Source organism: Gossypium hirsutum, chromosome D03 (genome assembly GCF_007990345.1).
Source record: "Gossypium hirsutum isolate 1008001.06 chromosome D03, Gossypium_hirsutum_v2.1, whole genome shotgun sequence".
Lineage (NCBI taxonomy): Eukaryota > Viridiplantae > Streptophyta > Magnoliopsida > Malvales > Malvaceae > Gossypium > Gossypium hirsutum.
The window spans coordinates 54,297,314-54,369,402 of NC_053439.1; the positions used below are offsets into that span (position 1 = coordinate 54,297,314).

General features: G+C 32.0%; 7 protein-coding genes, 1 long non-coding RNA gene, 1 other non-coding gene and 1 pseudogene across 9 annotated transcripts in view; 7 read left to right on the plus strand and 3 right to left on the minus strand.

Annotated features, from left to right (window-relative positions):
• Positions 1-186, minus strand: part of LOC107933689 (glycine cleavage system H protein, mitochondrial) — a 1,693-nt gene extending 1,507 nt beyond the window's left edge. The window contains exon 1 of the mRNA XM_016865963.2: positions 1-186. This exon is cut by the window's left edge and continues 148 nt beyond it. The gene's annotated coding sequence lies outside the window, so the exon portion shown is untranslated.
• Positions 187-1,879: 1,693 nt separating this feature from the next.
• On the plus strand, positions 1,880-4,768 carry LOC107933686 (uncharacterized). The gene is made up of 7 exons (XM_016865961.2): positions 1,880-2,192; positions 3,095-3,227; positions 3,366-3,436; positions 3,525-3,603; positions 3,690-3,799; positions 4,422-4,486; positions 4,581-4,768. The coding sequence occupies exons 1-7, from the start codon at positions 2,070-2,072 to the stop codon at positions 4,672-4,674; spliced, it is 675 nt and encodes a 224-aa protein (XP_016721450.1). The 5' UTR covers positions 1,880-2,069; the 3' UTR covers positions 4,675-4,768.
• Positions 4,769-13,024: 8,256 nt separating this feature from the next.
• LOC107933697 (NAC domain-containing protein 86) lies at positions 13,025-15,419 on the plus strand. Its single transcript, NM_001327371.1, is given in 4 exon segments — positions 13,025-13,264; positions 13,816-14,087; positions 14,726-15,046; positions 15,137-15,419. Coding segments are annotated over 4 exon segments (984 nt in total). The 5' UTR covers positions 13,025-13,107; the 3' UTR covers positions 15,371-15,419.
• A 1,656-nt stretch (positions 15,420-17,075) lies between these two features.
• On the plus strand, positions 17,076-17,147 carry TRNAC-GCA (transfer RNA cysteine (anticodon GCA)). The gene has a single exon. It is a non-coding gene; the product is annotated as a tRNA-Cys (tRNA).
• Positions 17,148-17,410: 263 nt separating this feature from the next.
• On the minus strand, positions 17,411-20,878 carry LOC121215624 (MND1-interacting protein 1). The gene is made up of 3 exons (XM_041090629.1): positions 20,521-20,878; positions 18,717-20,370; positions 17,411-18,114 (listed from the first exon to the last, which is right to left on the minus strand). Exons 2-3 carry the CDS (start codon positions 20,343-20,345, stop codon positions 17,605-17,607), a joined length of 2,139 nt encoding a protein of 712 aa, XP_040946563.1. The 5' UTR covers positions 20,346-20,370; positions 20,521-20,878; the 3' UTR covers positions 17,411-17,604.
• A 3,928-nt stretch (positions 20,879-24,806) lies between these two features.
• LOC107933706 (plant intracellular Ras-group-related LRR protein 5-like) lies at positions 24,807-32,808 on the plus strand (annotated as a pseudogene).
• A 1,759-nt stretch (positions 32,809-34,567) lies between these two features.
• Positions 34,568-37,649, plus strand: LOC107933702 (plant intracellular Ras-group-related LRR protein 5). The gene is made up of 3 exons (XM_016865983.2): positions 34,568-35,104; positions 36,306-37,222; positions 37,302-37,649. The coding sequence occupies exons 1-3, from the start codon at positions 34,651-34,653 to the stop codon at positions 37,437-37,439; spliced, it is 1,509 nt and encodes a 502-aa protein (XP_016721472.1). The 5' UTR covers positions 34,568-34,650; the 3' UTR covers positions 37,440-37,649.
• A 7,289-nt stretch (positions 37,650-44,938) lies between these two features.
• Positions 44,939-46,978, plus strand: LOC121215625 (uncharacterized). Its single transcript, XR_005911562.1, has 3 exons — positions 44,939-45,004; positions 45,480-45,565; positions 46,920-46,978. It is a non-coding gene; the product is annotated as an uncharacterized lncRNA (long non-coding RNA).
• A 4,549-nt stretch (positions 46,979-51,527) lies between these two features.
• Positions 51,528-56,521, plus strand: LOC107933736 (AP-2 complex subunit mu). The gene is made up of 13 exons (XM_016866020.2): positions 51,528-51,895; positions 52,066-52,243; positions 52,362-52,452; positions 53,160-53,254; positions 53,411-53,500; positions 53,583-53,631; positions 53,707-53,845; positions 54,034-54,150; positions 54,531-54,621; positions 54,703-54,845; positions 55,133-55,247; positions 55,934-55,978; positions 56,062-56,521. Exons 1-13 carry the CDS (start codon positions 51,813-51,815, stop codon positions 56,140-56,142), a joined length of 1,317 nt encoding a protein of 438 aa, XP_016721509.1. The 5' UTR covers positions 51,528-51,812; the 3' UTR covers positions 56,143-56,521.
• A 10,350-nt stretch (positions 56,522-66,871) lies between these two features.
• LOC107933693 (AT-hook motif nuclear-localized protein 23) lies at positions 66,872-68,139 on the minus strand. Its single transcript, XM_016865971.2, has one exon. The coding sequence runs from the start codon at positions 67,891-67,893 to the stop codon at positions 67,090-67,092; it is 804 nt and encodes a 267-aa protein (XP_016721460.2). The 5' UTR covers positions 67,894-68,139; the 3' UTR covers positions 66,872-67,089.
• Positions 68,140-72,089: the final 3,950 nt, after the last annotated feature.

A 72,089-nucleotide genomic window follows, 5' to 3' on the forward strand; every position in this document is an offset into this window, starting at 1 on the left:
GGCTGCAAATCTGTAAGGGGGGCAATGAAATAAAGAGTGTGATAGTGCTTTTGTTTATGGTTTCTGGTTACACTGCATGTTTTATCTTGAATGAATGGTGGGCAACGAAAGCCTCATCCCAAGGCCGTTTCTTACGAAAAGATATAATATCATATATTATACGCACACATATGTATGGATTACTTTTTGTTATACTTGCGGTTTATTTTTAATTACATAAACGGATTTAAAAAATAATTAAGTATACCATTTGTTAATTCTGCCTGTGAAGTTTAAAATAAATTACGGTTAATGATAATATTTTTTATAGATATTAATTTAAAGGGTTAAATCATTTTTGGGTCTGAATTTTGTCTTTGTTCTCATATTAAGCTTGAGCTTTTTTTTATCAAGTTAGTTTTTTTATATTTCTTTAAAAATCTTAAAGTTCAAGCTACTATGTAGGAGCAATTGCTAAGTTTAGGGACTGATTTGAATAAAAAAATTAAAACTAATTTAAGAACAATTATATTAGTTCAGACTCCAATATGAGAACCATTATTAAATTTAGAGATTAATTTAGATAAAGAAAAATTCAAATCCAATATAAAAGTTATTGCTAAATTTAGAACTTAAATAATGATTTTTCTTAATTAAAAACAATAATAGTTTTTAAAACTTAGCCTGTGAACTACACATAATTCAATAAGGTTTTTTTAAATCAAAGAAATTCAGAAAACGTAAATTAGAGATTTTCATGAGTCGGTTGATTCAAATTAATTTGGGTCGGACTTAAACAAAGAGTATATATTTGTAAGCCAACCTATATGTAAATAAAATGATTTTTTAAATATTTTATATTTAAATTTAATTATAAAAATACATTTATTAGTTTTTTTAACAATAATATAAGTATTTTGATTTAGAATTTAGAATTTTTTTAAAATTGAGTATCAATTTAATTCGACTCGAATCATAGATATCTCTATATGTAATTGTGTTCCATTCATTAATAAAATTTTTTTGGATTATATATATGACGATTTAATTAAATTAATTAATTCAAATTATTTTTTTAGAACGAATATTTTTAATGAAAAATATTATCTTATAGATGCTTATACTTAAAATTATTTTGCAGCAACCAAGTTAGTTTTGAGTTTGATTAATCAATTTGGGTTTTAAAAATTTCAAGTTATTTGGGTTTTTCGAGTTTGATCATTTTATATTTGAAGTTAATTTTAAGTTTGAATTATTTTAAGTTCGGGTAATGTTTAGATATAAATTGTATTAGATTTAAGTGATTTAAGTTTTAGACTTGAATTTTTCAAGTAGAGTCGGATAATTTTTTATTCTATTCACATTGTGTTCATGATATTCAAGCATCAGTTGTCTTTTATATTTTTAAATATGTTTGAATTAAAAAAATATTAAAAATTTGATTTAAAAGATTAGAATTTTTTTCGTTTTAATTTTTTAGATTTAATTATTTTTTATAATTTTTGGAATTATAAATTTTATTTATGATTTTTAAATTTTGTTACGTGTTTTTAGATTCTATATGTTGTAAAGTACAAGGTTTATGATCAATTTGCTTCAGATAACAAGAGTAAGGGCCAAAATGAATAAATATAATAACGGTTGAAGAATAAATTTATTATTATGCTTTACACATAAAACATAAAAATAAATATCTAATAATACAATTTTAAGGGAGGGATTATTTTTCTCTTTCATCAAACATACAAGGATCAATTTGTCCATTTTTTAGTAAATGGACCAAAGTGAAATCCAAGATATAGTACAGGGACTACTCTAGTACTTTTACCATGTAATTCTCCTTTTGGGTTCGAAAACCCGTGCATATGATACGGGTCGGGTGGGTCAAATTCAGTGTTCAGATCAGGTATTTGGGAAGTTTTCAAGTTTCAGGCTTTCACTCTTTATCGCAGAGGCGATCAAAGCTGAGAACTTTAAGAAAAAAAACATTAGCAAAAAAGGTCAAAGCTTTGAGCCTCAGAGAGAAAAAAAAATTGGGTCTTTGACTCTTTTTTAAATTTATTCATACCCATCACAGATCAGCTAATGATATGGAGATGGAAGAGATTGTAGAAGAAGAAACCAGTGGAAAACATGAAAATATGGTGGAAATTACTGTTAAAACCATTGGTCCTGCTCGTCCTTCTCGCCTTCATGTCCCTTCTTCCATCAAAGTATGTTTCATTCTATTAATTTTTTCCTTTTGTGTTTTTTTTCCATGTTTAAATCTTTTGCATGTTGTTTTGATTGTGTTTTTATGTATATTCAAAGCATGTACTTTTGTTTGTGAACAAAATTGTAAGTGTCAATGTAGAGAATCATGGCTAAGATAAGAATTTGAGTGATTTCTATGGTTGATTGAACTATTGTAGCCTTTGATCTTTGTTTATAGTTTTTGCGATTTGTTTATATGATTGTAATCTTACAATGTGTAGTTATAGAATGAATAGGAACTTTACATGTATCTCTATGTATTTTGAGTTCTTGTGGATGCAGCTCGGAAATTAAGGTACTAGTCTAATTTCATTTTTCCCCTTTACCGAAGGAAATGGGCAAATTAGTCCGCCTAAGTTAGATCAATGAACAAACTGATTCTTCTGTTAAAAATTTCATCCATTTGCATTGTTAAAAATTGGTCCATGTATATCGGCATAAGGTATATGTGGCACATCAGGTGTAACTATCCAGTTATTCCGTCAACTATGTATGCATGAAAGTTTTAACAAAAATGACCAATTTACTTTTTAATCTAACGTACAGGGGTTAATTTGCTCATTTTTTTAGCAAAGGGAGCAAAATGTAATTTGACTTCTAATACAGGGACTCCATGGTACTTTTACCGGCCCTACACAGTATTTGATTGTAATTTTAATTTTCCATCATAGATTGTGAAGTGATTTCTTTGCTTCACGTTTATAAAGAACTGTTATCCTTTATATCTGTTTTACGATAGTTGCCTCTCCAAATAATGTCATCTCTAGTGTTCGAACTTGACTTTTCTCTCTATAAAATAAACTACATAAAAAAATTTAGTACCATTATGCGTATATGATGTGCTTGTATTTCTATCAAGTAGGTTCTTGATTTGAGAAAATTGATAGCTCGAAAGAATCATTTACCGGTTGAGAATTTGAAGCTTATCTTACAAGGAAAGGTATTACATGATCGTGCAGATGAAGATGACATTTACGTGCGATTCAATGATGGTGGTATAAATTTCTTCATTTCATTTCTATTGCAACTATTTATCTTTGTTCTTAATGTCCACGGCTCTATATATTTCTGTCTAATGGTCCGATTTAGTGTTTAGCTATTGATATATAGAGCATTATGTACCAATTTTCTAGATTCCCTCATCGTTGCTGTCAAACCAAAAGCACCAGTTGGACTCGATATTGATGATGATGATGAAGATTTGGTATGACTGAATTAGCATAATCTTTAACCTGATCTTGGATACCACTTCGATAAACCGATAATTTTGTTTTTCCTCAATTCTTGAACAGAAATTTCAGCTCCCACAATCAACAAGCCAGTGGAAGAAGAAGCTTTACTCTTTTTTACGTAACAGAATGAAGCTTCCCGGTAAGCATCAACTTAAATCGAGCTGTTGTTCTTTTTTCCAAATAACAAGTTCACTTGTTGACCGTGTCTTATATGTCGTTTTATAGATATCGTTTTGATGGCAATATTTTCTCTTGGTCTTAAGGCGTGGGCTCTTATTATATTATGGTTTACACTAGCACCTATTGCTCATAAATTGGATCTTGGACCATTATATGTAAGTTGGCTTTTGGTTCTTCAGTACTATTGTTTATGCATGTTGGAAGTATACTCTTTTTCGTGTCGGGAAGTGGGGCTGGTACTGAAATAGAGCTTTTCGTTGTTATCTTTTAATTTTTTTGTATTAGAAGATTATATTATTTTCAGTCCGTACTTTATATGAAACGAGTAGCAATGTGATATCGGAGATGAGGGCTAAGATTGTTGGAAGACATAGGCAATTTAGGTAAAAGTATCATGGAAATTGTTGTACTGGCAATCAGATTGTATTTTGCCCCCTTCTTCTCAAAGAATGGGCAAATTAGTTCCTGTACGTTATATCAAATAACAAATAGGTCCTACTATTAGAAAATGATCCCTGTATGTCAGCACGAGGTACATGTAGCACGCTACGTGTGACTATTTGGTTATTCCGTCAACTGTGTCAGTTTTTAACCATAGAAATAGATGAAATTTTTAATGAAAATGATCAATTCGTCCTTTGATCTAACCTGCATTGTCTATTTTTTGAAAAAATGAGGTAAAATGCAATCCAACCCGACTTCCATGCTACTTTTATCAAGCAATTTATCGCACATTCACATGTAAAATATGCTTTTGTTTACCCCTTGTTTGGTCAGATACTCGGTACCGGCTTTTGTTTAATTTTCCTAAATCTTGGACGGCGACAACCTGGTGATGTCAGGTAATCGTCTCGATTCTATGAATTAAGGTATGTAAAAGTATATAATGATTTTTTGTATGGCAACTAATGGCTTCCCTTCCAATTATATTTGCAGTGCATATTCCATCTTCAATGAAGATTTTAGGGAGCTTCCTGGTACCCTCAATGCAGATGCAATAGATAGGGACATAAGGACAGGTCAATTTTGAGTATGTAACGATTATCAAAACGATTACGTCGTAAATATGTCTTGTACTCCTTCGACAACACGAAATTGTAAAAATTTCAGCATTGATTTTTAAAGAGTGTTTGGTACGATGAAAAAAATTTATTATCAATTAGATCTGAATTTTGAAATCTGAAAAATAGAGATTAAATTTCTAGAAATAAAAGTACGAGACTAAACTCTAAGTTTGTAAATAAAACAAGAATATATGATAGGTAAAAACAAGAAATTAAAAAAAAAATCCGAATTTTTTCGATTTGGGCCAAAATCAAAATAATTAGGCTAACTGGAAAGGCTGAAAGTAAATAAATAAATACACGATCAAAAACACAATTGATCCAAATCTGTTCAATTCGATTTGATTCTAGCATCGTTGAAAACAATATATTATTTCTTAAAATCCTTATTACATGGTAATTATTTCAACTCAAAATATTTACACATTTTTATAAAATATATCATCTTAGTTAAAAACACACACATACACACATTAAATTATAAACCAAATCAAGCATTTTCGTTAGCCTAGCCATCAAATTGACATTAAATATTAAATTAAATCTAAACTAGAGCACGTGAATTAAATTGTAAATACATGTATACTTGCTATTTTGACAATTTGAATTTAATTTGTTGGTTAAAAAATTAGTCCTTTACCCAATTTCTTTTAACACGTGAGATTAAAATTGTTCATGTAATAGGTATGTATGTATATACAATTTAATCCACATGTTTTAATATGCTCAAACTAGCATTTAACACCTAAATTAATTACTAGGACTATAGAAGAACTTAATTGGTATAATCCTGATATTTTAGTTAGAATATTCAAAACATTCAATCTTATTTAATTATTTACTTTACAAAACATATTTTATAATGGTGAATTGGTGAGAGGTTATGTTTTAATTTGGGAAATAGTTCAAAGTTAACTTGTTTATCTTATGAGCTTAAATTGGGGAATAGTATTTGGTGGAGCTTAAAAAGAGTTAAATTATTTTTTTAACAAAAATATTAATTTTTTAACAATGTTGATACGACAACTCGTGTGACGGTTAACGTGTACTTCATGCTGACATGATATTATTTATCTTATATATCACGTCAACAAACAATTTAATAATTATAAAATATTTAAAATTTAAAAAATATAAAAAGTATATAAAACTAGAATGAAGTACACGTGAGTTGCTATACGGGATGTCATATTTAAAATTTCAACGTTTAAAAAAAACACATTAATTTGACTCTTTTCTTAAAGGTTGGTGGCAAAATTTATTTATTTTTTAAAAAGTTGAGAGTCAAATTTAGCTCAAAAAAAGAATAAGGGCCAAATTGATAATGGATGTAAACGTTTAGGAACTAAATTTATCATTATGACTTTATATAATGTCTAAACTACACAAATTGTTTTAATTTTTTTTGAACAATCTCATTATAGGTTTTGATCATATCTGGTTCTTTTTGGCACAATACAGGAGGATAATGCGTTTTAATACACTCGAACCCACATCCTCCTGTATTAATAACAATACTTATGCCAATCAAACTAAAACTTAATTGACAATTTTTAAATTTTTAAATAAACAGATTTTATATACATGAATACATTTAAACTTAATTGAATTAAAATCCAAACCACAATTTTAGAACTATTAATCAGATATGAAAAGATGTTCTTTGTTATGTCTTTTCATCAAGACCACATATCAAAATATTGATCATTTTCTTGATAGCTTTTTATTTGGTTGGTACAATTATTAATCATTCCACCTCAACCAGCTATTACATCATGTTTTGCATGTCATCTTATATAAGTAAAATGATATTGAATCATAATTTCAATATCCAAGGTTAAACTAATTTTTTTAATAGAAAAAGCATGAGAATTTAGAGTTTTAACATTTTGAGTAAATTATGCCTAATTCACAAAGCTATCAATAAATTTATGTTTTGATTATTTAATTTCGAAAAGTTATAAAATGATTATTGAATTATTCAAAAGTTTTCGTTTAAGTTACTGAACTATTTGAAAGTTTTTATTTAAGTCACTAGGTTGTTAGTTTTTTTTCAAGTCCGGCTAGGTAGCTTTAAGCGATGATTCGACGATCGGTATAGTGGATCGATACCCATCAATTGGTAGAATAACATGCCTCAGACCCAAGTCGATCTAATAGTCAGTGTCGAAGATTAGGGAAGAAAATTGTTTAGATTTTGGTTCGCAGATTTATGATGTTTAAAGCTATTTCATGAAAAACAATTGAACTGTAGGAGAGAAGGGAAGGAGAGTTTTTAATTGATGCAAGCAGTCTAAACAGAGAAAGTCATAGAGTAATGATTTTAACAGTCCAATGATTTAAATAAAAAATTTTAAATAGCTCAATGACTATTTTTATAACGTTTTAAAGTTAAATTATCAAAATATAAACTTACTAATAATTTAATAATTTTGAGCATAATTTAGCTTGTTGAAATATAGAACGTGCATGCATATTTTGACCAAAATCTTGTAAACAATTTTCGATAACTACAAAAGATCCCAACTAATTCAATTTGTCATATACATATACAAATACAATCGATATGTCAATATAGGGAGCAATCACCATGGTGTTATTGGGAGACATGATGATTAGTGATAATGTCTGAATTGAACACAAGATATTTGGAAATCTTGTTTTCATTCATCAAAGTCATACAAACTCTCTTTCAATGTTTTCTGCTTTGTGTTTGGCTCAAAGATAAAAACAAAGGCATTGTGTCACAACAACACATTAGAAATGTTGATTTTGGGAAGAGCCGAAAGCAAAAGACAAAAAGGCTAAAAAAGTGTGTCTCTTCTCACGTTAGCTTTCCAATTTCCTATATATATAATTAAATTTATATTTGATACTACGTGATTTTGAGTCAATTGAAATCTTGTGAATTTTAAAATTTTAAATTTAAGTTGTACGATGTATAAATGTGTAAACTCTCTATCTAATTCAGAAAATTGTTTTAAGGAGATCGAGACTAATCATAAATAATTAGGGGTTAAAGTGCAATTAGACATCAATACATGGTTTTTTTTTCTGCCTTTTTTCGTTAGGTCAATTCAGCTTTAGAATTCATTTACGCCCACAAATTTTGTGTTCATGGTTTTGAAATCATTACTACTAGCCTAGGATATGTTTTTTTCTTTGTCTTCTCATGGTTTTAAGGTGGGTTTGGATGGGCGATTGGGTGTGGTGCGGTGCGGTGCGTTTAGCTTACTTTTTGTCTCACGCTACAATATCTAATCTCACCGCCGCCGCTGTTTTTACACTAACCACAGGTAAACGCACTGCCTATCCAAACTCACCCTTAGTGTATTGCAAAATTGAATATATAAAATTTTAATTAAAGCTTCATAAATCACCAATATTATTACTTACATGACATTATTGAATATATAAATAATTATATTACTTGAAGATTAATTAAATTTTTTAAAATATACATAATTAAATTAAAATTAAAACTTATATTTATAAATCATCAATAAATTAGTCTCGTTAATACAAAATATAGTTAACTACTAAGTTTCATAGTATCATTGAGGTTTATTGTCTATACACATATGCTAAATACTATGCCAAAATAAAACCTCGAGAATTAACGAGGCATTTGATCCAAGGAATGATTACTTTTTGTAATATTTGAATGTAAGATTAGTTAGCATATTGCTGGGTATGTTACATTACCTTGTTTGGTTCATTTAACTAAAATGACATTTTACTAAATTACCCTCATCAAATTTGCTTCTTTTTTTAATGATTGATTATTACAAAAAGGTTGACGACACATAGGATTACCTAAAACAAACATTTTACGGCCACTTACCAAGAAGATGTGAGCTTCCAAGCTTCGTAAAATTTGAGTCTATGCTCTTAAATGGCATTAACAGGCAAGTACGCTGCCACTTGATCAAGTGCTATGTTGAACTCGCCGCCTTAAGTATTCATACTTTTCACAAAATCGAAAAACAAAATCCTAGCCGAGAATAATACCAGCCCATTAAAGTGTCTATCAAAAACAAAATTGTAACAAAAAAAAATATATCAATCCATTAAAACGTCTATCAACTTTAAATAAATAACCATTTGAAAATTTTCTTAAAAAGAATATGCGTTGTCTCAATAAATCTAAAGTCGAGCACGGAGGAAATCAAGGCTAAGTTGATGCATGTCCCCCACTTCTTTCCATATTCGTTTTCATCTTTCTAAGAAATAATAATTTGATGATGTAATTGTATATCAATTGAAGATTATAATCTTGAAATTTTATAGCGTTTACCAATCATTGTACTACACATAATAACCACCATATTTTAGCCTTAAATTGTGTTATATAATGTTTATCGCATTACAAGATTAGGATAATTAAAACTATGCATGCTGATTAATTTGACAAAGTGAATGGTATTCTTAACTTGCAACTCTTTCTCTTTTGGGTTATTTGTTTTAGTCATTTTTGCGAGTAATAATGTAGCCTTTTATTGCCTAAGAAAGGATTGTATGAAACTGTGATTCATACAAATCTTTCCTCTTGATTTTCAGCTTTTCTCCTTAAAAAAAATTTAAATCCAACTAAAAATGTACAGAATTTGATTTGTCATTCTCCTATTGGAAAGGGATAGAGATGACGTGGAATTACAGTTTCATACAATTCCTTCTCTTATTGCCTTCACCAACCATTAAAAATGTGAAAGCTTAACCCTTTTTTTTTCTTTCTTATTTTTAGTATCGTTTATGTTCGTTTTGTAATCTATATTCAAGGTTTATGATTGCTCATCGTTTTCAAAGTTTGAACCTGCATTATTTCTTTGAAAGTGTAATGTGTCTTACCATAACAAGTAATACTTTTTTTTTTGGTAATGTACAACTAAAGAGTTAGTACCCACACATCCACGATAGGACCATACTCACACGGACACACTACGTCATAGGGGAGATGCCCAAACACATCCCATCACTTACTCTTAACAACCAGATCAATCAATCACAGGAGTCCGCAATACTTGTTAGTTTTTTTTCATCAAAAAGGAAATAAATTAAATATTAAGCAAACACCATTCTTGGTGTTACAAAATCATGAGCAACAATATAGTAAATCAAAAACCACATCAAGTGGAGAGTAAAAGACGAAACATTGCAACGGTTGACCTCAAGCCATCGAAGCTAAGCCATCAGCAAGCTTATTGCCTTCCTTGTAGACGTGTTGTATAATCACCTCTCATTCCTTCTTCATGTACATATGAGCTTCCCAACCCAAGTTATGCTCCCCAACCTTAGCACTGTTAATCAACATATTAACAACGTCAATATTATCCAATTCAATAATAACTTTTCTTTGTCCGTTCCACCACCAAGCAAGCCAAAGGCCTTCAATAACACCCTAAAGTTTCACTTCCAATGCCAAATAGGAACTAATGAATCTAGAAAATCTGATAATCCATTTTCCATTTCAATCTCGTATAACTCCTCCACAAGCGATTATTCCCATTGTTGGTTTACGCGCACCATCAATATTCAACTTGTACCATCCGAGAGAAGGGATCCTCTGGCTTATCAATTGCATACTTCTTGAACAAACACTTACATAATTACCTTAAGAAGACTCCATCGTAGAAGTGCAATACTTGTTAATTAACTCTTTTATAAAAACAATAAAAAATAGTTCAAAGTTTACAACAAAACAAAAAAGACTAATCATCTATAACATTTAACTAAATAATAGTTATGCCCCTCCAAATCCCAAATTTCTCTTAAAAAATTAACAAAAATGGAAAACACTACTTCAAGTTCAAGTATGGATTAGAAAAGTATGAACTCAACTTTGTGTTGGTTTCATTCTTTTCCCTCAATATGAAAAGCAAAATGTCCTACTAACTACTTCCTTTATTGAAGTGTATTTTTAAATTTATTTTCGTGTGATGTATTATAAAAATCAAATTATAATTTCCTTCTTTATGCTATATTCGATTTAAATTTAAATTTAATATTTATATTTTAATTCAATATAATTTATTCATCCTATTATTGATGCTATGCATTAATTCAAATTACTAACATTATTTAAAAATTAGGTTAGTCAGCTCATATGATTAAAAAAAAAGTCATAACCCAATATCTTTTTGTGTCATTTCAAAGGTAAAACTATGATTATAAAAATAAATATTTTTTAATAATCACTTTTTGGGTTTTGACTGTATTTATTATTTTTGACACAATACCTAGAACTATTCATAGTCTCTCTCCAATTCATAAATAAAAGAATAATGCGCTTTAGCACAGCCGAACCCACATCCTCCTATATTAACAATAATATCCATACCCACATCATTCTATACTAAAATAGTTATTTTCACTAATGTTTCATTAACAAAATAAAAAATTCAGACATTTTAAAAAAATTCCACATCAATCTACTCATGAATTTCTTTTAACTTTTTTAGTAATTTGGATTTATACACAATAGTAAGAAAACTACATTATACAAATTAAAATACAAAGACAAAATGCAAATGAGAATATTTAACTATTATAAATAATAGATAAATTTATCAATTATATCATTTAATATAACAATTAATTTTTTTTTAATTTAGAAAAGTTTTCCATCAACCATAGGGCTAAAGTAAACTCAATTAGTTGGCCCCCATTAAGTTGGGAATTAAGTTAGTGCCCTTTACATATTTTCAACTCTTAATGGGTAATTTTGCAAATTGGGACATTCAATCAAAAAATAATTGAGCTTCCACTAAAAGTGTATTTGGACATCCCAAAAAAAGTTGCAGAAAACTTGGTAAGCTCTTTTGGGAGTTTCTTTTTTTATTATTAATGTTTTCTTCATAGAAGTGGGGCATTACATGTCTAGATGACATAAACAACCACATAAAACAAAAGCAAAGTGTTTTGTCTGACTCAAGATGACATGGAAGGTGCTTAGCCTAAGAAAACCCAAATTCCCCACTCTGTGCTCCTTTCCTTTGACTACTATTCTCCGTTTATTTTCTATTTCTTTTACAAATAATTTATTTTAAAGGTACGATACACCTCTTAACTTCAAAAAGTTATTAAATGGTCATTAAATTATTAAAAAATTTTCATTTAAATCACTGAACTATTTGAAAGCTTTTATCTATGTCGTTGGGTTGTTAAGTTTTCTTTTTAAAGTGTGGCTATCGAGCTTTAAGTGACAATTCGACGATCAGTATGGTGGATCAATACTTATTGGCGAGTAGAAAAACATACCTTAGATCCAGGTCGACCTGATGGTCAATGTTGGAGATCAGACAAGAAAGTTGTTTGGGTTTTGATTCGTAGATTCATAATACTCAAAACCGTTTCTTAAAAAAACTAAATTGTAAAAGAGAAGGAAAAAATGGAACCTTCAATTGTTGCAGGTGATGCGAAGAGAGAAGGCCATACAATAATGATTTTAATAGCATGGTGATTTAAATGAAAACTTTCAAATAATTTAATGACTATTTTGTAACTTTTTGAAGTTGAGTGATCAAAAATGTAAATTTACTAATAGTTTAGTGATATTAGGTGTAATTTACCCAGAGGCAGATTTAGGGGAGCTTGCAGTGCCCTAGCCCCCCTAAAATGTAAAATTATTATTTAAGCCCTTAAATTTTTTAAAAATTTTAAATTAATAAAAGTAAAATTATACTTCGATCCCTCAAAATTATAAAAAATCAATTTAATCTTTTAAAAATTATAAAGATATAGACTATAAAAAATTAAAATTTTATTGTTCCTCTAAAAATTTATTCGAGCTTCTCCTTTAGTGTACCAATTTTGAAAATTATGAGATTTAATATTTACAAACAATTTAACATGGCAGGAAGTTACTGGTTAAGTGTGAATGAGTTTCATGTTGGTGGGTCCAAAACCTGTGGAATTTCATGGTCAGCTTCAGACAAGCAACCTCTGCAACTTTCGGTGTGTTTTTTTTTTCTTTTTGTTCTTGGACTTGTTGACTTATAACTTCTTTTAATCACTATATAATACATATCCCATAAACCTCCATTTCTATTCTAGTTTCACTTCTTCATCAGTTTTTTTTTGTCAATTTTTTCTTGAACTCATAGTAAAAAAAACCCATAAATTTTCCTTCCAAGAGTATCAATTATTTTTGGTTTCTGGGTATAGCTTATAATTCAAATTATTAACCTTTTATTTTTTAAAGACAATGATTTTGCCATTGTTGAAATTGTATGACAAAGGAACTAGTGTTGTTAAAAGCTATTACTTTTGGATTTTCCAGATTTTTAATACTTATAGGATTGAAACTTAAGAACCAAATTTCATTATTTTCTTGTTTCATTTCCTTAAAAGTTATAAGCGATTGTGTAGTTAGATAAAGAAATTTAAGTAACATTGAGATAATGGGAGGGCCATCATTGCCACCAGGTTTTCGTTTTCATCCTACTGATGAAGAATTGATTGGATATTACCTCAAAAGAAAAACTCAAGGGCTTGAAATTGAGCTCGAAGTCATTCCCGTTATCGATTTGTATAAGTTTGATCCTTGGGACTTACCAGGTACTTTTTTAATCACCATTTTATTTTAGATTTATCGAGTCAAATTGGTATTGAGTTGAGTTAACTTAAATCGAATCAATTAAAATTTTAAAAGTTTTTTTCGAGTTAATTTTAAGTTCGCATAAATGTTAAGGTTCGAGTCATTTTAAATTTTAATTAATTTCAAGTTCACGTCTTCCTAAATTTAAAGTTCAGGTTTTTGGGTCATTACAAATTTTTATTATTGTAAGTTTGAGTTATTTCAAGTTTCAAATTCTACTATCCACCGAGATGATAAAATCAATATTTTTCATAAAGTTTTAGGTTACATAGATTTTTTTTATAATATTTGAAATGTTTAATACATGTTCTGCGTATTGTGTTATAGCGAAATTTTTCAGTCATTTTATCCACCATATTAGCCCCTTGATCATTTCTATTAAAAAAATTTCACGTAGCCATTTAGGTCAATCAAATGCAAAAAAATGATAATTCCACTATAATAAAAAGGCGACTACAAAAGTTTTAACATCTAAATTGATATTGCTGCCATTTTGGTATTTGGTTTGCAGAGAAGTCGTTCCTTCCAAAACGAGACTTGGAATGGTTTTTTTTCTGCGCTAGGGATCGAAAGTACCCGAACGGGTCGAGAACAAACCGTGCCACCAAGGCCGGATATTGGAAGGCAACGGGGAAGGACAGGAACGTAGTGTGCCAATCGGCAGTAAGCGGGTACCGTAAGACACTGGTTTTCTACCAGGGACGTGCCCCTTTAGGGGATCGAACTGATTGGGTTATGCACGAGTATCGACTCTCTGATCAGCCTGAAACATCAACTAATCAGGTTGGTTTTCCATGATTGTTTGCCCTTGCATTTCTGTACATTACAACAATTATATATAATCAATTAGACTTGTGTTAATTGGACTATTTTTTTTTCGGTCACGTCAATCTAAATTATGTTAGTTTGGACCATTTTGTGTTTGGGTCAATTTCAAATTCGAGTTAAATTTTGGATTTAAATTTATTTCAGATTTGAAGTATTTCAAGTTTAAATCATTCTGGTTTCGAACTTGGGTTTTTAGATTATTTAATCAGGATGGAATTAGTTTAAATTTTAAACTTTTCTAGTTATTTTGAAATCAAGTTAATTAGGTTCATGTCATTTTAGGTTTGGATAAGTTTTGGGTATAGATCAATTTGAGTTATTTCAGATCGATTCATTATAAATTTGGATCATTTTAAATTCAAGTCACTTTGGGTTATGATCATTTGAGTTTGAGTTATTTTAGATTTAGATTATTTTTTGTTTTGATCAACTTTGGATTAAGGCCATCCGGGTTAAGGTGGGACATGGCATTATTGGCTTTTTATGATCAAATCAACTTGGGTAAGATTTAGATTCTAATTATTTAAGTCAAATTCTTGAATTCAGGCTAGAAGTAAAAAGTTTATAACCAATCATTTTGTATTCCTCTTCAGGGTGCTTATGCCTTGTGTCATGTCATGAAAAGGAATGAATCAAAGGCGAGTGACACTAATGGAGAATTCAGAGCCACAAGGGTCAAAACCAGGTCAACTAATACGAAACTCACATCGACCTGGACCTGCAACAAGCCCTTAAGCACTTCTGGTGACATTTCGTGTCAAACATGTTACCCCAACAGCGAGAGCCATTATTCAAGCCCTATCACTTCTCCCCCTCATGATGTCACACAATTGCATCCATTTGAACCCATTTCAGTCAATATCGATCTAGCCAACGTTTGGCTCTCACCTGATCTAATTCTTGATTCTTCAAAGGTATACATAATTTATTCTGAAGAAAGAAATAAAAAGCAACTGAAATTTCTTTCTCCTTATCTAACAATTCTCCCATTGGCTTATGGTTAGGATTACCCACAAATATGTGAAACAGCAGCTCAATACTTCCCACAATATGAGTTTCCAAGCACATTGACCCCATGGCAACAATATGAACACAGCAATTTCTCCCCTAGTACATTGTACTCGAATTTTGGGGAAATCGAGCACGTCAATGATCTTGGTCTGTACTCAGGACATGCAAATAACATGGACTTCTATGATAATGAAGGGTATGGCCAAATTGGTTCATTCAACGTATGAACCCATTTTGAGAAAAGGAAGCAAATGACCATAGTAGCTCTTGTTTTCAAGCAAATGAGAGTACCTGTTTTGTCTTAATGTTAGAAGGGGACTCTTAAGACAACAGCCTTTTTAATGTTGGTTCTTGGGCAACAACCCCTTGTATTGCCATTATGCTCCATTAAGATTGTTGTGTCTTTGGTTTTTAAATGAACCCATGGTGGTAATCACTTCTAAAGATTGTGCACCATGGGTTTGTTTTGTTCTATGATCATCTTCCAATTTAATACTTCAAGCAATAATATAGTTGAAGCAAGAAATCTCTTCAACATTTTGCTCTTTTTAATTACAAAGAATTAACTTATTTTTCTTTTATAACCAATAATAAAAATCGTAATCCATGCGAGATTAACATGAAATATATCAGACACAAGAGATAGTATTTAATGTGGTTTGATTTTGGTTGCTCACAACTAGAGATGAAGAAAAATCTATTGTAAACATAAAGATTATAAAAAGTTCAAACAAACACATACTTAACTCGAGCCCTAGATAGTTTCTAGGCTCATAGCGCTTAAACAAATGGAATCCCATTTATTTCAGTACCCCGGTGATTTACCAAACTCTTTTTCACATCCTTACGAAATCTTTCCCATAAAATCTCCTATTTCAGCCCATTCCCATGTACTACCATCAAATCACTTCATCATATCTTAATGAAGCACCAATGCTTCTACAACCACCTTATATATAATAAGGCATCATTCTAGTGAGACTTACGTCAAAGGTTCTTTTCTTTATAAAAGTCCTCTACATCAAAAGAAGAAAGAGAAGCTCCATGACATATGTTCTTTCATAAAGAGCTTTCCAAGCTCACGAGACCCTCAAAATCATCATTTTCAGTGTCTTTCCATACTCTTATGATGTGAACTGCCACAACAAACTACCCTAACATTTGCATTGCAACAGTTCTATTTATAAAATTAATTACTTGACCACGAAATAAAATTTCTTATCTAATATAAACTAGAGGTGCTCATGGGTCGGGCCCAGAAAAAAATTTCAGCCCACGTCCTAGACCCGAGCCCGGCCCGGCCCGAAAGATGGGCCTGAAATTTTGTCCAGGCTCAGCCCGAGAAAAAATTCCTAAGCTCGAGCCTAGCCCGGCCCATTTTTTTAATAAACACCAAAAATTTATTTTAAAAATAAAAAAAAAGTATTTTAAAAATATTTTAAAAAAATAAAAAATATATATTATATTCGGGTCGGGCCGGGCCTGAGCCCGGGCCAAAAAAGTGGTGCCCGAGGCCCGGCCCGTTTTCTAAACGGGTCTCGTTTTTGTCCAAACCCATATTTCGGGCCTATATTTTTACCCGAATCCTCCGATATTTTGGACGGGCCGTCGGGCCGGGCCGGGCCGCCCTGCCCATGAACACCTCTAATATAAACTTGATCAACAAATAATATTTGACAAATAAAAATTATTCCAAAATCTAAATTAAAAACTAATTAAAATTTAGGTTAATTATCTAACAAAAAGACTAACACTAGAATCCCTAAACTCTTTTTATGAAGCAGAAAGCAAATATTCTCTATAGTTAGATTCTCTTTCCCCCTATATCTTTAGTTCTCCCTTGGCCCCTAGCTATCACCAAATAACACTTGATTTTGTGGTTCATGAAACTTCACTTTGAGAAAGTCGTATATTTTGTTTAAAGCTCCTAAAGGGTCCATAGCTCAGTGGTAGAGCATTTGACTGCAGATCAAGAGGTCACCGGTTCGAACCCGGTTGGGCCCTTTTTTTATGGTTTTCCTTTTATGTGTTTTTCAAACTTCATATGTACAAATGGTTGATGCTTGATAATAGATGCCATTTACGTGTTATTGTAGACATAGAGATGATTTTCATCATCTAAGGACTTTGGATTTTAGAGCAAACAAAGTATATACAAGAAGACATACGAGAAACCCCTCGCTTGATTCATGGTTTCAACTTGATGGCAACGATAAGAAATATGAGTTTTTTTAACTTATTTTTAAGGCCGAAAAGCATGAGACAAATAAGAGAAGATTGATATTTTATTTAAATACATACCATTGGAATTACCAATGGCAATGTTTAGTTTTTAAGGCAAGTATACATGTAAAAAAGCCAGCAGCAGTCTAGCTGGTTTGCTTAGATGAAGAAAACTGCATAAATACTAATGCTGAAAGTTTGCAGCATAGTGTTTTTTTTTCTTTAAATCAAACTGCAACTATGAAGTAGCACCAAAAACCCGAATTCTTTGTTCAATCGGCACTCGGCAACAAGGACAAGTAGCTTTGCCTTTCTTCCCGTAACCATTGTTGCAATTAGCACATAGAACCTGATGTGCACAAGGAAGGAAAACAACAGAGACTTCATCTTTTGAACATATTATGCATTCTCTATCACCATTGACATTGTTCTCGGAAGAATCTTGTTTTTTATCTAATTCGTGAAGTAACCTAGCGATTGTTTCTCCTTGCGGTTTTGCTCCCTCTGATTTTCCTGTGAGTAAATTATCTGATTGATGATTTAAGTCAGTTGATTGTTTCAGACGGGAAAGCTCTTGCTCGAGTCGTTGATGATCGTCTTTATGGCGCTGAAAGTCTATCTCTATCTTCAAACGTAAAGCCTCAAGCTTTCTTTTATTGCTTGCTTCAGCTGCTTCTTTGGAGCGTCGTTCTTGCTCTAATTGAGCTAAGGCTAGTTCTTTGGCCTTTAGCTCCTCTTTCCACTTTGACTGAAAAAACAGAAGATTGCACAACATAATTGCTACATTCTCGAAATTGGAAGATGCAGAACACACAAACACATTAAAGATAATGAGATTATAAGCACAGACCGGCTTACCACCGGAGTTGAGAAAAACATGGGACAAAAATTTTAACATAAAACGACTGCCCCATACAAATAGAAAAACGAAAACTCAAAAAACCAAGGCAAAATAAAAGGTGAATCATATATATATCTTGGCAGGTCCACAATCAGATAAACAAGTGCCTCTACAAATTAAGCATGCCTTGAGTGCTTTTAAGCTAAGGTGCCTTCTTGGTTTGGAAATTTTTTCGACCCAAAATAACGAGTCTTGTTCTTTCCAACAGATTAACATCACAGTTAAACTCATATTCCACTTCAAATTTTCAAGCGAGCATCCAGAATGTGGAAATGCTCTGTATAGAAGAGCTAAAACAAAAGGAATACGAGGGAGACAGAACAACAGAATGTGAATTCTAGCTTCTAACAGTATCATTTGCTTGTTACCTAAACTATGAGTATATGACCTTTCGATAAACTAATGCAGTTAAAGAGTTTATAAACAGTGCCAAAAGAAAGCTTATGTACCTCGGTTTCTTTCTGATCTTGTTCTACTCGAGCTAAGCATCGTTGCAGTTCTTTAATCTTCTCCTTTTCATCAGCAATCTCTTCCTGCAACTTAGTTTTCTGTTTCTCCCAAGCTAAAAGCTTCTTCAGGCATTTTCTCTCCCTTTTTGCAACCTCGAGACAGGTTGTGACTGATTCAGATGCACTTAATTTAGAAGCTTCCATCTCAGCTCTGATTTCCGCATTCTCTGTCTCAAGCCGTCTCACAGCGGCATTGGCCCGGTCCACCTGTCCACTAGCTTTCTTCAAAGCATTCTCCATCTCTGAAAGTCTCTTCATGGTCGAGTCCTCTATTGTGTGTTTCCCTTTCTTCATCTGCATCATCTCCTCCCTCTCCATTCTCAGCATTTTAAGCTCTGTAAGATCACTACTAAGCTTTCTTGCAGCCTGCATTGCTTTCCGGTGAGCCCATTCCTTCCTCTCTTTCACTTGCTTCTCAAGATCCTTAATCTGATGAAGCAAAGAAATTATCATTTCGCCTTTTTTATCTTCCCCAACATGTTCCCAATTCTCATCGATATTCAAATCACGAAATTTACTCAATACCGAATTAACCCCATCTTGGCTCTTCAAATTTTGTGATTCTTCAGCTTTCTCAGCTGGAACTTCACCCCCAGCGACAGCCAAAGGGGCATCCCCACTAGGCAATGCATGATTTTGTGCTTGCAATTGTTTTGAGTTAGCCCTAAAACTAGCAGCAAACATTGCAACATTCCTTTTCAACAAAGACTTCATCGAAGGTGAAAGATTAAACCTCTCGGGACACTCAATTTCCCTTTGCAAAGTCATTTCCATGCCATTGGAAAAGAACCCATTTACTGGTAACTCTGCCCCTCCGTTCCCAAACCCCCAACCACCATGAAACCTACATAACGCCGGTGACACAACACTAACCCCATTATTACCAATGCTATCCATGTTGGTCGAAACCAGACTACACCCATTCGCGGGTGAAGGAAGTGACGGAATTTCCATAGTACTAGCCTTACCAACATGAAGATCACTCATAAGTAAACACCACATAGCATCACCTTTACTTAAATGTGGCCTAACTTGTTGCAACAAACAAACCATACCGGCAAGCGAATACTCCTGCAATTGCCTTATATCTGGAAACCCGAGCTCAGCTTCCTCCGAATTACTCCCCTTACTACTACCACAACTACTATTCAAATAAGCCAATGAATTATGCAATATATTAGTCAACACATCCATTCCACCATAACAATGCCCATTTCTCAAAATCGCCTTTAAAGCAACATCCTCATCATAACCTAACGATACAAGCTTAGATATAGCTTCATTATATAAAAATTCCAGGTTTTTCAACAAAAATTCCTCTAATTGTTCCTCAGTACAATACCCCAAACCATGATCGTCAAAATTGGTATTGCTAGTATTATGATTAGGATTAGGGCTTTGGGTTGAATCGTTTAGACTCAGATGGTAACTCAACGACTTGAGACCCGATTCAAGTATGGATTTAGACACTGATTCTTTATCAATAACACAACAAGGATGATCGGTATCGGGTTTCACCGATCGGGTCCTACGGGTAGACCTATGTTTTTCTCTTACAGTGCACCCCATCTGTTTGTGTTTTTGCCTCTTTGGCCTATTCAATAAAAAGAAAATTAAGAATTTAACAAAAGAAAACGAAAACAGAAAAAAAAAATCAAAACCCAGAATTAATTATGACAGAAAGATCAAAATGAGAGCAAAAATCAAATGCAAGAATCAAAAGGGAAATTAAGAAGAGACTTACAGGGATTTGGTGAAAGACGGGTTTGTTTTGTTTTTTGTTTCAGTGTTGAAGAGAAAGAGAGGAAAAGGGGAATTTGGGGAAGAATGATATGTGCAACGCTTATTAGTAGTTAAATTTATGTAAGAGATGATGGTATTAGTATATAATCGGCAGCACCAACGTTCCGATATTTTGTTTAGCCTTTTCTTTGCGTGGGTGTGACAATGGAAATATTACGACGTACGAGACATTTGTGGTTGGTGATGTAAGGTTTGGGCCAATTGTTTTTGCAATTTCGGCCTTTTGGGGTGTGCTCAAAGATGTGGCCTTTTTGCATTCTTTGTTATTTGACTTCCTTTGGGGGATAATTTTCCTAACTAGGAGGGGTTAAGCCTAAAACCCAAAACTTAATAAAGCCTACATGTATACATTTAGTAATAAAGCCTGTAGCAGTACTATTAATTGGATGGATTAAGTTGGTTTTGGATTAGATTAATCTAGTTTGATTCATTTTAAAATGTAAGCTTTTTAGGTTATTTCGGTTTTAGTAAGTTTCAAGGTCAAATTGTTTCAAGTTTTCGTTTAATTTTGTTTCGGGATGGAATCTTTTAAGTTATTATGCAGATCATTTCAAGATTTGATTATTTTGAGTTCATATTATTTTGAGTTCGAGACTTAAGCTTTTTAAGTAGATTTATTATCGATTTAGACCATTTTGGTTTTTGATCATTTTGAGTTTGAGTCATTTCAAGTTACTTGTTTCGATTATTTCGTGTTCCAATTGTTTCAATATAGGGGACAAATTCAAGTTCGAGTCTTTTTTGATTTTGGGTTAATAGATTTGGGATCGAAATGGAATTGACTTATTTAGAACACTCAGGTCATTGACACCACTAAACTAATATTTAGCTACATCTTTTAAAACTCTAAAATAAAAATAAATAAATGAGGAATTTAAAGAACCAAATAAAAAATTTAATATTTAGTTAGGTGCAAATAATACTTATAACATAAGTCTTTATATAGACCTAAGGTCCTACTACCGTTGTTTTTCTAAGTAATGTGGGATACGAGTTTTATAGACTTATATGCGCTTTGTCTTTTATTTCTAGGCAATGTGGCCTACTAACAAAACACTTTACACTTGTTTTTAAAAAAGTTAGTATTGATATCCAACACTTAATATAACATGCTAGATCTTAACACAGTATGTGGTGAAAAATAAAAGAAATTACTTTGATAGGGTGGATAGTTTTTTTTTTTTGAAAGGTAAATTCATTAATTCATTCAATGAATGAAACCATACAATTTAGGGAAAAAAATAACAAACACTCGTTGTAAATGGGGAATGACAAGCTCCATCAACACAACAAAAGCTTTAGCCTTAGCATCAATAGAACATTATGACACGTTGACAATTGGCTTTATCACAACTCATGCACGACATATCTGAAGTGATTACAAGCACTTAACACGATAAGGAAATCAGTCCCGGATGGTCCAAAGCGGCGAGCAAAAATCGACAAAAGAATCTAGTATTCACCAAACTATAGAGGACGGCAACAAAACTATTCCTAAAATCAATTGTAAAACTAATATTACATGCATAAGTAAGACTAAAAACCGTGCTACAAGATCAGACAAAAACTTCTAAAATTGAAGACTTACTAAACAATGGAAAAACAAACAAAAAACATATAAAACTTAAGGCAACACAGGTCCAAATTGACTCGTGAAATCATTTATTATTCTGAAATATTTTCAAAACAAAAACAAATTAAGAAGCTGACGAAGAGCCACCCACTTTCCAAGAAAAACTATTGGTGGCCGGTGGAGTTTTAGTAAACAACAGACATCGTCATCTTTCCAAGAAAAACTACTGGTGTCCAGGAACATAGGCGTGTGCCCAGGCCGTGTGAGCCACACAGGCAAGGACATGGGCGTGTGTCCAAGCCGTGTAACTCACTATTTACGTAGAACCACACGGGCAAGGACATGGGGTGTGCCTAGGACGTGTGAGCCACACGGGCAAGGACATGGGCGTGTGTCCAGGCCGTGTAACTCACTATTTACACTTTAGAACCACACAACCAGGGATATGGGCGTGTGCCCAAGCCGTGTGAGCCACATGGGCAAGGAAATGGACGTGTGTCCAGGCCGTGTAACTCACTGTTTACGCTTTTCGTGTGCCCAGGCCATGTGAGCCACATGGGCAAGGACATGAGTGTCTGTCCAGGCCGTATAACTCACTGTTTATGATTTAGAACCACACGGGCAGACAACATGTGCGTGTGTCAAGCTGTGTGAGCCACACGAGTAAGGACATGGGCGTGTGTCCAGGCCGTGTAATTCACTGTTTACGATTTAGAACCACACGGGGAGATAACATGTGCGTGTGTCTGGGCTATGTGGCATATGAATAGGATCCAAATCTTATTTTTGATACCGCGAGTGTTGCTCAACACGAGCACTGACCTCCACAATGTATTTATGTTCTGAATTTAATTGTATGAGGACTATCTAATGGTCTGATGATGAACTATTTGTGATCTGTACGTATGTCTGCTATGTTTGAATCTAAGGGAATAAGATCTGTCAAAACGTAATATGCTACTATCTGATGTGTGTGAATTATCCAGGTACGATATGTATTTTGTTAAATTTGTTGGAACGCCTCTTTATTATTTTGTTGATGGAGAATATGCAATATCTGAATATGTTAGATTGATTGTTACTAATTCTGATTTATAACCGTGCACGTAACTTCATAAAAAATCTGATGTGGTCTGTTCTGTTTGATATGTCTGTTTTACAAAACATGGATTATCATGTTTGCTAATTCTGTTACTGAAAGATAGCATGTCTTACATGCTCATTACTCTAATTTTGCATATGCATGCTATGACTCAGTGTATGGGACTTGGGTTGATGTTTAAAGGAGGAAGATTTTGTACTGCCAGTTAATGATCTGCGTATTTAGTGGCTTGACCACATATATTTGATCGGCAGTTTAATTACATATTGATAAGCCATCATTGTTGGGGAACTCGAGATGGCGAGTCATCGTTGCCGGGTAACCCGAGATGACTTTGTTGGTGTGCTTTGGATGGATGAGTTCAGGGGAGAACTCTATCTTTGTAAGTAGTAGAGTTTGGGTAGAATGTTTCTGATAAATTTGCATTCTGATCTATTTGAAAATATTGCATCTGCATAGCATACATGCTCTGTTCTGCTCTATTTCGTTCTACTCTGCTCTGTTCTGTTCTGTTCTGTTCTGTTCAATTCTACTCTGCTCTATTCTACTCTATTCGATTCTGTACTGTACGATTTATTTTTTTCGCCTCTATTATGTTTTTGCTTTGTTTTGCTGTACCATATTTTTGATCAAATCTTTGTGATACTCTAGATTTGTCCGTACTGGTTATACAACTGCTCTTAAGTTCTTTAAGTTACTACGACTTATATAGTATGCTCTACTTAATTGTATTGAGTTTGGTTATACGCGGTGATTGGTAACTCACCCTTTGTCTTACCTTCATCTGTTCAGGAAAACATCGGATTTAGGATCGGACGGTGTACGGGAGCTCGGATTGCCTTGCACTGTAATAATTGTGAATTGACCCTTCGGGTTTGTAAATTGTCTTTGAATTTACCTTGCTTTCCTTTTGATAATCTCGTCCGTATCAGTCAATTTCTAACACAAAACTATAAAATCACCTAAATTGACAAACTGGTTTTCAAAGTTAAAATTCCGAAAAGGAATCGATTTTCAATGTGTTGGTGTAACTCGTCCAAGTTCGGCTTAAACTTCTTGATCAGGTTTGGGGTGTTACAATAACTAAAAGAATCAAATTAAATATTATTAGTAAAAATTAATAAATATTATTTAAAAACTATTTTTAATCTTTTACATAAAATCAATTTATATTTTACATAAAATCAATTTAAATCAAGTAAGACATTAATTTATTTTTAATATAATATTTTTATAAATATATATTATATAATATTTCTTATCCATATTGTGGCAATTATTTAAAAAAAATTCAGGTGATAAAAGGTGATTAATTTCAAAGTGACTTGTTAAAAAAAGTGTGACGAAATCGAAAATTGGGTGAAATTAAAAATATATATATTACAAATATCATAGGCCAAAAACAAATTGCTTTGTCCCTTGTTGAAACTTTAAAATATTTTGTAAACAAACCATTACCTTGTCACCTCCAAGAAAAAAACCAACCATAGCCATGGCTGTGAAGTCAAAATAAGACCCATCACCAACTTTCATAGAAACAATACAAGAAATCATGAGACTTTACAAATCACTTCCACCAAGACCCTCCATTGAAGAAGTTGAAGCAGCCAAGACTGTTCTACAAACTGCAGAAAATGAAGAAAAAACCAAGCTTGAAGCTATCTCTAAAGACCAATACCACCACCAACCCCTTGAAGGTGTCCCTGATGAACTCTTGTCTATTCTACAACAAGTGAGGAAAACCATGGTGTGGTTTCAAAGCCATGAACAAAAGAAAGAAGCCCTTTACTTGGTTGAAGTTGATGATATGTTTGAGACCTTTGATGGGTTGATTCAAAGGGCTTCTTTATTGGTTTCTGGGGATAACTTGAAGAGAAATTGTGGGAGTTTGATGGAAAAACTGTGATTAATGATGATAGTTTGGTTACAAGTTCTTCTACAAAGGCTTCTTGCAACTCAGGTAAAGTTCTTTTTTTTTGTTTGATGTGGAAATTAATTTTGTTGATACACGGAAGAGAGGGTGGTGACGATGGTCAGTTCCCTCTGTCTGATGAAGGAGGTGGTTGGAGCTGTAAAGGACGGTTGAAAAAGGATTCAAGTAGATAATTTCTTGATCCTTTCCATAGGCTGCATGAGCGAATTTAGAAATCTTTTTAGGTTAAACTGGAATAATAAAATTTTGAGAAATTAAAATATAATTTTATAATGGAATTTTAGATGGTAATTTTTCCATTTGAAGGGGGCCAAGCTTCTATTGCGTATCCCCCTTAAATTCACCACTGTTAGGCTCTCAGCCTTATATATGTTGATTGTCTATTGTCCCGAAGTGTCATGTGGCAAATCGATATTGATAGATCAAAATCAAGTGGCACAACTCTATAGGTCTAGGTAAGGTGACGATATGATGTAATTTGAGTCGTCTCAGATGGAACATGATGGTTGAAACTTGATATGGTAGTTAATGAATACACTTGCTTGCCAGTCAAGTTGCTAACTGAGGAGGGTCTTCACAAGGGATCTTCAGTGAGAATCCTCTCTAACTATTTGTGGTGTGACTGCTCGGGGGACTTAATAAGGTGTAACAAGTTTCTTTTCTTCTTTTTATTATTACATGCATTGTTGTTTAAATTGGACCGGATTGAGAATCGGGCGGAGTACTAGTTTGGAAAGAGGTATTAGACCGATTGACTCATAAATTGGTAAAGATCAATTGAATTAGGCTAAGAATTGGTTCAATCAATTTTTTAATTTTTTTAAATTTTTAATAATTTATTTAATTAAACTGTATAAACTAATCAGACTAGTGAATTGGTGGTCTGACCAATTCAACCATTAATCTCATTCTAAAAATCTTCACCTCATGTTATTAGATGATGAAATCAAATGAGTTATTACTTATTATGAATCTATCGTAATATCATGTCAATAAGAACTCAAGCAACTCAAGTCATTTGTCACTATGTTGGATTTTATAGTCTTCAATACGATAAGAAATAGGAATGTGCAAGTAGTCCTAAACAAATACTTTTGGTGTATTTTTTGTAGGTGAAGATAGTAGTGAAAAACTAAACCTAATGAAGACAACAACCCTTATTGAAAACACTGCAAAAATGGGAGCAATAGTTCTTGATCTTAAGGCCAAGTTGATGGACCAAATAGAATGGTTACCTGTTTCAATTGGGAAATTAAACAGTGTGACCGAACTAGATTTATCCAAAAATCGAATAATGGCGTTGCCGCCTTCTATCGATAGTCTTCAAGCATTGACAAAGCTCGATCTTCACTCAAACCAACTCATAAACCTTCCTGATGGAATTGGGGAACTTGTCAACCTACTAGAGCTTGATCTCCATGCAAATCGATTAAGCTCATTACCTGTTTCGTTCGGAAACTTGAAGAACCTCATGAATCTCGATTTTAGTTCAAACAACTTCACTCATTTGCCAGATACAATTGGTAACTTGACTTCTTTGAAGAGACTAATTGTTGAAACAAATGAACTTGAAGAACTTCCATACACAACTGGAAATTGCTCCTCATTATTGTTGTTGAGGTTGGATTTTAATAGGATAAAGGCGTTGCTCGAGGAGATCGGAAAGCTCGAATGCTTGGAGATACTTACAGCACACTATAATAGGATCAAAGGGTTGCCAACAACAATGAGAAACCTTTCAAATTTAAAATAGCTTGATGTTGGCTGCAATGAGATTGAATCCATCCCTGAGACCCTTTGTTTTGCAATAAGTCTAAGAAAATTGAAAGTTGGGAAGAACTTTGCGGACCTTAGAGCCTTGTCGAGATCGATTGGAAACCTCGAGATGCTTGAAGAGTTTATTGGGAATTATCCATATTTATGGAAAATCAAAGATATGGGTATCAAATAATGGAAAGTCAAAGATATGGGTATCAAATATTGGAAAGTCAAAGATATGGGTATCAAATATTGGAAAGTCAAAGATATGGGTATCGAGATATTGGCATAATAAAATCTGAGATATTTGCAATATATGGTCCCTAAATTGTAAAGTGACTTTGCAAGTTGATCCTTGAACCTCAACTATAAATAGGCATAACCATCTCTCATTCTGTATCTCAAACTTGCCATTCTCTACTTAAGGTATTGTTTTCTCTCTCTCTCTTTGTAAATTCTCACTTGTATTTTGGAGTGAAATATATTTGGTAGTGCCCGAGGACGTAGGCAAAATTTGCTGAACCTCGTTAAATTCTTGTTTCTTTATTGTATTATTCTACATGAATTGTGTGTGTGATTGTAGTGATTTATTGTGCTATTAAATTACGATTGAGGGATATTCTGGCTAGGAAAGACCTGGTACTTAAGCGATCCTTGTGATCCACCTCTCTTTCCTGGGAATTGAACTTAGTGTGATTTTTTAGTACAATAATTTTACTCTTTTACACGCTTCCGTACAATAATTGGTATCAGAGCTAGATTCGTACTTGGGGAATACGATCGTTCACGGCACTGTTCACGTACTGTAGTTGGGATTGAGGAGAAAAAATGGAAAAGTCATCGTCAAAGACTACTGTGACCAATGCGAAATTTGAAGTAGAGAAATTTGATGGTACCAATAATTTTGGTATGTGGCAATGTGAGATCCTGGATGTCTTATGTCAGCAAGAGCTGGATATAGCCCTTGAAGAAAAACCTGACAAGATGGATGACAAGGAGTGGGCCAAGATCAATAGACAGGCATGTGGAACAATTCGCCTATGTTTGGCCAAAGGGCAGAAGTACTCTGTCATGAAGGAGACATCAGCGAAGAAGTTGTGGGATACACTGGAAGAAAAGTTTCTAACAAAAAGTCTTGAAAATAGGCTTTATATGAAAAAGAAACTTTATCGATTCACGTATGCACTTGGTATGTCGATGAATGACCATGTGAACTCATTCAATAAAATTTTAGCAGACTTGCTAAATTTGGATGAGAAATTTGAAGATGAAGACAAGGCATTATTGTTGTTGAATTCCCTTCCTGATGAATATGATCATCTTACCACCACATTGCTTCATGGGAAGGACACGATCACATTTGATGCAGTCTGTAGTGCGTTGTATAGATCTGAGACTCGAAAGAAAGATAAAAGAGATCACAGAGATACAACCGCAGAAGTCTTAACAGTAAGAGGTCGTTCACACAGCAGCAAATCTGGTAGAAGGGGAAAGTCCAAAGGGAGACCCGCCAAAGATGAATGTGCCTTTTGCCGTGAAAAAGGGCATTGGAAAAAGAATTGTCCTAAGCTACAAAAGGGCAAGGCTATTTCTAATGCATGTGTAGCGGAGCATGATGAGGAGTCAGACTTTAGCTTGGTTGGCATGGCAATGGCATGTCAAACGGATGAGTGGATTTTGGATTCAGGATGTACTTACCATATGTGTCCTAATAAGGACTGGTTTTCTAGTCTTAAAGAGCTAGAAGGTGGAATTGTTCTTATGGGAAATGATAGTGCTTGTAAGACAATGGGAGTGGGTACAGTCCAATTGAAGAATCACGACGGCTCAATCCAAGTCTTGACAGATGTTCGCTATGTACCTAGCCTGAAGAAAAATCTCATCTCATTAGGTGCCCTAGAATCTAAAGGGCTTACAATCACTTTGAGAGATGGATTACTAAAAGTAGTAGCTGGGCAACTGACGGTGATGAAAGGCACAAGAAGAAATAACTTGTATTTTTTAAATGGAAGTACAGTTATTGGATCAACATCAACAGTTTCGACAAAAGATGTAGATTCAGAGGCTACCAGATTATGGCATATGCGATTGGGACATACTGGTGAAAAAGCTTTACAGACATTGGTGAAGCAAGGCTTATTGAAAGGTGCAAATTCTTGTAAAATGGAATTCTGTGAACATTGTGTTCTGGGCAAGCAGAAGAGGGTAAAATTTGGTCCAGCAATTCACAATACGAAAGGAATTCTGGACTACGTTCACAGTGATGTGTGGGGACCTACCAAAGTAGCTTCTTTGGGAGGTATGCACTATTTTGTTACTTTTGTTGATGATTATTCAAGAAAAGTATGGGTGTATCTAATGAAAAGAAAAAGTGAAGTTTTAGATGCATTTCTGAAATGGAAGAAGATGGTGGAGACTCAGATTGGTCGAAAGGTCAAACGACTTCGATCAGATAATGGTACTGAGTACAAAACGATCCATTTCTACAAGTATGCCAAGATGAGGGCATTGTGCGACACTTCACTGTTCGGGATACACCACAGCAAAATGGGGTGGCAGAACGAATGAATCGAACTATACTGGAGAAAGTTCGATGTATGTTGTCCAATGCTGGATTGGGCAAATAATTTTGGGCTGAGGCAGTTACATATGCGTGCCATCTAATTAACCGTTTGCCATCAGCTGCAATAAATGGAAAAACTCCTATGGAGATGTGGACTGGTAAATCTGCTACTGATTATGATTCTTTGCATGTATTTGGTTCCACTGCATATTATCATGTAAAAGAATCTAAGTTAGACCCAAGAGCAAAGAAAGCATTATTCTTGGGTATAACTGATGGAGTAAAAGGATATCGTCTCTGGTGTCCTGATACAAGGAAGATTGTTTTCAGTAGAGATGTGACTTTTGATGAATCAATCATGTTGAAGTACAAGGATTCACAAAAGGATGACAAAACCAGTAGTACTTTGCAGCAGGTGGAGCTTGAAAAGGTTAACGATGATCCAGCTAATATTGAAGGGACAAATGATGAAGAGGTTCCTACCCAAGAATCTCTACAGCAACAAGATTCAATTGCATATAGAAGGCCAAGAAGAGAGATTCGTAAGCCTGCTCGCTTTGATGATATAGTGGCCTATGCACTTCCAATTACAGATGATGATGTTCCTTCTACTTACACAGAAGTAATAAGTAACCCTGATGGTGTAAAGTGGAAGCAAGAAATGAATGAAGGAATGCAGTCTCTTCATAAAAATAAGACCTGGGAGTTGGTGACACTACCCAAGGGAAAGAAGGCAATTGGATGCAAATGGGTATATGCAAAGAAGGAAGGATTTCTTGATAAAAATGAAATTCGATACAAGGCTAGATTAGTAGCAAAGGGTTACGCTCAGAAAGAAGGAATAGACTACAATGAAGTGTTTTCTCCAGTTGTGAAGCATTCGTCTATTCGGATTTTGCTAGCCTTGGTTGCGCAATATGATCTTGAACTAGTTCAGCTTGATGTGAAGACCGCGTTTTTACACGGTGATTTGGAAGAGGAAATCTATATGACTCAGCCAGATGGATTCAAGGTTGCTGGAAAAGAAAATTGGGTTTGCAAACTGACAAAGTCGCTTTATGGATTGAAGCAATCTCCGAGGCAGTGGTACAAGCGATTTGATCAGTTCATGAAAGGGCAAAGGTACACAAGAAGTAAATTTGATCATTGCGTGTATTTTCAGAAGCTACAAGAAGGAACTTTCATATACTTGCTCTTATATGTTGATGATATGCTAATAGCATCTAAGAGCAAAGTTGAGATTGAAAGATTGAAGACTCAACTCAATCTCGAGTTTGAGATGAAAGATCTAGGAGAAGCTAAAAAGATTCTCGGCATGGAAATATGGAGAGATAGAGCTCATGATAGAGTTAGCTTGTCTCAGAAGCAGTATTTGAAAAAGGTACTACAGCAGTTTGGCATGAACGAGCAGACAAAACCTGTAAGTACCCCGTTGGCTTCTCATTTCAAGCTTTCTGCACAACTATCTCCTTCGACGAATACGGAACGAGAATACATGTTGCAAGTTCCGTATTCTAATGCAATAGGTAGCTTGATGTATGCAATGGTGTGTACAAGACCCGACATTTCACAGGCAGTTAGTATAGTGAGCAGGTATATGCATAATCCTGGAAAAGGACATTGGCAAGCTGTGAAATGGATTCTACGGTATATTCATAAGACCATGGATATTGGATTACTGTTCAAGCAGGATACTACACTTGGTAAAGGTGTTGTTGGGTACGTTGATTCTGATTATGCCGGTGATTTGGACAAACGAAGATCAACCACTGGTTATGTGTTTACTCTTGCTGGAGGACCAATAAGTTGGAAGTCTACACTGCAGTCTACAGTTGCGTTGTCAACCACAGAAGCTGAATACATGGCTGTAACAGAGGCTGTAAAAGAAGCTATTTGGTTACAAGGTATGGTTAAAACCTTGGGATTGGTCCAGGAGCATATTAATGTGTATTGTGATAGTAAAAGTGCTATTCATTTAGCAAAGAATCAAGTCTATCATGCACGTACAAAGCATATCGATGTACGTTTCCACTTTGTGCGGGAAATTATTGATGAGGGGAAAATTCACCTTCAGAAGATTAAGACTGCAGATAATCCCGCAGATATGATGACCAAGGTGGTAACAACAATCAAGTTCAAACATAGTTTGAACTTGATCAATATTCTGCATGTTTAACAGTTGAAGAAGGCACTATCAAGTGTTGTTGACAAAGGCAGAGAGAATTGTGTGAAGATAAGATTACTCGAATCAAATCTTCAAGGTGGAGATTATTGGGAATTATCCATATTTATGGAAAATCAAAGATATGGGTATCAAATAATGGAAAGTCAAAGATATGGGTATCAAATATTGGAAAGTCAAAGATATGGGTATCAAATATTGGAAAGTCAAAGATATGGGTATCGAGATATTGGCATAATAAAATCTGAGATATTTGCAATATATGGTCCCTAAATTGTAAAGTGACTTTGCAAGTTGATCCCTGAACCTCAACTATAAATAGGCATAACCATCTCTCATTCTGTATCTCAAACTTGCCATTCTCTACTTAAGGCATTGTTTTCTCTCTCTCTCTTTGTAAATTCTCACTTGTATTTTGGAGTGAAATATATTTGGTAGTGCCCGAGGACGTAGGCAAAATTTGCTGAACCTCGTTAAATTCTTGTGTTCTTTATTGTATTATTCTGCATGAATTGTGTGTGTGATTGTAGTGATTTATTGTGCTATTAAATTACGATTGAGGGATATTCTGGCTAGGAAAGACCTGGTACTTAAGCGATCATTGTGATCCACCTCTCTTTCCTGGGAATTGAACTTAGTGTGATTTTTTAGTACAATAATTTTACTCTTTTACACGCTTCCGCACAACAGAGTTAGATATAAATGACAATCAGATAGGAGTTTACCCGATTCTTTTCGATTCTTATCGAAATTAAGAGTTCTTCATGCCGATGAGACTCCATTGGAAGTTCCATCAAGAGAAGTAATCAAATTAGGTGCTAAGGTACGCCAATTTCATTACTATATCACCTTGAATTGATCTTGCTAGTTTACACTCATTCAAATTCTTTTGTACATTTTAGGCTGTTGTTCAATTCATGGTTGACCTTGTTGCTAATAGAGATACCAAATCTCCATCACCAAAGAAAAAGAAGAGTTTTTATTTCGGGTTCCGATCAATTTTTCGACGATCTCGGACTGCGAGTACCGAGAACATGTAGCAAGTGAATTCCTACTATAAAACATTTTATCAATTTATATATATGTATATGTATATCTGCTCTACATAGCTCAAGGTGTTCGATTTTTTTTCTAAGATTTGCTTACAACATGAGATATATTACTTGTATATTATTTGTGGGATGATTTCAAAGCTTTGTGTAGACTGTGTAATGTATTTTTGTTCTAATTCAACTCAAAGTTAGACAGTATTATTTTTTTCCGAGTTATTTCGAATGCATGTCTTTCAAAATTGCTAATCAAATCATTTTTTATTCCGGCAGGGGCGAATTTAAGTGGACAAACAGGGACAAACCCCCTAAATGAAAATTTGAATTAAATATATATATGATAACATCCTTTTAGTCCCTTAAAATGAAGAATTATAAACTGATAAATGATAAAATTATATTTTGATCTCTCCAAAATTTATAATTAAAGTTTTTTGATTCACCTCTAGATTCAAGTCCTTTGAAGATTCGAGTAATTTTAGATTCACATAATTTCTTATTCAAATAATTATTAAACAAGTTTGAGTTGATAACTTTTTATGATCAAACGGCTTATGTCATATTTTAAATTTAGATTGATACGACGGACTTTTCAAATTCAGATAAGAATTGACAGATTCTATAATGCAATTAAATTAATAACTAAAACACACACTTCATTTTCATATACTTTTACACTGTGATTAAAAAAAATCCCAGAACAGCATTAAAAGAACTTCAAAACAATTGCCATACATAATATAGTGTATAAAACAATATTATTTGTCAACAATATGTTATGAAGATGATGTTAATTGAATTAAAATCAAAAGTTGACTAATTAAATAGCTTTTGTTGTTTTTTCAAGGGAAAAAAAACTGTGGGCTTTAATTTAATCAAGTCAATTTCAACAATTTAGCTGGTTTCTCAAATGTGGAACTTGAGCTAGAATTTTGTGGATAAACCCCTTTTCCTCTCTCTCTCTCTCTCTCTCTTTTCTCATTATTGTCAAACTGAAAGAATCATAGGGTAGGGTCTAAATTAATCAAATTTGAAATTGTTATGAAATTAAAATGATTTGAATTTGAAATAGTTTGAAAAGTGTTTAAAATTTAAATTAATTAATAATTCAATTCAAAAATCTAAACTTTAAATTCAGATGTCGAATTTGAAATTAAAATAATCTAAATTTAAATTGACTCAAACTAAAATTTTTTGAAATTTTTAAAAGCTGAATTAATTTATCCATATTAAGATTCATCATAAAAAAGAAAAAAACAAAAATATGCTCAAATCATGTATGATTTTTGTCTTCGAATTTAGTAAAAAAATAAACTTATAATGACAAGTAAATTAAATAATTTGAAATTGGTGCCTACTTTTTGGAATTAAGTCTAAACTTAATTTTCAGGCCCTAATTAAATATGAAATCCAACTTTATTAATTAAGATTAATGAAAAAGTTGACTTTAGAAATTATAGAACATGAAGCATTCATACATAAGCCACCATTTCTCGGGTAAAATTCAAAAACGAATTAAATATTATTAGTAAAAATTAATAAATATTATTTAAAAATTATTTTTTATCTTTTACATAAAATCAATTTATATTTTACATAAAGTCAATTTAAATCAAGTGAGACTTTAATTTATTTTTAATATAATATTTTTATAAATATATATTATATAATATTTTTTTATTCATATTGTGTCAACTATTTAAAAAAAAATTCAGGTGATAAAAGGTGATTAATTTCAAAGTGACTTGTTAAAAAAAAGTGTGACGTAATCGGAAATCGAGTGAAATTAAAAAATATATTACAAATCTCATTGGTTAAAAAACAAATTGCTTTGTCCCTTGTTGAAACTTCAAAATCTTTTGTAAACAAACCATTTCCTTGTCACCCCCAAGAAAAAAACCCACCATAGCCATGGCTGTGAAGTCAAAACAAAACCCATCACCAGCTTTCATAGAAACAATACAAGAAATCATGAGACTTTACAAATCACTTCCACCAAGACCTTCCATTGAAGAAGTTGAAGCAGCCAAGACTGTTCTACAAACTGCAAAAAATGAAGAAAAAACCAAGCTTGAAGCTATCTCTAAAGACCAATACCACCACCAACCCCTTGAAGGTGTCCCTGATGAACTCTTGTCTATTCTACAACAAGTGAGGAAAACCACGGTGTTGTTTCAAAGCCATGAACAAAAGAAAGAAGCCCTTTACTTGGTTGAAGTTGATGATATGTTTGAGACCTTTGATGGGTTGATTCAAAGGGCTTCTTTATTGGTTTCTGGGGATAACTTGGAAGAGAAAGTGTGGGGATTTGATGGAGAAACTGTGATTAGTGATGATAGTTTCGTTACAAGTTCTTGCAACTCAGGTAAAGTCTTTTTTTTTTGTTTGTTTGATGTGGAAATTAATTTTGTTGATACGCGGAGAGAGGGTGGTGACGATGGTCAGTTCACTCTGTTTGATGAAGGAAGTGGTTGGAGCTATAAAGGAAGGCTGAGAAAGGATTGAAGTAGATAATTTCTTGATCCTTTCCTTAGGCTCCATGAGCGAATTTAGAAATCTTTTCGGGTTAAAATGGAAAAATAAAATTTTGAGAAATTAAAATATAATTTATAATGTATTAATTTATGATTATTTTAGAAAAAATATTAAATATAACTTTTTTTTAGAGGTCAAAGTGTAATTTATCAGAATTTAAATTTAAATTTAATTATTTTATCAGGATTTTAGATAGTAATTTTTTCCATTTGAGGGGGCCAAGCCCCTACTGCCTATCCCCCTTAAATTCGCCCCTATTAGGCTCTCAGCCTTATATATGTTGATTGTCCATTATCCTGAGGTGTCATGTGGCAAATCGATATTAATAGATCAAAATCAAGTGGCACAACTCTATAGGTCTAGGTAAGGTGACGATATGATGTAATTTGAGTCGTCTCGAATGGAGCATGATAGTTGAGATTTGATATGGTAGTTAATGAATGCACTTGCTTGCCAGTCAAGTTGCTAATTGAGGAGGGTCTTCACAAGGGATCTTCAGTGAGAATCCTCTCTGACCATTTGAGGTGTGACTGCTCGGGGGGACTTAATGAGGCGTAACAAGTTTCTTTTCTTCTTTTTATTGTTACATGCATGGTTGTTTGAATTGGGCCGGATTGAGAATCGGGCGGGGTACTAGTTTGGAAAGAGGTATTAGACCGATTGACCCACAAATTGGTAAAGATCAATTGAATTGGGCTAAAAATTGGTTTAACCGATTTTTTATATATTTTTTATTTTTATAAATTTTTAATAATTTATTTAATTAAACTGTATAAACTAATCAGACCAGTGAATTAGTGGTCTGACCAATTCAACCACTAGCCTCGTTCTAAAAACCTTTGCCTCATGTTATTAGATGATGAAATCAAAGGAGTTATTACTTATTATGGATCTATCGTGATATCATGTCAATAAGAACTCAAGCAACTCAAGTCATTTGTCACTATATTGGATTTTATGGTCTCCAATACAATAAGAAATAGGAAAGTGCAATGTAGTCCTAATCAAATGCTTTTGGTGTATTTTTGCAGGTGAAGATGGTAGTGAAAAGCTAGACCTAATGAAGATAGCAACCCTTATTGAAAGCACTACAAAAATGGGAGCAATAGTTCTTGATCTTAAGGCCAAGTTGATGGACCAAATAGAATGGTTACCTGTATCAATTGGGAAATTAAACAGTGTGACCGAACTAGATTTATCCAAAAATCGAATAATGGCGTTGCCGCCTTCTATCGATGGGCTTCAAGCATTGACAAAGCTTGATCTTCACTCAAACCAACTCATAAACCTTCCTGATGGAATTGGGGAACTTGTCAACCTACTAGAGCTTGATCTCCATGCAAATCGATTAAGCTCATTACCTGCTTCGTTCGGGAACTTGAAGAACCTCATGAATCTCGATTTGAGTTCAAACAACTTCACTCATTTGCCAGATACAATTGGTAACTTGACTTCTTTGAAGAGAGTAATTGTTGAAACAAATGAACTTGAAGAACTTCCATACACAATTGGAAATTGCTCATCATTATTGGTGTTGAGGTTGGATTTTAATAGGATAAAGGCGTTGCCCGAGGCGATTGGAAAGCTCGAATGCTTGGAGATACTTACAGCACACTATAATAGGATCAAAGGGTTGCCAACAACAATGGGAAACCTTTCAAATTTAAAAGAGCTTGATGTTGGCTTCAATGAGATTGAATCCATCCCTGAGACCCTTTGTTTTGCAATAAGTCTAAGAAAATTGAAAGTTGGGAAGAACTTTGCGGACCTTAGAGCCTTGCCGAGATCGATTGGAAACCTCGAGATGCTTGAGGAGTTAGATATAAGTGACAATCAGATCAGAGTTTTACCCGATTCTTTTCGATTCTTATCGAAATTGAGAGTTCTTCATGCCGATGAGACTCCATTGGAAGTTCCATCAAGAGAAGTAATCAAATTAGGTGCTAAGGTATGCTAATTTCATTACTATATCACCTTGAATTGATCTTGCTAGTTTACACTCATTCAAATTCTTTTGTACATTTTAGGCTGTTGTTCAATTCATGGTTGACCTTGTTGCTAATAGAGATACCAAATCTCCATCACCAAAGAAAAAGAAGAGTTTTTATTTCGGGTTCCGGTCAATTTTTCGACGATCTCGGACTGCGAGTACCGAGAACATGTAGCAAGTGAATTCCTACTATAAAACATTTTATCAATTTATATATATGTATATGTATATCTGCTCTACATAGCTCAAGGTGTTCGATTTCTTTTCTAAGATTTGCTTACAACATGAGATATATTACTTGTATATTATTTGTGGGATGATTTCAAAGCTTTGTGTAGACTTTGTAATGTATTTTTGTTCTAATTCAACTCAAAGTTAGACAGTATTATTTTTTTTTTTGAGTTATTTCGAATGCATGTCTTTCAAAATTGCTAATCAAATAACTTTTTATTCGGACAGGGGCGAATTTAAGTGGACAAACAGGGACAAACCCCCTAAATGAAAATTTGAATTAAATATATATATGATAACATCCTTTTAGTCCCTTAAAATGAAGAATTATAAACTAATAAATGATAAAATTATATTTTGATCTCTCCAAAATTTATAATTAAAGTTTTTTGATTCACCTCTAGATTCAAGTCCTTTGAAGATTCGAGTAATTTTAGATTCACATAATTTCTTATTCAAATAATTATTAAACAAGTTTGAGTTGATAACTTTTTATGATCAAACGGCTTATGTCATATTTTAAATTTAAATTGATACGATGGACTTTTCAAATTCAGATAAGAATTGACAAATTCTATAATGCAATTGAATTAATAACTAAAACACACACTTCATTTTCATATACTTTTACACTGTGATTAAAAAAAATCCCAGAACAGCATGAAAAGAACTTCAAAACAATTGCCATACATAATATAGTGTATAAACAATATTATTTGGCAACATTATGTTATGAAGATGATGTTAATTGAATTAAAATCAAAAGTTCACTAATTAAATAGCTTTTGTTGTTTTTTCAAGGGAAAAAAAAAACTGTGGGCTTTAATTTAATCAGGTCGATTTCAACTTTATTGTCAAACTGAAGAAAGAATCATAGGGTAGGGTCTAAATTAATCAAATTTGAAATTGATATGAAATTCAAATGATTTGAATTTGAAATAGCTCGAAAAATGTTTAAAATTTAAATTAATTAATAATTCAATTCAAAAATCTAAACTTTAAATTCGGATGTTGAACTTGAAATTAAAATAATCTGAATTTAAATTGACTCAATTCAAATCATGTATGATTTTTGTCTTCGAATTTAGTAAAAAAATAACCTTATAATGACAAGTAAATTAAATAATTTTAAATTGGTGCCTACTTTTTGGAATTAAGTCTAAACTTAATTTTCAGGCCCTAATTAAATATGGAATCCAACTTTATTAATTAAGATTAATGAAAAAGTTGACTTTAGAAATTATAGAACATGAAGCATTCATACATAAGCCACCATTTCTCGGGTCCAAATTTAACTTAAATATCCATTTATTCAACTTTGATTAAAAAAATGTCAAAATTTTCCATCTGCCCTTGGACTTCAATTAAGTTTGAGATCTAGTCTCTATATTTAAAAAAATTAAAAAATTAAATCTTTCTACTTTTTCGATTAAAAAGGTCGTAGGATAATCGTTGACATCATTAATATTTTTTTGTCAAAATTTACTGTAAATATGCCAATGCAATCATACTAACATCAGTAGTAAATTATAATGGATTCTGTCGAGGGAAGCCTACTTCTAGCTTGAGCTCTCAACAGAGTCAGGAGGCAAAAACCCAACTCAACCTGAGGGCAACACCAACTTATTGAGAGACTCGTCAGTTTTAAATGGACAACACTTCAAAAGTCTCACGAGTCTACTATGTTTGATATGGAGAGCTCATAAATGTTTCGAAAGACGTAAAGTGTTGGAGGCTCGCCTTACTCACAACAACCAATAAAGCAAATGGGGATCCAGCATAAGAAGCCCACCGATTGTCCAGGGGCAATCCCATATTCCTTCAAGGGCTTACAAAAGAACGAATGGAGAGGCAAATGAAACTTAGCTTTGAAAAGGAACATCAACATGAAAAAATCTGTCACTCGTACAATTCACCCCAGCGAGAACTGAAAATTCATAAGCTTAGTTCAGAAACTTGATTCCTCTAACCTCCAACATCCTTACCATCACCTCATGTTTCATTTTACATAGCCACTCATTCCCTTCGATAGGCACAAAAAACTCCTATACTTGTCAGGGTTCTTGGTCATGTCTCGAACTACTTGAACTAGATTTATCGACTTTTTTTACATCCGACTATTAAACTTTTTTTGACTTGGTGGGTCAAATACGGAAATCGTTATTTTTCCAAAATCATGAGAATGCAGATTTTTTTTAATCAATTTCAATTTATTTTTGTAATCTAGCACTATTATATATATAATACAACAAAACAATCTTAAAGTGTGTTGACACCATTTTTTTGATAAAACGGGGTCGATTTGGATATTAAAAATGAAAACGAATATGATAGTTGCCATCAATCTTTTTTGATGAGGTGTGATCGGGTCACCTCGAAAAGTGGTTGTTTTAATAAACCATTCGATTTTATTAAAACAACGATTTTGGTCCACGAAATTCAGAAAAATGGGTTCGGGAGTCGATTACGTACGAGGAAGGATTAACACCCTCGTAACGCCCAAAAATTGGTACCTAGTTGATTAATTAGTGTCTTAGTGTCGAAGATTGAAAATTTTGAAGAATTTTAAAAATACGATCCTTTATTGAAATGTTAAAAATTTTCGAGAAAATGGCATATTTTATGTTAATCGAGAAAGAGAATTATATCCAGTAAGTTAGGACACAATGTCTTGAATTCTCAATACGCGAATGGATGCAAAAATTTTACTTATTTAAAAAATATTTAACTATCTCGGACTAAAAAAGGGATCATGCCCAGTAAGTTAGGACACGATCTTTTCTTAATTCCCGAGATCGTTTAAAACTTGAGTTTGAAAAGATTTGTGTATTTAGATTTATTTTGAAAATCGAAACCCCGTAAGTTAGGGTACGACCTTCTCGAATCTAAACACGAGATTTTGCTTATTCAAAAAAATCATAATTTATGCATTGAAATTAATCTAACTCGGAATAGTAGAGCACGGCGTTAATGTGCGTAGCAAACAATGATGAACACGATAATGTAAGCATAAATAATATACATGACATAGTAAACGAGATAAATAATAGGAGAGACAAATCGATCATATCACAACAAATAAATAAATGAATAATTAAGACATTCCTTTAAAATAATAACGAACATATATGCAAATAAATAAATTAACATCGAGTGAAACAAAAATGCAATAAATAAAATTAATAAAACTATAAAAAGTATAAAAATATGTGTGCATATATATATTTTAAAATTGTTGAAAATATAACAAATATATATGTATATATAAATTATAAAATATATGTACATATATGTATTATAAAATGTATATAAGTATACGTATATTTTAAAATTATAAAGTATATACAAAAAAAATATATGTATGTATATATATAGGAGTTATAGAATATAAAACACATATATATTATAAGAATGCATGTATATATATATATTAAAGTTATAGAATATAAAACACATATGTATGTATAAATATATAAAACATAAAATATATTTGCATATGTATATTATAAAAATGTGACAGATTTAAATAATGATTCATAATAAATTTTGAATAATAATACATGGTAAATTTATACAATATTAATGATAGATTTAAAATAATAATATATTATAATATTGAAATAGTGTTGATAACAAACAAAAAAAATATATTAAAATTAAACATAAAAAGAAAGTTGGATTTAAAAAATATCTAAAAACAATAGAAAATGAATTTTAAACAGAATAAAAATCAAGTACACTAAATTAAATAGGCATGGATTAAATCGTATTTAATTAAAAGCATGAAAATAAAAACAGAATTAGGACTAAAAGAGGAGCGCGCGAATAACATGGGGACTAAAGTGGGAAATATCCCAATCCACAAAACGCAGCGCTGCAATATGGACCAAAATGAAATCAGCAGGAAATTGTGCGGTCAAAACTAAATAAACAAAAGGGGCTATTGAACCATAGCGCAAAAAGGGAGGACCTGTCGCGCAAATAACCCTCCCAATACCAAAACACGCAGATCTAGCCGCATCTGGGTCGGGTCAATGGGTCTTGCTCAATACAGCACCATTTTGGAGCCATTGGAACGGGTCTCAAACGGTGCCGTTTTATGGTCTGTGTAAAGCTTAAAAAAAAAACACAAAAGCATTAAGCCATTTTACAACAGATTTGTAAACCCTAGCCTCCTTCACGCCGTTCTCAAGGTTGAATCCCCTCTTCGTCTCCGATGAAGACCTACAGAAGGGTTCCAACGGTGCGCCCAGGTAAGGTTTCTCCTCGCCTTTTCCTCTTTTTATTTTATAAATATTCTTATATATATATATGATTAAATGGAAAAAAAAACGAAAAAGAAAGAATAAATCAGGAAACAGAATGAAAAACAAAGAGAAAAGAAGAACACTTTTTCTTTAATTTTTGCGATGTTTTATTGATTCCTCAATTCTTTTTTTGTAATTTTCCAATCATTTTTTTACCGTCTATCTTGTTTCTCCGATTCGTGTTTGGCTTTTATATAGCCAAAGAGAAAAAGAAAAAATATAAATATAAATATAAAAAAGCTACTGCCTATATTGCTTTCTTCTCTTTTCTGTCTCTATTTCCTTTTCCGTGTTTGTTTGCAGGTGTAATACCCACTTCTGCCCGGCCCATAAACCAATCATAAACCCAATATAAAGTCCAAACAAACAATACATTTTACATATATGCGGCCCAGTTACAAAATAAACTAAATACCAAAAATAAAACAAGCCCAACAAACATATGCGGCCCAACTCAGCCCAAATCCCAACCTAATTGCAGAAACCCTAGCAACATTTGACTCCCAGCGCCGCAGCAACCAGGACCCAGCCTCTGCCCTCGCACATGCGCCACTGCCACGTACCACGCCTTCACGCGTTGCACCGTGCCACGTCACCGTACGGCCGTACACCTGCAACACACAAAGCAACAGAGGACAAACAAACAAAAAGGGGGCAGAAATCGGCAGCAAAAAAAAAGAAAAGAAGAAAAAGAAAATTACATATTTTGTAATTTTTCATTTTTACTTTCGGCTATAAAGCCATTTTTTCAGAATTTGTAAAGGGACGAACACACAAAAAAAACACACCCACGCATACTGTATCAAACACGAAATCAATACAAAGAAGAAAAAGGTTTTCTTTTTTCCTTTTTCAATTGGGTTCTTTTTTCTTTTCCGATTGCTCTTCTTTCTTCTTCTATTTTACTATTTACCACACATACATACGCAAAGCAAATAAAAGAAAAAAGGAGGGAGTTAGAAGACATACCTGGTGACCGGCCTTGTGCTCTCTCCGTTGCAATCGGAGTTGTGCATGGGGTTCGGAAGGCCACTGTCGATTGATGTAACGGAGCGACGCTGGAGGAGGTTTTTTTTAGAGCCTTCTTTAAATGATAAAGAGGCTGATAATTTAGGGTTTTTGGTGGCCTTTATGTAGCTCAAAACGGCACCGTTTGGAGTCTGACCAGCGGTTCCAAAACGGTGTCGTTTAAAGGCCTGTGACCTGCGCGGTGACCCAACCCGAGGGAAGGATCCACGCGCTTTGGGTCTGATGGGATTATTGCGCAACAAGCCCCTCCGCATTTGCTTTCATTTTAATTCGCTTTTTATTTGTTTTTTAATTGTTACCTCATATTTAGTTCCAATTTCAATTAGACCCATGATTAAACGGCATCGTTTCGATGATTGGGTTTGAGTGCCTGAATTTATGCGTTTAATTGCTATAATGGTCCCTTTAGTATTAAGCCGTTCTCAATTCGTTTGTTTATCTATTTATTTCAAATCAGCCCTAAAAATTATGTTTGAATTCGAAATAGGTCCACTTTTGTTAAATTAATTGATTTATTGTTATTACTTTCATTTGTCATTATTATTATTATTATTATTGTTTTTTTACTTAATTTTATTTTATAAATCCTCTTATTTCATCATATAGTTATTTTATGCTTTTCACTTTATGTATTATTACTTAATTTTGCAAATATTTTATACTTTTTATATTACCTAGGTGTAATTTATACATTTTTTATTCATATATATATAAATATCTATGCACATTTAATTTCAAAAAAATTCTCACAATAATATCTCATGTTCTTTCATATATATATATATAATATGGTTTTTTAGTATACGTATGTATGTATGCAATAATATATTGTTAGTTTCAAATGATAAATTTTTCTTTATATACACAAAAGCCTTATTCCTTTTAAATTTGTTATTTTATTCTACTTATTTTAACCTTTGTATGTATTATTACTACATATTTACTATTTTTTACATTAGGCTTATTTATATAAATAAAAAGGTGGGTATTAAATTGTCCACTTTTATTTTATTTTATTTTTATTTTTTTTTTATTTTTAATCTTCCAGTAAAATTCATTTAAACTTTTATTTACTTTTTAGTTCCATTACCAATTTGTGTCAAATCTTATTGTTATTTTCCTTTTCTTTTATCATTATCTTGAAATGTCTTTTTGAGATCGATTATTAATTCATGGAATGCCTAATTGTTAATATCTGTGTTTGTATAATATGACAAATCATATGGTTATTTACATTTACCTACTATTTGTTTACAATTTATTAGTGTATATTTGGGTTGTGATTTATCTTTTACGTTATATATTGCTTTAGTCATGTCTCATTTGTAAAAATTGTATTTTATTAAAGCACCAAAATCATTTTTATTTCATAATTTTTAAAAGGATCTGGTGTTCATAGCTCTCGAGAGAATTGTGCCCTAACTTACTGGGCTTTAATTCTTCTCGATGAATTTGAATAGCCAAGTGTTCATTTTGGTAAAACCATACTTTTGAGACCTCAAAATATTGGATCCTAACTTACTGGATACAATATTTTGTTATCTCGATTTTAAAATAAAGGCAATATTCGATATTTAGGAATTTTGTGAAATCGAATCCTAACTTACTGGGTTTGATTTTCTCATTTGACCCAAATAATCAGATATCATTCTCAAAATACATAGGTTTTAAAAGTCAATGTAACAACCCGGTTTTGACTCTAATCGGACATAGTGGTTTCGGGACCACAAGTCCGAGTCAAAAAAAATATTTTAATATTATTTTGTGTGTTTATTATGTGTGAATTTAATTGTGTGAAATTTTCGTATTTTAATTTCGTCGTTTGAGTGTCCGATTAAATAAAAGGATTAAATCGCTTAAAATAAAAATTTAGGGGTTAAATCTAAAAATATCTAATTGTTGTTGTCTTTTTAAAATGGGGGGTTTATGATGCAATTAGACTAAAACATAGATAGTGGGTGGCAAAGGACTAATATAACCTTATTATATATGTTTTGTTTATTAATTATTAAAGGTTATTTTAGTAACTAAAATAAATGATAATATATGCTAAATAAAACACACACAAAAAAGAAGAAGAAGCCATTTTATCATCTTTTCTAGCCGAATTTGAACAAAAGAAAAAAAGGAAGAAAGCTAGCTAGGTTCGGCCATTGTTGTGTTTAAATTTAAGGTTAGTTCTTTGTTCGGTTTTTGATAATTTTTACATTTTTGAGATCGTTGCTTCGAATACTTCAAAACCCATGTATTAATTTTGTGAATTGTTGATGATTTTGAAATGTGCCATTGATGAATGTTTGAGTTTTGTGATGTTAGTTGATGAAATATGAAATATATGTGTTAGATTAACATGTTTTGTCTTTGAATTTTTAGTGAATTTGAGTAATTAGAGTTAAATTATGAAAATAAATTTTTGATGGACTAAAATATGAAATAAATGAAATGTGTGGACTTGTATGAAGACAAGGAACATTCGGCCCTTGTATGTTGTGAACAAATTTTGTGTATTTTGTATTTTATCCAATAGGGATTAAATTGTAAAAAGTGTAAATATTAGAGGCAAAATGGTAATTTGCCCATTTATATATTTTTTTTGGACTAAATTGAATGTGTTAATAATTAAACTAGCTCATTTTGAATATATTTAGATCGAGAACCAAAGAAATCGGAGTTAGATCGGGGAAAAGTCAAAGTAACTGAATAATTACCCGACTTCGATTTTTCATTGTCCCAGGTAAGTCTAATAGTGAATAAATGTTATTAAATCAAAATATATTTATATATCTATTATATATTCAATAAGTTGAAATTTATGGTATATAATCTGTAATGAACTTTATTAATTTTGGTATATTGAATTTATTTTATAAATTAGGTGTATGTTAATCAAAGTATACCTTGAGTTCAGTAAGTTGAATTAGTATTATAATATATATATATAAAAGTGGTTCGAAGGTATGTTTCAATTACTGTGAACTGAATCTAATGTTACGAATTAAAGATATTTATATATTGTTTGAATATATGTGTATATAAGTATATAGGGTTTTTGAATTTGATTGAAGTATGGAAGTTATGAAAATATGTATATGAAGTCTCAATATATATATGTATATAATTGTATAAATTTTTGGAATTGATTTAAGGTATGTATGTTATATTGTATATGTGAGTTCGGTTATATATATATGTATAGGTTTTCGAGTTAAATTAAAGATGTGAAATACATACACAAAAATGTATGTGGTTGAAGTAGTTGTACGAGTATGTATAAATTCTTGAAATGAATTTAAGGTATGAATTATATATTATGGGATGAGTGTGGTTTGAATGGGTATAAACGTATATACAATTATTTGTATTGAGCTAAAAGTATGGATTGTAAGTACAAATGTAACTGAGCTATGGTTTGCCAATTTCTTGAAAGTGTGGTTAATGCTACATGAATTATACATATATGTTTTAAACATGTGTAATGCCAGTAAGGGTTATATGAGAAATTATTCTCGTATTTGTGACATTCAGGTTCTGTACCTAGCAGGCTTAATGCCGGTGAATTATTCAGACTTAATGTCTAGCAGGCTTTGTGTCGGTGAAATGTATTAGGCTTTGTGCCTAGCAGGCTTTCTACCAGTGTTTTATACAAGGCTCTATGTTATATAAATCTTATGTGAGCAATAGTAAAAGCAAATAAATGTGTTAAGAAAGCTAAATTATTCAGGTATGTGTTAGCTATTTGCTTAATTTGTGTTAAGGTAAGTTGATTATTTTAATTTGATAACAGTTTCAAATGAAATATAGAGTATGAGTTAACCATTTGAGTATAAGTATGTTTTGGCATAATGATTTATTGAATATTTGGCTTTGCTAAATATTTATGTGTATTTGGCCATATGGTTTGTTTATATGAAAATACAATGTGATTTTTTTGTTAAAGTGTTATATAGTACAAAATATTAGGATATTTGGTTTATTTTAACTTAATGATGGAATAAGTATTTGTATATATATATATGAATTTTTGCTTATGACTTACTAAGCTTTAATAGCTTAATGTGTGTTTGTATTTGTTTACCTTTGTTTTATAGATTTTGGAGTCACGTTACGAGCTCGGGGATCATCAGCATAGTCTATCACACTATCGACCGTCTTTGGTATTTTATAAATTTTGAATTCGAAACTATGGCATGTATAATCTAGTTAATATGTTTAATTTTGAGATATGTGAATATGAGCCATGCGAAAATGGCTTACTCATTTTGATTAAGCTTGGTTTTATGTTTTTGATCTATTTGGTATATATATACACGATGTTTAAGCTTATGCAAATTTTGGTTATTTATATGGAAGTGTGATATGTTTAGCATATTTGTTAATAGTTGTATAAATTAGTTATATTTAAGCGTACTTCGAAAATAATATGTGTATTATATGTATATGATGTATTTTGTATATACTGCTCCATTGTGGTGTATAAATGCTGTCAAATTTTGTGTATAAGAGCTGTCCAAACAGGGTAGATTACCTATGTTTGTAATATGTAGTATAGTTAGTAAATTGAAATGAAATAAATGCTTGGATAAATGTTTGATTTTAATCGGTTATGTGATAATATATATATGGAATGAAATTTTGTGGTTGAGTTAAAAAAAAAAGAAAAAAAATTTCTGGGTCGAAATTTTGATTGGTAATGCCTCGTAACTCTAATCCGACGATGGACACCGGTCGGGGTGTTACAGTCAAACTTAATTTTGAGGATTTGAAATATTGCACTCTAACTTACCGAGTGTGACAATTTATTTCTTTGAAATAAGTGAGCTTTATTATCCAATTCATTTTATTCAAAATAAAAGGAAGGATCATATTTTTTAAAATTCTTCATGAATTTTTGATATTCGAAATTAAGACCTTAATTAATCAATTCGGTACCAATTTTGGGCGTTACTAGGGTGCTAACTCTTCCTCGTGCGTAACCGACTCTCGAACCTGTTTTCTCAAATTTCGCAGACCAAAATCATTTTCAAGGTGAGCCGATCAAACCCCTTTAAAAGATCGGTGGCGACTCCCTTTTCAATTTTTGAAGTCGATCCCCATTTTTTCGAAATATAAAAAATGGTTTCGACAGCAGGTATTGATGAGGCAAGTCAGAGAAGCAGACCCTGGCCTTTGCCAATTTGGTGCCACGGCCAGGCCTCGGGCGGTGGACACGCTGCAGAGGCACATGGAGGCAACGGCGGTACATGGGTAGGAGGCAGAGGAGCGGCACTGGAGGAGCCAGGCTGTTAGGATTTTTTTTCAAACCCTAACTTGACCATTGGGCCAATTGGGCTTCTGTTTTTGTATCTGGGCCACATAGCTTGGGCTGTAATGAATTTTTTTATATATATTTTATTTTTTAGTTTGTTTATTTTCACTTGGGCACGGGCAAAATAGGGCCTGTACAAAGTGCATGCATTTTTTAAATCATATTTTCCATGGCTAGTCAAATTATTGTTATTTTTAACTATGAAATATCAAACCAAGCAAAGCATGTTTATTGGGAGCATAGAATACTCAAGACAACGTAAGCAAAACTCTCTAATCTTATTGATTGGTCATAGATTTGAAAAGCACCAATGTTCATCTTTTTCTATCATTTTGGTTTTTCTTTATTTAATTAAGAAACATGTAATTTAAGTATTTTGGCTTAATAATCTTTATTACTCAGAGAGCAGTTGATTTGCATGCAAATCCTTTGAGTTATATTTTTTTTAAAAATTAGTGGAAAAATTTTCTTTCCACTATTAGTGCATCATATAATAATTTAATCAAAATAATATTCATTGTTTATCTGGTTGGTGTATCGAATCTTCATCCATGATTTGGGCAAATTCAAGATTAACTTGTAGACTCACAAAATTGGGACAGTCATCAGGTACGATAGTTGGTGCAACTTCAGCATAAATACGCCTATGCCTCGATCATGCCTATGTTCTCCAACTTCAATAGATTTTTTAATGGATACACCTATGTCACAATGCGGTTGTTGATTCTCCCCTCCAATTTGTCCTCCCGTGGCATTTGAGCTTGCACTTCCATGTTCCTCCTTTGACGTGTGAAATTAGACATTGAATTTGATGGACATGAGCCTGTCTCGATAGATATATATGGTTTACTGTCAGCCCTAAGCTATTCAATATAAATAATGGATGTTTCAAAATTACCATCCCTAATCTATGTAGCCTACGGGGAGATGATTAACCCAATATGTGATGTGCCCAATAAATCTAATGGCCTAATTATGCTGCGACTTTAAACACAAATTTATGAAATGATATTTAATTATTCTTTGACCATCCCAAATTGTCGCAATATTTATGAAAAACATATAAGCAAGTTGCATATACGTTAAAAACATGCCTATGTGCACTTGCCTTCAGCAATATTATGGCTGCAATCTCTTCCATTTGATTCAACATCAATGATTGCTTGTATTAAATAAAGTAAATAAACTCAATTATAAATTCAAATTTCATTATAAATTTATATTAAATAAAGCTAATAAACTCGATAATATAAAACACAAAATGTCAAATTATTTTATTCAAGATCAATCATTGTTTGTACTTTGTATCGCTAAGAAATTGTCTTTCTAGTAAATTGTATGGTCACAATACTTGGAGCACCTATTAAAATATAAAAGGTCAGTATAAATATTAAACGTTGTTATTTTATAACATATGTTTCTAAACCTTTTTGACACAAGGGAAACTTAAGTTCTCAGAAGGAATAAATTTAAATCACGAAAGTCGAAACCATCTTCACAATTGTGGAATCACAAAGCAGTCATTTACTTCTTCATTTCCTACTCTACACGCCTTATATAGCATCGTGTATAGGAAGGCTAAAATGACAAAATTCTCAATTGTATGTATTAGTGGTTTGGAAATTAAATAACAATGAGATGTATATGGTATGAACTAAGTTTTCAAACTTTTCTAGAACCAACACACCTTCAGTCAACTGAATAGTATACGCTCTAGCATGATGTTCAATATCTTTGGATGTTGGATTATATGAGAGATGCTCGAAGGGGTCTTGAACCATTTTAACTTAGTTTGAATCCCTTGGAAATCAAACATAATGTTAGTATATGTCTCAAACGCTTGATAAAGAACTTGATTAGATTGTGCTTAAAACTTTCTGACACTAAACACCTACCCACTGAAAGCCCCATCAACAATGCTACATCTTCAAATGCCATCGTCGCTTTGCCACATTGGAGAGAAAACATTTGAATCTCGAGTCTCTGTCATTCAATTAGAGCGGATTTGAATGATCACACGAAAATAGCTTTCATAATTTAGCTAGTGTGATAGAAACCAACTTGAGTTAACTGATGAATTGTTATATCATCAAACACATTTATTCTCATATTATTCCGAGCTTGAGTCACAAGAGAAGATGATAAGTGTGTTAACTTCAGTATTTTGACCTTAACTTGATTCACAGACCTATTTTTTTGGCTCGTAATATACTGATTAGAAAGGAATTGAATGATCTAACAAAATTTATTTCATGGTTTGAACCCAAAAAGTGTCAGGAAGGCATCCGAAAATGGCATGGAAGTTTGCCGCAAAAATTGCCAAGATGTCTTGAAAAATTCCGCATTATGTAATTAAGGACATTTTTATATTTTCTCCATTATGTTATTTTTGCCCTATAAAGAGATATTATTAGATTAAAACTAGGGGAGACTTAGACCTAGTCGTTCTTAGTTTTATTTTGTTTTCTTTATTTTATGGACTTCTAAACTCTATTTTTTGATCAAAGATTTTATCAAAATTTGATTTAATAAATTCATGAAATTTATTTGTGTTTTAATTCTTCTTTATTCTTTGGTATTCATGCATATTCTATTTTTATTACAACTGCTCTAATTTGTTGAATATGTGACTAGTGCTCAATTGCTTAGAATGGTTGTCGAGTCAATTAAAATAATTAAATTTGTAATTGTTTAATATATTCTAATACTAGTGCCAAACTACATAACTCGTTTATATTGTAATTTACGTTTACATGGTGTGGGTGTATGATCTAGCTTAAATGAACCCTGTTGAGCTGAGTTTATTGGTTAAAATTAGGTCTTTCTAGTTTTTAATGTTGTCGGTAAGTTAAATCTTGGGCGTTGTGTTACGAGATTATTTATTAATTAGGGAAGTAATTTTAAACGAGTTACCTCTTGATTACCAAACAAGTAAGGAGAAATTGGTTGCCCGACGTTGAGTCAGCAACTAGAACTAATTTATAAAAAATATTTGCGTCGATGATTGAATATATAAATCAAATGGAGTTTTGTTCTGATTTTCAATGAAAAGCTAAAAAGTTTAATTAAATTATCCACAACCATTAGAAAATTAAACAAAATTGTTACAATTTACAATTTATATATTTTAAATGGAACTAGACAATTATAAATATTGAAATTTAGCAATACATTAGATGAGGAGGTTTCCTAGAAAAATTATGTAGAAAAATTTATCAAAATATTTCGGATTAGTGATTAAATTGATTAAATTATTAATTTTCTGAGATTGATGAATTCGATTGGTTCATCTAATTCAATTGAATAAATTATTTAAAAATTTAAAAACATTAAAATATAGAGAAAATTAATTCAATTAATCAATTCCACCAATCCACGAATCAATTGATCTAACCTTTATTCTAAACTGATATCTTAATCCATTTCCGGTCCATCTAATCGGGTAAGCAAAACAGTGCCAAAATCAAATATCACTTTGATAATTAGATCTCTCAAACAGCTAACTTAACTTTTCTTTTTCTTTAAAATCTGAAAAAACTCCATCTCCGTAATTCGTTCAAAAAAATTTGAACGCCAGCGTCCTATATTTCTCCAGATCCGTCTCCGCCACCTGTTTCCACCACCGTCGATCCATTTCATCTCATTTAACGTGCGACGGCGATCCGCTGGATCGAAGATGCCGGTGGCCGCTTCCGCCATCTACTTCTTGAATCTCCGCGGTGATGTCCTCATTAATCGTCTCTATCGTGACGATGTCGGGTAACACTATCTCTCTGCCTCTGTCTCTTTTCCTTCAGTTCGAGCTACTATAAGCCTTCTATAGATAGAATTATTTTAGCTGTGTTTTTAAATTTCCGTATTTACGATGTTTGAGTGAGCTTTGTAGGTTTCTCTTTGTGTGTTTGATTCGTGTAATTTACATCATGTAGAGGAAATATGGTTGATGCTTTTCGGATGCATATTATGCAAACGAAAGAACTCGGTACATGTCCTGTGCGACAGATTGGAGGTTGCTCGTTCTTTTACATGAGAATCAGCAATGTATACATCGTAATTGTTGTTAGCAGCAATGCTAATGTGGCTTGTGCTTTCAAATTTGTTGTTGAGGTAGTCAGAGAGTCATTCATATTGTTCCTTTTTATTTATATACAACAGATTTACCTTATATTCCGCTTTCAAAATGTTCAATTCCTAGTTGATGCCGGTATTTTTGCTCCTTTTGCAGGCTGTTTCTATGTTCAAATCATATTTCGGTGGTGCCTTTGATGAAGATGCTATTCGTAATAATTTCGTTCTGATTTATGAATTGTTGGATGGTATGTATTCATTAAGAGTTGAATTTTACTCATTTCACATCGTCTTCTTGTTTGTTTACTTCTGTGTTCAGTTAATGTTCTATTGCGGTGCTGTATTGGCATTCGCTACTTACCTTTTATTCTTGATTCCTGGTGTTAGGGACTGTGATAGGAAGCTGAATTGACATAATACTAGTGGTAGCAACCGAAACATGAGTATTCCTTGCAATGGCAGATCTTGGGACTAAGTTTAGGGGTGGGGGTAACTAAAATTTTCAAAAATTTTAGGAGTTCAATGAGATTTTTTTTTCTAAAAAATTTGGGGGTCTAATTAAAATTTTTTAAAATTTTGTGAGATCAATGAGAATTTCAGAAAAATTTATAAGAGCTTAATTAAAATTTTCAAAAAAAAAAAGGCATAATGAAAATTTAAAGAATAAAATTGGGGGGCCAAATTAAAATTTTCAAGGGAAAAATGAAATTTTCCAAATCTTTTTTTTTTTTTGGGGGGGGGGGAGGGCCTCCTGAGGCCTCCATTACTGTCCGCCCCTGATTCCTTGCAGGCTCAACTAATTAATTAACTGGCAATTAATAAGTGATATAGTTTGTTTCTTAACTTCTACACCGGGCATTTCATCTGCAAAGAGGGAGGATGGAGAAAATGGTTAACTTTGGGTTCAAATGTTATTTGAATGATAAAATGTTTGATTTCTGTAATTTTTTTGCAGAAATTATGGACTTTGGCTACCCTCAAAATCTTTCTCCTGAAATTTTAAAGCTTTACATTACTCAAGAAGGAGTGCGGTCCCCCTTTTCATCCAAGGTTTGTTGTATTTTATGCATTACAGATTATTTTTGTTGAGGTTTGGTGTATGTAAGCAATACTTGTTTTCCAGCTGTAGGTTTTTTTTGTGCTTTAACTTTAATGTAAAGTTGCATTCTCTTACCGTTTGATTTTCCATGTGTAACAAATTAATAGGCTTCAGATAAGCCTATCCCAAATGCAACATTACAAGTTACAGGAGCTGTTGGCTGGCGAAGAGAGGGACTTGTTTATAAAAAGAATGAGGTAATCTTGCTTCTGAGTTCTGTCAAATTCCTTTTTCTATAGGATGTGGTGGTTCCTATGGTTTAAAATCTGTTTGTTTCAGGTGTTTCTAGACATTGTGGAAAGTGTAAACTTACTTATGTCTTCAAAAGGTTGGTTATAGTTTTGAAACTGGTTTTGTTTGTTGGTGTCTGTTTTGCTGAAAATTAACCATTTGGTGATTCCAGGCAGTGTTCTCCGTTGTGATGTCACTGGCAAGATTCTTATGAAGTGCTTCCTCTCTGGAATGCCTGATCTGAAATTGGGCTTGAATGATAAAATTGGGCTTGAGAAAGAATCACAAATGAAATCCCGTCCTGCTAAAAGGTGACTTCTACTTGCATTAACATTGCATCTTATGCTTCCTTACTTTGTTAATATACCATCTTATTGTCTTCTTTCTGGTCCATTTTGCAATTTTTGTGATGAAGTTTTGATCTTTCATGTGAGCTTATATTGCATTTGCATGTAAGTTTGTTAATAATTTCCATTTCTAACAATGCTACATATTGCAGTGGCAAGACTATTGAGCTGGATGATGTTACTTTCCATCAATGTGTAAATCTTACAAGATTCAACTCTGAAAAGACTGTTAGTTTTGTGCCACCAGATGGTGAATTTGAATTAATGAAGTAAGCTTAGGAGTCTTTTCCTTTATTTACTTAATTACTTTGTGGTTTAAGTTCACTTATATGGTATGCAACTTCAGTTGTAGCCAAGTTTTGTTACTTTATTTTGTGGTTTATGTTCTAAAGTATGCAACTTCTGTTATAGCTAAATTTTTATTTTATATCTTGCTTCTTAGACTACCAATCTGCATTCTGATTGTGTTGTTAGAATGCTTCTGTTACCCATAGGTGCCGTTAGAACCTAGAAACCAGGAGATATATTGTGAAAATGAATGACTTAATCCTTTATGGTGATGAACTGTCTCAGGTTTCCAATGATTCTACAATATATTATTTGTTTGTATATGCTTGTTCAATTTTCTTTTGAATTGATGAATGCATAGGTACCGTATCACTGAGGGAGTTAATCTTCCTTTTCGGGTATTACCAACAATCAAGGAACTTGGTCGAACACGGATGGAAGTAAATGTTAAGGTTTGTAATCATACATTTTGATATTGGCTATACTTGGAAGTTCATGATTCTGCTATTGGCTTATTTCTTAGAATATTTCAGGTTAAAAGTGTCTTTGGAGCAAAAATGTTTGCTCTTGGAGTTGTTGTCAAAATTCCTGTCCCTAAACAAACAGCAAAGACAAGTTTCCAAGTAACATCAGGTCGAGCAAAGTACAATGCGGCTATTGATTGCTTGGTATGGAAGTAAGTATTCTAGTTTGTTAACTGGTGCATGTTTTCCAAATGCTACATTAATATCAAGAATCTGGTGGCTGGCTTTTCTTCTCATCCTAAAGTGGATGAGTCAAAAGCTTTGTTTGTGTTCCAGCACTATGCCACTATCCACAACTCTGATCTTGGACCCTGCACCCATCTGGTTGACGATAAAGCCCAATGAGTTTATCCTTTGTAGTCGTAGATTCACTCTACTTTGGTCTATCTTTAGATTAAGTTCAGTAATTGTTTAATGTCATTTTCATCCGACTTTTTAGGATAAGAAAATTCCCCGGACAAACAGAGCCAACCTTGAGTGCAGAAGTTGAGTTAATTTCCACCATGGCAGAAAAGAAGTCTTGGACAAAGCCACCAATTCAGATGGAATTTCAGGTGCCTCAATTAAATACCATTTTACTAATTAATATTTTTTAAGTCACTTTTGCTCTGTTTCATCACAATATCTTTTCTTTGAAAATGTAGAAAAAATAGGGTAAACTATGGTAGGGGTCACCCAACTATTACTAAATTTCTTTTTTGGTCACCCAACCATGAAAAGTTACAAAATAGTCATCCAACTATTCAATTTTGTCTTTTCTGGTCATCAGCTGGCTAAAGTAAAAATCGAAACACCCAAAAATCCAAGGACAAAATTGAATAGTTAAGTGACCATTTTATAATTTTTTATAGTTGGGTGACCAACAAAGAAAAAAAAACCATAGTTGGGTGACTACTAATGTAGTTTACCCAAAGAAAATATTACTTAAAATTGTTGTCCTAGTTTGTTACAATAGAAATCAAATTATAACGCTTGTTGGTGCTTTGAATTTCATCATATTCTAGATGTGCAGAAAATTGAGAATTTTGAGGACCGGGGGGGGGGGGGGAGATTCGCACTTGGAATATAGTTGGATGATCTATTCGTAAAGAATCAATTTAAGGTTCTATTTGTTATTTGTATTTCACGAAAATGGCAAAGAATATTAGTTTCGGGTAACTTAAGCAATGGTTTATTGACACGTTAGCATGCATATAGAAAAGCAAAATACATCTGTAATGTATTTGAATTCTTGTCTCAGGTTCCGATGTTTACAGCCTCTGGTTTACGGGTCCGGTTTCTTAAAGTAAGCATTCTTATGTATTCTGAATGCATATGTGATTATTTTTTATGCAGTCTTTTGATGTTGAAATTATCCTTGTTTTGCAGGTGTGGGAGAAGAGTGGGTATAACACAGTCGAGTGGGTTCGCTATATTACCAAGGCTGGCTCATATGAGATCAGGTGCTAGAAACACAGGATTCCCCGTTGGCTCGTATCAGCAAACTTGAATAGTGAAGAGTGTGTTCGCTTGCTACCGATTGCATGTATTTGCCGTGATGGTAAGGTGAATAAGCCTCAATTTCCAACTTAAAGCATGCAGCCATCCTTTTGCTCTGGTTTCTTGAATTATTTGGCATTTTTTTCCCTTGTAGTGTTTTTGTTAATATGTTTATTTCAAGTGACTATTTGGTTTATGTTGTTTTCTTGTAAAGGCTAACCTTATTTAGAACAAAATGTGCCATTATAATACAATGCTTTATTGTTTGCATATTAGAACACACATTTTGTTCTAAATGGTACATCATTGTTTTTAAATGGCATATTTGCTATTGGAAACCTTGTTGGAATTGGTTTTGACTTTTAAGGTTTATTATTATGATATTTGCATCTGTATTTCAGGAACTCAGGCAAGTAGCCCTCAAGTATTGTTTCTAAGTGTCAAAGATGACACAACCATCACATCTATCACACTGAATTTTTGGTAGGTCGGATTGGTTTTAGATTAGGTTAATTTGGGTTGAGTTAAATTCGAGTTTTTAGAATTTTAGGTGATTTTCTGTTTAGTTCATGTGGTTTGAATTATTATAGTAAATAAGATAAAAAGGCACAGTTAAAAGGAATAATCTTTAACATACCATTACGATCCAGCATAATGGAGAAATTTTTTTTTAAATGAATCATTAAAATATTCATAAAAGTAAAAAATTAGTTTAATCGTTAGTAATCGGTTTGCAAGTCAATTGGTTTGATTTTTTTTCAGATTGGTACTTCGGTTGGTTCTCGGTTCGATTAGCCAACAACTTTGCTTCCAATTACTTTCTTGGAGACTCAAACCTGGTGAAGGGGTGTTAATGAGATATTAGTACTCACAAGCTACTCAAATTTGACTCGAAAAATTTTGAACTTGATTTAGTAATTATTGAGTTGAGCTTGAGTTATTGATTTAGCCGAATTCGAATTTAGTAATACTTGACTCGAACGACTTATGAGCCTTATCAAGTTTTTCATATTTTTATACTATTAAATTTTGCTATTTCTGTTAATATATATTATTAACTCTAAGCTTATCGAGTTGAGATCAAGTTCAAGCTTTAAGTACAAAAATTGGTAAATAAATTTAATCGAGCTTGAGCTAAGTATTGAGCTCAAACTTGAGCTAAGTATTGAGCTCAAACTTGAGCTTGAGCTTGACAGTATTTAGGCTTGGCTTGACCACACCCCTATCTGGATGAGTTTTATGAGGTGAAAATCCCTTAATCACCAGATCAGAAGCTCAATAAAAAGAATTATAATCCAAAAGAAGTCGTTCTAGTGACAATAATTAAATATCACTCTAATTACATCACATTATTCAACAAAAATACTTTAAATCTAATTACAGGGCCACCGATCTGTTGTTAGTGTGCGTGTAAATAGCTGTGGCTTGGTTAGGCACTGCTAATTGGGTACGGCTGTTCGTCTGGGTTCGTGCTGTGCAAAAGTATGTGGTGAAGGGGGTCTTGGTCGAGTGTGGGCGGTGGCCTGCTGGGATGTTCTCATTGCTGTGTTTTGGCTTGTTTCCTTCTACTTGGTTTTAAAGACTCTGATAATATTTATTAAAACAAAATGGTCCACACAATTTTAGCTATTTTGAGTTAAAACAAGTCTTGTATTGCAGGCCGAGTAACTCTTTAATTTTCATTCATATCTGTGTGACTCCAATAAGGTCTTTGAATGTGATTAGTGCTCGGGAGAAAGGTGTCAACAGCACCACCATTCGATAACATACATATTGCTTACTAATTACTGTTCCATGACAGATGTAGGTTGTTGAACAGTCCGTTGATTCTTTAAGTATTCTCTGTTTTAATTTATTAAATCTCATCATTTTTGTTCATTGGATAGAATTATGATAACATTGTTGATGTGTGAATCTAACGAGGCAGAAAAGGAGGTGAGGATGGGTGATTCACTTAATTTAGGACAAGGCGAAGGTGGTTATTGGAGGAGGTTGAAGAAGGATGACGTCTAAGGAGAGAGAAGAGAGAGACTAGTCTCTAAGGACTGTGAATTAATACCCTTAGTTGCAGTATTGAGGTGTCACATGTTGAGTTCTTATTAGTGAGTCAGAAGCAAGTGATCAAATGGTTTGGCACTATAGATTTAAGTAGAATGATGAATGTATGTGCAAATCACTTCAAATGAGACACGATACTTGGAGTCAGAGATACAAATTAATGAGTAGGGTCCACATGAATGTTAAGTCGAAGAGTGTTTTCAATGGGATGTCCCAAAGGGACAAATGGGGACTTTCATGAGTGCTGTACCAAGGAGTGTTTCCAAAGGATAAGGGTACAACAAAGATCAATTTCAATATGCGATTAAAATGAGATTGATAAATTTTTTTTTAGGATCACGATATTCTCTCCAATCAATGATTAAGGGTTACTATCTTTAATGGCACGTTGCTAGTACGTTAGAATTAGCTCTAATATCAAATGTTGTGATTCACTTGTAAGGTATTATCCACTTAAACTTTAAGTTGCTCAGATTTCATATTTAAATATATGACTCGTTGTTTGAACTTAAGAAATAAAAATTCAGCACAAAAAGAATCCTAGAAATGCAGGAATTCATTTTACATGTTACATATTAAATCACGTTTTTGTTTTCGTCTCTACTTTCCTTCTCCTCTTAGTTACAAAAGGCATTGTCCAATGAATCCTCCACACATTTCATACCTTTGTCCATGTCATGTTGACATTTTAGCTAATCTGAACAACAAGATTTGAACTTGTTCCACCTTACAGTAAACATTTATGTCTCAAAACCAATTGTAACACACTATCAATTTTGAAATTCATGACCCCTCTCCAATGACATTAAGATTCACTATAAGAAATGGATTAATCCCACACTTCAATGCTGAAATCAAATTTGGTCTCGTGCCACCAAATCCAAATGCACAATGCAATCTGTATACGACATTTTCAATTTCCATCCTTTAGGCAAAGCCAACAAATTTAAACCTAACAAAGTTCATAGAATTGATACAATACATATATGAAAGTTCAAAGACTTTTGGGTTATAATCCTCATGCTTAAGTGAATGATGATGTTTAGGTTAAAACCTCAACTTGAAGGTAGGCTATACAACACAAACTGTTCTCCATCAACAACATTGGAGGTCTTTGACCTATGTTTCATCATCCGCTTCATATGGTTTTTAATTGAAAAATAAAATTCTTTCGATATTTTGGGTGTTTTAAGTTCTAACCCTACTGCTCATTCTCCACAAGTAGATTTGTTAATTTTGATTCGAATTCGGAAATTCGATATAATTAATCTTAATGTAAATTTCGACTCAATTTGATTATAGAAAAAAATTAATAACTCAAACACAAAAATAATTCAAAACTAAAATTACTTAAAATAAGTAACCTAAAATGATCTAAACTCGAAATAATTCGATAAAAAAAAGAATTTACAAATTTAAATCACTCAAATTCAAAATTACCTAAATTCAAAATAAAATAAACTTAAAATGATTTTAAAATCTAAATTGAGTCAGCACATATTAATTCAACTCAAAATCAAACAGAACCATCAATGCACATGTCTAAGCACAATTATTTCCACGTACTAAATTCTAACTTCAAGGCCATTCCACACTAATCGGTAATTGAGTGTGACATTTGGTCTAAACGACGGGTCACATTCCAATTCCTTTATCCGAATTCAATGTCATTCAAATCTAATACCTAAAAACCAATAAAATACAAGGTACATAAGTACAATTCTTTAATGGTTAAAATTTGTCATTAGTCCTTGTATTTTAACAAATTTTGAGATTTAATCCTCAAAAAGCTAAAAAAATAAATACTATTATTTTTTATTTAAAAATCTTGGCCTCATCATTAATATTATTAGTATTTTTTGTCAAAATTTATTATTTTACATGTTTATTTTTGTCAATTATATGTCACGTTATATGAGGGTAACATGATCAACTTACCAAATTGATAAATTTTGATTGAAAATACTAACGGTCTTAATGATTAAACTAGGTTTTTTTGGTAAAAATTACAAATGGGGAAAGAGAATGACAACTACAGTGTTTGAACCCTGTTTTTGAGATAGCAATAGGGGGCCTAAACACTGCTTCGTACTATCGGTGATTAGGTTTTTTAAACCGAAAAGTCGAGACTTTTTAAGTATGGGACTAAATCGAAAATTATCCCAAAGTATAAGACTTAATGGCTCATTTTGATCTTATTTAATCTACCTTTTCCCCTTTGCTTTGCTTGTAAAAATTCCCTCGTTTGTTCCCTCTCTCTAGCCGTTGCTTGGCCTATTCAACCGGAACTTGTCAAACACTAAATCTTTCACTTTCACTCCCAATTATCATATTTTTATTTAAACCCCAAAACCCCCATTTTCACAATTATATAAATGGTTCATTTATCTAGCCATAACACAATATCAAGTCCATAACATCATATATGTACCAACTACTTTTGAGAAAATTTTGAGTTATTAATAATTGATGATGGATTGCTTGGTATTGCCCGTCTCGTTGTTACGAAAACGCAGCGCAGCGTCTCGACAAGGCTACCGGCCTCTAACGAAGGACAGATACGATGAATCGAATCGACAAGTGATGGTGGTGGCAGGTAAAGAAAAGAGGGAGTTTTTAGTAGACTCTTTTGTGTTAGAAGAGAGCCCATTTAGGGTTTTGATCGACACAATGAAAAAAGATTATGGTGAAAAAAGAGAGAAGAATGGGAGGGTAATTTTGGTGGATGTGGATGCTATATTGTTTGAACACATGCTTTGGTTGATGCAAAATGATTGTTCTTCTTTGTTTCAACTTAATCTTGAGGAGATTATTGATTTCTACTCTCAAGATAATTAGAATTAAAAAAAAGTATGTTGGTTTTACTATTTTAGTGTTTTTCTCGATAATATTGATCGTAATTGATTACTTGATTACGATATGATGCAACTGAAAATGAATTCTTGTTTACAATTTAGGGTACAAATCATACTAATTTCTTTGTTGTTCAATACATATTCCGGCATAAATATTTGTTTTGAACATATATGGTATTGTGATTACATAGTTAATTAGTGTTCACCAAATCACAAAGAAGACCTTTAATTGGTTGGTTAAAATATTTTAAGTAGTAATAAGGGGTATGAAGGAACTTTGACCCCCTTGTTACATGTTTTTAGTCTTCCATTAAATGAAATAATTATATTTTTGGCCCTTATGAAAAGTTAACAATTTAATCTAAGCTTTTTTAACACAATCTTTTTAACTTTGACCCCTTCAAAATTTTATAATTTTATCTCATCTTTCCTAACCAAAATTTTTGGATTCACCCTTGTGAATAAAGAAAACAACATTTAAAAACTCTTTTTTTGGTGTAACGAAAAAAATAAACTTTACATTAACTTAAAGCAAAAGGGATCTTTTGTGGCACTTCTTCGAGTAAAATCAGTCCTTCCTTTCTATCAAAAGTCATTTTAATTGGTAATGCAATCAGCATCCTTATTTTTCTCTCTAAAATTTGACTCTCGACCTAATTAAAATTTGTATTTAATTAGAACTTAATTAATTTGATTATCCGAAATCAAAAAATATCATTAAAAAAACTTAGTTTGAATCTTTCAAGCTAATAAAATCACAGTTCGGCTTGATTGATATGTAAACTTTGTTTTATTGTTTGCCGGCATGTAAAGTTTCTCTGTATTTTCGGATTTGGCCAAAGTTTGGTATTTATTTTGCATTTCACATTGAATCAGTCAAATTTACCAAACACATGCCCCTTTGTTTTTTTTCCCAATGGTTCATTGTTTATAATTTACCTCTGAGTTGGTGAGCTTTATACCTAATAATACAACTACTTACTTTCTTTCCTCTTTTTTTTTCCATTTTGATTGTTTCTTAAGAGTTGATTTTACAGATTAAATCGGATAAACACTAATATGTATTGTCGGGGATAATGTATAATGTTATCTTATTTTTAGCATTTGATAATAGCTATTTGTATGATAAAATTATATTTCTTCATTGATTATTCGTATCGTCTTTAATAATTAAATAACGTTCAATGTATAGGTGACGAAAATGATATCATAAGATTTCATCACTAAATCACACGCATAATCATCATTAATTATAAGAAATGTCACCAATAATGAAATTACATGACAAAATAAATATCATCCATTGTTGTTGATTGAGTCTTTGTTTGATTAGCATAAATATTGTTGCCATTGCAAGAGGACGTGGGTTTGAGTGTGTTAAAGCGCATTATCCTTCTATTTATGGGTTGAGAAGGGGTTATAAGTAGTTCCAAACATTATGTCAAACGTCTTATAGTGCCGGTTGTTGATTTTTATTTTGATGACATGTAGAAATCTCTGGTTTAGGAAAAATTCACTTTCATCTTAGCTTTCATGATTTGTTATATAAAAAAAGTAGGGGAAAATCATCAAAGTTCCTATACACTCGAGGAAAGAAATTAAAGAGCATTGAATTTGGTATTGGTTTGTTATATAAATTGTGTGAATGAAATAAAAACAAAAGATTAAAATTAATTAAAATTTAATTTAGGAAAAATGAGTTTTTGAATTTGCAAATGCATATTTCTAATATCCAATAAATTCATAAATTAAAGAAACCATAGTAAAATTACTTTCATGAGTCTTATCATAGAATTATACAAATTCGAAACTCTAACCCCCTTTCCCTAATTTAAAATTAGTATGGTTTCTATTCACGCTTCGCATTAGGTAAATTATTTATTTTTTGACTAAATTGTAGAATAAAAAATTAAGGGTTAAAATTTAAATTTCAATCTTCATACTTTTATTTTCAGGAATTTAATCTCTACTTTTTGAATTTAAAAATTTAGGTTCATTTGTTAACACTGTTAAATTTTATTATTATTAAATTTATTGGTCTGGCATTTTAAAATTTAAAAAAAAAACTCACTTCGTGTTCATGTAACAAAAAAAAATTTAACGGACTTGAATTTAATATAGATAATTCTTAAAAAGTCACACAATCATTTTAATTAAAATAAAATATTTAGACTAACTAATGAAGTTATAAAAGTTGAGGTACCAAATTATGTCAAAATTAAAGTATATAGATTAAATCTCAAATTTGAATGAAATATAAAGATGAAATTGAAATTTAACCATTCTTATAATTTAAAAGATGGAGGGATTGAAATTGAAATTTACTCATGATATATAGTTGTATTAATTTCCACCTTTTTTTGGTGTATGAATTTGAGCAATTGGACTCACATAATTCATTCAAATCAGACTTTGGAATATATCTAAACCCAATTATGTATCTACCAGCCCAAGTAGATGCAGGAAACTTGGGGTTATTTTAGAATGGCAATACCCAAATCGAATTTTACCCTTATACATGTAACCTTATTATAATGATAAATTTTTAAAAGTGCATTATATAGATATTGAAAGGGTAAAAACATTTTATGCTTTATGTTTTTTTTTTCTTTTAAAGAAGTATGTTTAAATTAAGACGGGACGGAGTAGAAATAGATTTACTCAACATTCATAGATGTGATAATAATTTTTAAGATTCAAACGTAAATGGTGAAAGGGCTGGTGGTTGGGTACTGCATGCCAAATGTAGAGTTGTGGTAGTAGTAGATTCGGCACCATCTGCTTTCACCCATTCCATTACCATATCTAGTTCATTCTTAATGTTGTTTATATTATTGTTAAATGTTTTAAACGGTCTCAAATTTTTAAAATATTTTAATTGAATCCTCAAGATATTAGTGTCATATTAATAAAGTCCTACCAGCTTAACTATCAATTTGGATATTAGACAAATGGAAGAATTAGATTGATACGATTTTACACTCTGAGAACTCAATCAAAATATTTTAAAATTTAATAATCAATGTAAATTCCGCATCATAGTTGGGAAATGTTTGATGAAATAAACCCTAAAAAATGAGAAAAATATGACACGTTTTTTAACACGATAAAAAGTTTGCATTTATTACATTATTAGCACATAAATACATATACGGACAATAAACAATATGTTGACATCTCATTAAAAGCTCTTTAAAGAATACGAAAAATTAAAATTTTTGACTCTTAACTAAAATTTTTAACTATTAACATCACATAACTCATTACCGATATGCATCGATAGCGCATTAAATATAATTCCTTAATTGCGGTACTTCATCGCTTTCCCAATGTATATTGTTAACATCAAAACAACAAACAAACCCCATGAATACTACTGTGGGCATCTTTTTTATAGTACAGAAAGGATTAAAATAGAATTTATCTCCCTTAAAACAAACCACAATGAGAAAATACTTAGTTTCAGCAAAGTTGATAATTGGGGCAAGGCAAGCATTTTCTTTATCCATTTTCCTATGTATATATAGCTAGGTTTTGTGGATTCAAAAAGGAGAGAATAAATTCATTGACAAATTTTAATTTTAAAATATATATTATATAATATTTAAGTTCAACTTGTTACAATACCTAACCTAATGAAAATGAAGTAATGATGATCATTGTTCATAATTAAATATATATTTTTTTTAAAAAGCTTTAGAGATATATCATATATATATATTGAAACAAGCAATACAAATTTTAAAATTATTGTGAGAGAGAAGGATTTTCATAAACAAAATCGAACTCTGAATCTATTACCAACTTAATTAAAACCACATGAAATCTCTTGTTATTAAATTGATAGCTTGTTAACATATCTCGTATTGCTATTATTATAAAAAGCAGTGGTTGAACTATTGAAATAGCACGATTTCACATCTAAAAATAAAAAAAATATACGAGGTTGTGGAGTGTTTGTACTACTAGAAATAGAGGTAATCTCTCCAACTTTAAATCATCCCAAAAATTGTCATTTCCTTCCTAAGACAATTTTTCTCTTTCTATTTGTATTTTTCCACTTGTATCTTTTGCAGTGAAATATATTTTGTAGTGTCTAAGGATGTAGGTGTAATTTACCAAACCTTCTTAAAATTCTGATGTTCTTTATTGTTTTTCTTTCAATATTTTGTAGGGTACATTTGTAGTGATATATTGTGCTATTAAATTACATTGGAAGGAAATTCTATCTAAAAGGTTGGTTTTAAGCAGGATTGTTTATGACCCCTCCAATCTTTTCTAGGAATTGAATCGAGTGTAGCTTTCTAGTACGATAATTTACTCTCTTTTACCCTATTTGCACAACAATAACTACAATAAAACAAGAATGGCCTAGGCTCCCAAAATTTTAGAAAATTTTGAATACCTCTTTTAAAGATTTTAAAATTTTAATTAGACCCTTTTTTCAAAAGTTCTAAAATTTTAATTAAACCTTTCAAAATTTTTGAAAATTTTCATTTTATTCTCTCAAAACTTTTAAAACTTTTAATTAAACCCCTCACAATTTTTGAAAAATTTAAATAAACCCTCCAAAACTCAATGTCATGTTCCACCATTGATGAAAAGGAAATTCAATTATCTTACTAAACTCAAAAATTTTGATAATAAATAAAAATAGTTTTATGATTTCTTTTCAACAAAAAAAAGAAAAGAAAAAGAAAAAAAGACCTTGGTGCAGAAACTTAGACTAACCTGGTAATTTAATGGTAAATCTCTTTGTAGAAGAAAATCCCTAAATAAGTTTGTATCTTTTCCCCAAATTAGAGCAGTTTTAATGATTTTTAAGCCATTGACCAACTGTTGTGATCCCTTAACCAAAAGCAAAAATTATAATATTTGAATATCGAGACATGCAATAGCTTTTTAATATATATATATATTTAACACTATTTTTTAGAACTAAAGAGTGTACAACATGTCTGCTAAAACATTCTGACAAATTTTAATTATAATTTAAGTAAATAACTTATAATTTTTCTTTAGAGAGATTTACTCCTCAAAGTAAGAAAAATGTTTAAAAAATTATTTTTTAATATATATAACATTGTTGGAGGAAATAAAATTTATCACCCATCCTATTACGTCTTTGGTTTTTCTTAAGAATTAGTGATAAGATTTATTAAATTTTTAAAAGGAGAATGCGAATTCGATTTTTAAAGATAAAATTATAAATTTCAAGGATATCTGTAAGGGAATTGTCTTCATGTTAGTAAGACCAAAGACAACATTAATATAACACAATTTTGTGTTGTTTCTGGTGGTTGTTGTAAGTGTTTTCTCTGGTGTGCATGAACCCTTAGTGTTTTATACATATATATATAGATAAAGATTGATTATTGATAGAGGAAATTACAGAAGGGAGCTAAAAATCAAGAAAAGGGTAAAGCTTTGAAACAATATATGAATGCAAAAAAATCATGTTGGGTCAAGCAAGAAACAAGAAGAATCGTCAGTGATGAAACCCTTGTTTCAATGTTTCTTACCTATATTTTTATTACTGTTTTCTTATATATATATATATATTCTCTCCTGAAAACAATGCAAAAAAGAAATTACACTATCCCATGTTGCCATATCCTACAAGATTTTTTTACTTTGGAACCCCTTTTTTCTATGTTTCAAGTACTAAGTTTCATGTCCTTTGTTATGTCTCTTAAGCCTATATTTGTGTATATATAAATTAAATTAAAGAAAAGGGGAAACCCTAATTTGATATATGTTAGTAACACATTGTTATCCATACATCATAATATCAAACCACTTTTTTGTTCTTATAGAAAGAAAGTTAATTGTTCCATATCATCAACAAGAAAGAAACTATTTTCCTTAAATCATAGATTCCAAAAATCCCCCAAAAAGAAAACCTAAAAATACCCTAAAATTAACATTCAACATAAGATGAACATAAACTAGTTCCCATGAAATTTTGCTGACCTTTTTGTGATCCACCATAAATGACAAGCTCTCAAAATGGAGGTCTATTACCACTGGAATTTCCAGGCCATCCTTCAACTGGTAATTGAACATTAGGAGGCATATTAAGTGGCAAATTAAAGAAAGGTAACCCACCTTGTTGTGTAGTAGCACCTGGATCAGCAAACATGTTATTTCCATTTCCACCGCCGTTTGCACCGCCGTTTCCACCACCGTCATCTTCTTCTAAAGGTAATCTCTCATAAGCTACATTTGTGAAGGATGAAGCTATGACAATAACAGGTCCAGCTGCCATAAGTTCACCAACTACGTTTCCACCTACAACTTGTCCTTGACCACCGGCTAAAAAGATGGTTAAACTGGTGGCACCGGGTGGAGCTGGCGGTGGTAGAAACGAACCGGAAAGTGATAAAATCTCGAATCTACCATGAAGGGTAACCACAGAACCAGTTGCTGATGGTTGTCTAATGGTGACGTTGGTGACCGTACCACTGCCGGATAATATACAGATACCCCTTTGTCGTCTCCGAGCATAGTTGGCTATACAATCGAATACATCACAGCCGTTGCCAATTTCAAGAATGTGAGCTCTTAGGGCGTTTGCACTTTCTCTGGTGATAATAACTGGTGGTTTAGGCTTGTTTTTGGAACCAGGTGGACGACCCCTTGGTCTACGAGCAACAAGGTCATTATGACCTGTGTTCATCAAGTCATCGGCTGATCCACCGCCGCTTCCGCCACCGGTAAGGTGGTCTTCATGTTCAGATTGGTGTTGAAGATGAAGGTCAGGTCTATGAAGTTGATGATGAACATAGCCTAAATCAAGACCAGCCATGTTAATAACTTAGTAGTGTATATATATATATAATATATGTAAGTTAATTTAGATTAAAAACTGTTCAACAAAGGAGATTTGTTTAAATTTATATATATAAAAAAAAAACTGGACTAAAAAAAGAAAGGGAAAGGCTACGAAGAGAAAGGGTTTTTGATTTTAAAAGAGAAAAAGAAAAGAAAATTGAAAACAACGAAGAATTGAGTGAAGGCAAAGGAAAGGGGGGTGAAATGGAAGAAGGGAGGTGAAGGAGGAGACAAAACAAAGTTTATATATATAATAAAAAACGCAGTCATTTCTAATATACTATGAATTGGTTGAGATTATTTTTTATTTTTATTTTCTTTTTTTGAGATGCAAAGTTGGTGGATGCCAACACTACTCTCATTTTTATGAGCGTGGGTTTTAAAATAGTAAGATTATATTATTTTATTGATGGGTAAATTACATTCGCTAGTCCCTTAATTATTAATGAATTTCTATTTTACTGACCCAATTATATGAAAAGTTACAAAATGGTCATTTAATTGTTTGACTTTTTTTCTTTTTTGGTCACTAGCAAGAAGATAACTCGGTAACTTTTAAAATTGGTATAATAGTAACTTTACCCCTCAATATTTATACATTTGTGTTAATTTAGTGTTGATTCTAAAAAAAATTACCCTCAACATTTACACATTGTGTAATTTGAACTTTTTTTTATTTCGTAATTTGAACTTTTTTTATTTCGTTTTTCTTTGTAACATTGAGGGTGGATTTAAAAAGAAAAAGAAAAAAAATTAAATTTATTGTCTTGGATTTTTTGATGTTTCTTATACTTTCAGTCAAATTTGGCTGATAAATTTATTTATTTTTTTAGCTTTTTAGATTAAAGTGTCACAAAAAAAATATAAAAAAATGAATAAATTATACAATATATAAATATATTAAAATTTTTAAATTAAGTCAACACAATGTATAAATATTAAGGACATTGATTTATTTTAAATATATAACGTTATATATTTGGATTCACCATAATAAAAAATTAATACAATTGGCTCTAGATAAAGAATTCAAGAGCATGGGGAATATTTGTGAAAAGATATGAATTAAGAAAGCTTTTGGTTTGTTAGTTGTTCCAACCAGTTTTTCTTATTAATGTTACAAACATAAGTTGGAACATATTAGTATATTTAACAAATTCAAAAACAAAATAATGTAAGGAGAAAAATCAATACACGATCTTTGTTAATGCAGCTTGAATTCGTCTATCTTACTCTGTGGAACCTTGTTTAGTGAATGATTTTATTCAATAATGAATCTAAAACTCTATTGGCTAAAGCCGAATCTACTCTTATACGATAGATAATTGCAGGGCTAACAAAGAACCGCCAATGTTACAATCACTCATCCCAAATAATCTTACTTATAATAAGATTTACTCTCCAAATACAACGCAAAGTTAAGCAAATAATCAGTCAAAAAGCACTCAACAAGCACACCCAACATATGCAGCAATGCAACCTCTATATAGGTTGAGATCAATACCTTCTCCAAGTAATTGAGGAGATAAATTAGCATTAAAAATAAAAGAATTATTCGCACAAAATATCCTCCTTAAATTTCGAAATATATCCTTCACATTTAAACAAATTCAATTCACACCAAATAAGGCCAAATCAAAGTCTTTTAAAAGAAGGATAAGATTTGCATTCAATCAACCTTTCCCATTTGACAACAAATCCTCCAACAATACTAAAATTAATCCAAACAAAAACTAGAGTTCATTTGCTGATACAAAATGAACCAAAATAATCCAAGTAAAAAAAGCCAACAAAACAAGTATTGTTCGAACGATGACATCCTAAACCGTTAAAGTCCCAACATCAATGAATACCTATGTAATTAATGAAGAAATTTAATGGATTAAATCAAAAATATAGTGGCAAAACAATTGTGTTTAAATTCTCAATCGACATCCATCTTAGATTTACCCATGGATAATTTGTATCTCTACCCTTGTATCGAAATTTCTCTTCAAAACTAATTACTATAAATGTTGTATTGAATTGTCGGTTCAACTCAAATTAATTAATTAACTAATCAGAACAAATTTAGAAGAGAATCCTCCTATAGTACTTAAACTTAACATCTCAGTTTTCGAAGCTTCAATTTTGGAAAAAAAAAAGTTTCAAGAATGGATGGAAGGTGGAATGCACGCGGCAGAAAGGGTGTGTGATCTTTTTATTAGAAAAGAAAACAATTGAGCAAATGAACCCTAGAAGTAGAGGAGAAGAAGATGCATTTGGATTTGAATTGTGTGGATGGGGTTTAGATGACGGGATGTTTTAACCTTCGGTCTTTGCTCATTGGAGCTTGTTCTCAACTACGGTTACCACCCTTCACACATAGTTGACCAAGTTTTTGGTTTATCAACAAATACATTGAAAAAGAAAAAACAATGGGGAGGCAAGTGGGCAAAAGAGCAGCGGCGCGTGGGTCCCACTCTTGTCGTATCCGCCACCACCCTTCATGGCCCTCCGCCCCTCCTTTTAGCCGTCACCGCCCCTTGTTTTATTTTGCTTGACTTTGGATTTTTTATATATATCATAGTTTTATAACCATGCATTTCCTTGTAAAATTACTTACTTATATGGGTTATATAGCATATTTAATGAAGTGCTATAAAAGGAAATATGGGTTATGTTCCTTTTTTAGATATTCATAATATATGATTTTTTTAATAATTAAAATAGTTTTTTTCTAGAAACTTTTGGTATACTTTATATATATTTAGAAGGTGTTGAAAATTTGATCTCTATTCAATATGAGGACAAGAGTTGAGGAGTTGGGTTTCAATATTTTTAAGGATAATAATTTGTTAAGAATATTTAATCTTCCATTTGAAGCTATTTTAAATGGAATTTATACATGAAACGATAAAATAAAATAAAATAGATTGACCCCCCTTTAATATATAACTAGTTGATTGAGATTAAATATATAGTAATTGATGTTTTAAAAACATATTCTTCTTCTTGAAAATGAAAGCCTAACCAATTGTTTGTAATTATTTTCTTTTTTCTTAAGATATCAATAACATTATAAAACTAAATTAAATAATTAACTTAAACCAAGGGTTCAACTTCATGTATCAACTAATAATTGGACTAATTTTTTTAATTTTTATAGAACAGAAAGGTGAAATTTATGCATTATTCATTGCTTTGATTCAAACATATTTAGGGTCCTTTTGAGTGGGCATTTACTGTTAGTATAGCACGTTTAGCTTTCTTTTTGTCTCATATTACAGTAATTAATCTTATCGTCACGGTTATTTTTACATTAACCACAAATAATTGTAACACCCGTCTAAAAGTAGCCTTAGAAAATAAAATGATTTCAACTTCATTGTCATCATATGTGTCCAAAGTAAAGCAAAGAAGTCATCGATTTTATTTATTTATAAATTTCAAATTTGCTGTTGGCCTTGAAGAGGGCAAATCTATAAAGCAAAGAAGTCGGCATTTGCAAGCGTGTAAAGGTTAAACTTCAAAGCATAAAAAAATGCAAAATTACATAAATAATTATTTGATTGTAAAATTTGTAATTTTATAAGCAAATTTAAAATATTATTACACATTTGTAGTTGATATTTAAGAATCAATAAACAAGATTATAATATTTTTTTAACTCGTTTGTGAAGATGAAAAAACTCGTTTAATTAAAATAATAATCTATAAATAAATAATTTAAAAAGAGGGATTTTTATTTTCTTGCATGAGTTATTAATTAAATTTGGCTAGACAACACTTACCTAACTCCAATATGTAAGTCAATCAAGGATAGAAAGTAAATGAAAGAAATTATAATCTAAAATCAAACAAAAGTTTTCACAATTCAACCACTCAAGACTACTTGGGTTTGGATTAACATTATTAGTGATATGATCTTTTTGTTCTTTATTTAAGAAAAAATTTACATACCAAATTATAAAAATTTTAATATTGAAATACTTCAATGTTTCTCTTTTTTTTTTTATTCATTAAATCGATAAAGCATGTAAAAAAGGAACAAAGAGCACGAACTAAACCCAAGCCAGCAAGTTTACTCAATGTATATCCTTTCCTAAGTCCCCTCATTTTCACCCTATTGAAACAACTCATCAACTTTAACAATATCAATGATAAAAGTAGGAGAAGAAAAACATTAGA

Bases quoted from the DNA above. Each gene is read 5' to 3' on its own strand.
- LOC107933686 (XM_016865961.2), top strand. From the start codon at position 2,070: ATGGAGATGGAAGAGATTGTAGAAGAAGAAACCAGTGGAAAACATGAA. The intron at 2,193-3,094 runs GTATGTTTCATT...TCTATCAAGTAG, and splicing joins ATGTCCCTTCTTCCATCAAA to GTTCTTGATTTGAGAAAATT. The intron at 3,437-3,524 runs GTATGACTGAAT...ATTCTTGAACAG, and splicing joins ATGATGATGATGAAGATTTG to AAATTTCAGCTCCCACAATC.
- LOC121215624 (XM_041090629.1), bottom strand. From the start codon at position 20,345: ATGGGGTGCACTGTAAGAGAAAAACATAGGTCTACCCGTAGGACCCGA. The intron at 18,115-18,716 runs GTACATAAGCTT...CTGTTTTTTCAG, and splicing joins AAGATCAGAAAGAAACCGAG to TCAAAGTGGAAAGAGGAGCT.
- LOC107933702 (XM_016865983.2), top strand. From the start codon at position 34,651: ATGGCTGTGAAGTCAAAACAAAACCCATCACCAGCTTTCATAGAAACA. The intron at 35,105-36,305 runs GTAAAGTCTTTT...GTATTTTTGCAG, and splicing joins TACAAGTTCTTGCAACTCAG to GTGAAGATGGTAGTGAAAAG. The intron at 37,223-37,301 runs GTATGCTAATTT...TGTACATTTTAG, and splicing joins TAATCAAATTAGGTGCTAAG to GCTGTTGTTCAATTCATGGT.
- LOC107933736 (XM_016866020.2), top strand. From the start codon at position 51,813: ATGCCGGTGGCCGCTTCCGCCATCTACTTCTTGAATCTCCGCGGTGAT. The intron at 53,632-53,706 runs GTTGGTTATAGT...TGGTGATTCCAG, and splicing joins CTTACTTATGTCTTCAAAAG to GCAGTGTTCTCCGTTGTGAT. The intron at 55,248-55,933 runs GTGCCTCAATTA...TTCTTGTCTCAG, and splicing joins CAATTCAGATGGAATTTCAG to GTTCCGATGTTTACAGCCTC.
- LOC107933693 (XM_016865971.2), bottom strand. From the start codon at position 67,893: ATGGCTGGTCTTGATTTAGGCTATGTTCATCATCAACTTCATAGACCT.